This window comes from Dicentrarchus labrax, unplaced genomic scaffold, assembly GCF_905237075.1.
Source record: "Dicentrarchus labrax unplaced genomic scaffold, dlabrax2021, whole genome shotgun sequence".
Classification (NCBI taxonomy): domain Eukaryota; kingdom Metazoa; phylum Chordata; class Actinopteri; family Moronidae; genus Dicentrarchus; species Dicentrarchus labrax.
The window spans coordinates 11,141,720-11,212,946 of NW_026136718.1; the positions used below are offsets into that span (position 1 = coordinate 11,141,720).

General features: G+C 38.9%; 5 protein-coding genes and 1 long non-coding RNA gene across 27 annotated transcripts in view; 2 read left to right on the forward strand and 4 right to left on the reverse strand.

The window, feature by feature from the left end:
* Positions 1-367, reverse strand: part of klhl26 (kelch-like family member 26) — a 5,911-nt gene extending 5,544 nt beyond the window's left edge. For both annotated transcript variants that reach the window (XM_051376526.1, XM_051376525.1), the window contains exon 1: positions 134-367. In XM_051376526.1, coding sequence (XP_051232486.1) covers positions 134-183 — 50 coding nt within the window. In that variant the 5' untranslated portion in view covers positions 184-367. The remainder of the gene's footprint in view (positions 1-133) is intronic.
* A 1,287-nt stretch (positions 368-1,654) lies between these two features.
* Positions 1,655-3,319, reverse strand: LOC127350187 (uncharacterized). The gene is made up of 2 exons (XR_007880530.1): positions 3,068-3,319; positions 1,655-2,546 (listed from the first exon to the last, which is right to left on the reverse strand). It is a non-coding gene; the product is annotated as an uncharacterized LOC127350187 (long non-coding RNA).
* Positions 3,320-4,035: 716 nt separating this feature from the next.
* Positions 4,036-10,264, reverse strand: LOC127350183 (ribonuclease inhibitor-like). 6 transcript variants are annotated; one of them, XM_051376545.1, is made up of 5 exons: positions 9,439-9,562; positions 7,503-7,738; positions 5,572-7,395; positions 4,789-4,962; positions 4,036-4,237 (listed from the first exon to the last, which is right to left on the reverse strand). In XM_051376545.1, the coding sequence occupies exons 3-5, from the start codon at positions 5,673-5,675 to the stop codon at positions 4,051-4,053; spliced, it is 465 nt and encodes a 154-aa protein (XP_051232505.1). In that variant the 5' UTR covers positions 5,676-7,395; positions 7,503-7,738; positions 9,439-9,562; the 3' UTR covers positions 4,036-4,050. The 6 variants fall into 6 exon arrangements, with proteins under 6 accessions (XP_051232505.1, XP_051232504.1, XP_051232503.1 ...); XM_051376544.1 differs by lacking the exons at positions 4,036-4,237; positions 4,789-4,962 and having other exon boundaries at positions 5,678-6,694; positions 7,223-7,395; positions 9,439-9,568; XM_051376543.1 differs by lacking the exons at positions 4,036-4,237; positions 4,789-4,962; positions 9,439-9,562 and adding an exon at positions 10,243-10,264 and having other exon boundaries at positions 5,678-7,395.
* A 4,642-nt stretch (positions 10,265-14,906) lies between these two features.
* il12rb1 (interleukin 12 receptor subunit beta 1) lies at positions 14,907-36,895 on the forward strand. Of its 15 annotated transcripts, XM_051376509.1 has the most exons (16): positions 14,907-15,007; positions 15,421-15,628; positions 25,937-26,060; positions 28,641-28,792; positions 28,956-29,101; positions 29,200-29,233; positions 29,830-29,952; positions 30,044-30,120; positions 30,874-31,102; positions 31,195-31,341; positions 31,507-31,608; positions 32,205-32,360; positions 32,648-32,803; positions 32,912-32,981; positions 33,195-33,270; positions 35,863-36,895. In XM_051376509.1, exons 2-16 carry the CDS (start codon positions 15,523-15,525, stop codon positions 36,181-36,183), a joined length of 2,019 nt encoding a protein of 672 aa, XP_051232469.1. In that variant the 5' UTR covers positions 14,907-15,007; positions 15,421-15,522; the 3' UTR covers positions 36,184-36,895. The 15 variants fall into 15 exon arrangements, with proteins under 15 accessions (XP_051232469.1, XP_051232475.1, XP_051232477.1 ...); XM_051376515.1 differs by lacking the exons at positions 14,907-15,007; positions 25,937-26,060; positions 28,641-28,792; ... (8 more) ...; positions 32,648-32,803; positions 32,912-32,981 and adding exons at positions 16,165-16,285; positions 16,756-16,907; positions 17,048-17,193; ... (7 more) ...; positions 20,926-21,081; positions 21,193-21,262 and having other exon boundaries at positions 15,069-15,628; XM_051376517.1 differs by lacking the exons at positions 14,907-15,007; positions 25,937-26,060; positions 28,641-28,792; ... (8 more) ...; positions 32,648-32,803; positions 32,912-32,981 and adding exons at positions 16,165-16,285; positions 16,756-16,907; positions 17,048-17,193; ... (7 more) ...; positions 20,926-21,081; positions 21,193-21,262 and having other exon boundaries at positions 15,069-15,628; positions 35,866-36,895.
* Positions 36,896-47,562: 10,667 nt separating this feature from the next.
* Positions 47,563-55,846, reverse strand: LOC127350626 (uncharacterized). The gene is made up of 5 exons (XM_051377440.1): positions 55,539-55,846; positions 53,163-53,495; positions 50,864-51,004; positions 49,596-49,651; positions 47,563-49,498 (listed from the first exon to the last, which is right to left on the reverse strand). Exons 1-5 carry the CDS (start codon positions 55,606-55,608, stop codon positions 49,346-49,348), a joined length of 753 nt encoding a protein of 250 aa, XP_051233400.1. The 5' UTR covers positions 55,609-55,846; the 3' UTR covers positions 47,563-49,345.
* Positions 55,847-64,133: 8,287 nt separating this feature from the next.
* mast3b (microtubule associated serine/threonine kinase 3b) overlaps positions 64,134-71,227 on the forward strand; it is a 36,135-nt gene continuing 29,041 nt past the window's right edge. For both annotated transcript variants that reach the window (XM_051376594.1, XM_051376595.1), the window contains exons 1-2: positions 64,134-64,497; positions 67,640-67,729. In XM_051376594.1, the coding sequence (XP_051232554.1) occupies positions 64,451-64,497; positions 67,640-67,729 (137 nt within the window). In that variant the 5' untranslated portion in view covers positions 64,134-64,450. The remainder of the gene's footprint in view (positions 64,498-67,639; positions 67,730-71,227) is intronic.

The window sequence follows — 71,227 nt, forward strand, 5'->3', positions numbered from 1 at the left end:
ATCAAGGCCGACACGAGGGGACGCTCCAGCGGGTTCGAACTGGGCTGCAGTCCCGGCGCCTACCAAGTTATTACGGAGGGACCAGACCCAACACCGGGGCAACACACCACCACCTCACCCCGGCTCCACTCACCTGTTCTGTGGATGTTTCGAAGCAAAATCCCCACCATCCGACTCCGCCATCTTCTAGCACAGAGCAACGCGCATATGACATTTTCATGAATGTTACCAGGAGGTCAGCAGCACGGTTGGCCTGTTCATGGTGTTTTAAAAGTTAAAAGCAGCCTGTCAGACGGAGACCAGCCGTCTGTCTGAGGTCCTGCGGGTGGACACTGTGGTGACCTCTCCTACCGGCTGTTTGTTACACCTCCTTCCTCTCCACTGACAGGGTCTGGCCACTGAGAGGCGCCACTGGCACATGTCTAAAGTTTGGTATTTGTCATGCAAAACAAAGATGTTGAATTTTTATGTAATAATATCTTTCTGTTTTTTTTTTTTTTGTAAAAGTTGCTTCAAGCTTTGTTGCATTTATGAATGACTTGAAGATTTTCTTTAAAATCCTTTTGTTTTTTTCCTCCTTTATATCTTTCTTTTCTGTTAATATATGCTCCATATCCATTAATGATGCCTGTTTGTTACCTAAAGAAGCTTAAATAAAGTTTATAAAAAAAAATGTAAATAGTGTTTTTTGGGGGGGATTGTAATCTGTTTACTGGTGCATACTGCCACCTACTGTACCGGAGTATGTAGAAGCAGAGGTAGTTAAGAGTACATTCGACTAAGAACAAAATAAATAAATAAACAAAGAAACATGAAAATGATTAAGAAATCTATCTCTGTGCTTCCCACACCTTCTCTCCAATTGTCTGTAATATCCTTTCTAAATCCAACCTTCCTCAAGCCTCTTTCACCCTTTGTTGTAAACTTCATTGTATTTGATACAGTGCAATTATTATTATTATTTGCACTTATATAACAATGCACACACACTTGTGACTTTACCTTACCCAATAAAAACAATGTCTTATTATTATGTCTTTAAACAAGTGTGATCAAAGCTTAGTCTAGATATCACTTTTTCTCTTCTGTCTTCCTTTATCACTTTGTGCTGTTTATTCTCTAGTATTAACCACCAACCTTGTTTTTGTGCCAAATTTGTAATAAATAGTGCTTTACCTCTTTCCCAAATGAAATGTCCATTATGTGCCTCATGTTTAATGCTCTTTTAACCGACCTGTCTGTAAATGCATTGCCTTTAATTCCCATATGTACAGGTAACCCAACAAAAACATACATATATAAACATATACCCCGAATCTCCCTCATTTCCCTCTATTCCAACATGTGCTAGTATCCAACAACAGTGAACATATTTACTGAGCTGTTGTAGGTTCAATGAAATCATGTACATTTCCAATAGTAAAGCATTTTTAACTTAATAACTCTAATTCTAAGTGTGTTATATGACACTTTCTTGAGTCCTTTAGGAGTTATTTATTGTACAATTTATTATTGTTTACATGGTATATTGGTGACACGTGATTATGATAAAATAAAACAAAATATGCAACAACAGCAGGATCAGTGTGGTCAGTATGAGTGGGGTTGGGAAAAGAGGAATAAAATAAAAGTAGTCACATCAAAGACTTTCAGGTGCAGTTTTAGTGGCTGTTTTATTTTAGACATTTTGCTGCAGCAGCAAAAGCATGTGCAGGCTGCTGCTGTGATTCTTCTGTGAGTAATGATAAATTACTTCTTAAATCTGACTTGTACTTGAGTATTTTCAGAGAGGGAGACAAGACTGTATCTGAAGTTCCAGTTGGTTTCATACAGAAACAGCAGAGAGAGTACTTTTTACTTTTATAATTTGATTACATTTCAGAGTAGTATCTGTCCTTGAACTCGAGTAAGGGATGTGTGTACCACCTCTGGATCACTTTCAGAGTGATTTGATGTATTAAACACATAAATAACATATCAGGCTGTAAATTACACATAAAGTGATGATGGGCTCTCTGAAGTCCTCTGATAGTATAAGTAAAGTTAGTCTTCAAAAGGCGGCAACTCTCGTAACTGTGTTAGATTCTCCCCTTTTCTCCTTCTGGTTTTCTTTTTTTTTCTATGTGCAACAAACAGGTCATCACTGACAGTTATTGTTCCGAATGTGGACGGCCCCTCAGTTTCCTGACTTTATGACTCTATGTTATATTTTACTATTTCAGAAAAGGTTTTGGTCACTTTAAACTGTCGTTCAGTGATGACAAAACTGCCATTTATCTGCTGATTAAGCTCAACTTAAACTTGGAACCTTCAGTCACAATATATTTCTACATACATACACATATTTTTTTTATTAAAGAAATTGTTTTACGAGTTTCTGAGAAGATTAATATCTGTATGCCAAATATAGAGCTAAAGTAAGGCGTCAGTTAGCTTAGCACAGAGACTAAGAGTCGTCTTCACTGGTTGTGATTCCTCTTTCAATGATGTGTGATCCTCTCAACAAAACCACCTTTCTCACCACTCATACTCAAGATCACTTCCATCTGATGAGAGAAGAACACAGACAACAGAAGTCATAAATCAGTATTTGCAGATCATCAGCTGTCAGTCAGTGATGCAGCACATCCAGTATAAATACTTTTTTATAACCAACAAACATATTAAGTGTGTAAAAACCATTATAAATAGTGGAAAACCAGCTGACACACAGCTGCTGGTTGTGTTAGCATTAGCGAGCCTTCACGTCAGCTGTTGTAAAACAGCAGTCTGATGAATGAGGACCACTGTCTCTGTACATCTATTAATGCTGTCAGCTGTAATCTAGCTTGTAGATATGAACACAACCACCACAGTTGTCTTCGCATCAACTCAAAGACATGATCACAACAAGCTTCTGGCTCATCTGACTGTTCTCTCTCTCTGTCTGTCCAATCCTGAAGCTTGTCACCAATCTCTTCTCACAGCTTCACAGAGGAAAGCAGTAAATACTGGATCTTTGCTTTAATACTGTGTTTAGTGCAATACTATTGAAACCAGCATGGACTGACTCCAACCCTCTACTGACCTCACAGTCTGAAGTCTACAGTCTGGACTCTCCACAAGATCAGACAGCAGCTTCACATCTGAATCCTGCAGGTTATTCTTATACAGCTCCAGCTCTTTCAGATGGGAGGGGTTGGACTTCAGAGATGAGACCAGAGAGGCACAGCTGATCGCTGACAAACTGCAGCCCCTTTAATCTGAATAAAGAATAAATTATGGAGATAAAAATCAATTTATAATCTGTCAGTAAAGAAAGTATAAAAAATATTTTAATATTTTTTGACAGAGAACTCTGTACTAAGACACACTAAATTTAAATGATTAAATATTGATTTAATTACCTGCCTTTGTATGGGACAGTGAGCTCTGTCTTGAGATACACTATTTTACCTTAATTAACAGGTCATTGTGAGTGAAACCCTTTGATCTATTGTGAAGGAAAGCCCAGCCTTCACCTTTTATTTAGCCTGATTGTTTCCTGTAACTCTGTATATAATTGTGGCCAGAAACTCACTGGTTATTAGGACTTCTACAGCTTTGTTGTGAACTTCTGTCTCCACTGCGCAGTGACTAAAACTCATCTGAACCAGCTGCAAAATTGGACTTCAAGTACATTTTTCTTCCACAAATCCAATCAGATGTCTTCAGGTTTTAAATGGGTCGCTCAACATTACTATCTCCTAATCAATGAGCTTTTCTCTACAATGAGTAGAGTGACTTTGTCATTGTGTTATTGTAGATCATCATAATGTCACTACAACATCCTTCATTCAGAGGATTTTCTGTATAGAGATGTGACCATTTACCAAAAATTATAAACATTAATTTACTTTAAAAACTAACAGTGGACATTTTCTACACTTTCTTTAAGACAGAGAAATCTTGAATTTAGTTGAAGAAACATGTAAATATGAACAAAAGGAAATGTACAACTTTATGCATGCACAAATATAAATGACATTCAAATGTTATTAAACATATCAGATGTACAATAGTAACAGAGAGTCAGTGAACTGACCTCAGAGTTTCCAGTCTACAGTTTGGACTCTCCAGGAAATCACACAGCAGCTTCACTCCTGAATCTTGCAGCTTGTTGAGACTCAGCTCCAGCTCTTTCAGATAGGAGAGGTTGGACTTCAGAGCTGAGGTCAGAGAGGCACAGCTAATCTCTGACAACCTGCAGTCCCACAAACTGAATAAAGAATATATCATGTAGATAAAAATCTATTTATGATCCAATCAGATGTGTGTGGTTTCAAATGTGTAGCTCAATGTTACGATGTCCTCAATCAATGAGTTTTTCTCTAAACTAGTGACTTTGTCATCGTATTACTGTGGATCATCATAATGTCAGCCTTCTACAGAAATCATCCAAATGTCACTACAACATTCATACACCTATTCATGTCAGCACTGATGAATTACATGCTGCTGATCTCAGTCAAATCTGTAAAGGAATGCAACATGTTCATTATTGAATTTATTACATGACTTTTAACTTACTGTATTTTGTATTTTAGTAGGTTCATGTAATTAAAAGGAGAGGTCCATGACTGTTCAAGTCTCTCTTTAAACAACAGCCAGGTATTAAAGTACCAGATATTGCAACAGAGGTAGACGTGTGCAAGTAGGTTAGTGCAGGGTCAGTCTGCTACTGAAAGGAAATTTGTTCAGTTTTATGCTAAGGCAAATCCTAAACGTTTATTAAATAAACTTATAAAACCTTACAATCAGTGAACTGACCTCAGAGTCAGCAGTCTACAGTTTGGACTCTGCAGTCCAGCAGACAGTGTCTTCACTCCTGAATCCTGCAGCTTGTTGTAACTCAGGTCCAAATCTCTAAGATGGGAGGGGTTGGACTTCAGAGCTGAGGCCACAACTTCACAGTGAGTCTCTGAGAGCCCACAGCCAGAAAGACTGTCATGACACAATATGTTATTATGACACTTTATATTTACTTCATGGATTTGTTCTGAAATTTGTTTAACATATCCTGTTTTAATCAGTGGTTCAGCTAATCTTATCTCACTGTCACTGACACAAACAATAATTCTCACCACTCACTCTCATACAAGACATGATTCTTTTTCTGAGCAAAAAAAATGTCTTATGTAAATGTGACACATGTGTATGCTCACAATTGTTAAAGTTACTTTATGTATTTACCTGTGGTCAGATTTGGATGTGTCATTTCAAGGGGATTTGAGTAGTATTTTTTGCTCAGCATCACCACAGGAGGGAGTGTCTACCTAGGTGAGCACTAGTTGTAGTAGGGCTCTGAGGTTTCTGCTGCTCAGACAGAGAACAGTCTAAAGATCACAATTAACATCTCCTGTTTCTGCTTTTCTTGTCAGAACAGGTCAGTAGTGTGTGTTATCTCATTACAACACATTTCCAAGGACTTTAAGAGCCTTCCTCATGTTGTTGTGACAAAGTTCGATGTGTCAACTAGTGTGTATACCTGAAGAACAAAAGTACAAATCTACAAATCTACTGATTTATAATTTTAATCACATCTGGACTTACACAGCAATTCTGCAGTTCCTCACAGCTGGAATCAGTCTCCGTCGTCCCTGGTCTGATGTGTTGTACTTCTTCAGGTTCAACTCATCCAGAACCTCCTCTGACATCTGAGCTCAGCTGAGCACTGGATCTCAGAGAGTTTCTTCATTGATCTGTTTTCCGACCTCAGGAACTCTTGGATCTCCTGATGTACGGAGTGGTCGTTCATCTCCATCAGACAGTGGAAGATGTTGATGCTTCTTTCAGGAGAGATATCATCACTGTTCATCTCTTTCAAGTTGTTGATGGCTCTCTGGATGATTACTGGACGGTTGTCTCTCTGACCCAGCAGGCCTCCTAAGAGTCTCTGGTTTGACTCCAGAGAGAGGCCATGAAGGAAGCGAACAAACAGGTCTAGGTGTCCATTTTCACTTTGAAGGGATTTCTCCATTGTGCTCCTCAGAAAGACATTCAGGCCATCATCATGTCTAAAAAACTTTAAAAAACTCTGTTTGAGAGTCTTTGGTTTAGAGTCCCTGCTGTAGTCTTTCCCCAGGAAACCCTCCAGTACCTCTGTGTTATTGTTGGTGTAACAGTGGAACATGTAGACTGCAGCCAGAAACTCCTGAATGCTCAGATGAACAAAGCAGTACACGGTTTTCTGGAAGATCACACACTCTCTTTTGAAGATCTCTGTACAAACTCCAAGTGCACCAAGGCCTCTGTGACATCAAGACCAGACTGCTCCAGGTCCTCTTGATAGAACATGATCTTTCCTTTCTCCAGATGTTCAAAAGCCAGCCTCCCCAGCTTCAGAAGAACTTCACTGTCAGCCTCCATCAGCTCCCATGGACTTGTCTCATGTCCTTCATCATACTTGTGCTTCTTCCTCTTTGTCTGAACTAGCAGGAAGTGTGAGTACATATCAGTCAGGGTCTTGGGCAGCTCTCCTCTCTGGTCTAGGGTCAACATGTGGTCCAGAACTGTGGCAGTGATCCAGCAGAATACAGGGATTAGACACATGATGTGGAGGCTCCTGGAGGTCTTGAAGTGTGAGATGATTCTGCTGGACAGATCTTCATCACTGAATCTCCTCCTGAAGTATTCCTCCTTCTGGGCGTCAGTAAAGCCTCGTACTTCTGTTACCCTGTCAACACATTCAGGAGGGATCTGATTAGCTGCTGCAGGTCTGGAAGTTATCCAGATGAGAGCCGAGGGAAGCAGATTCCCCTTGATGAGGTTTGTCAGCAGCATGTTGACTGGTGATGTCTGTGTGACATCAGACACAACCTCATTGTTGTGGAAATCCAGTGAAAGTCTGCTTTCATCCAGACCGTCAAAGATGAACAAAAGTTTACAGACAGCGAGATTCTCTGCTGTGACCTTGTGTAATGTTGGATGAAAAACATGGAGCAGCCTGAGAAGACTGTACTGCTCATCTTTGATCAAGTTCAGCTCTCTGAATGAAAGCAGGACCACCAGACTGACATGTTGGTTTTCCAAGCCCTCTGCCCAGTCCAGAGTGAACTTCTGCACTGAGAAGGTTTTTCGTCAGAACGATTCTGATTTGTCTGATATGTCTCTGTTGGTCAGGTAAGGCTTTAAAGATGTCGTGGCATCTGATTGGAGTGTCATGGAAGGTCTCCATCTTGGAAGCTGTCTCAAGCTGCCTTACCTCATGTTGGGTATTAACCTCTTCACTCTGTCCCTCTGTGATGTAGAGCTCAGTGTAGATCCTGTTGAGGAGGGCTTCACTTCCTGTTTTATCAGTTCCTTCAGTCACATATTTACATCTGGTCTCCAGACTGATCTTATGTTCCTCTAAAACCTCCTGTAGACCACCATCTACTGAAAGAAGAATATAATAAAGACTAAACTAAGAGCATAACACAATAAATGTAATAAATTATAAAGGCCCGTTTTCAGAAATGATGGCATCAGCAGAGAGATCTTACTTTGTGCAGTGCTGGTCTGACTGGACGTCTGCAGTCCAGCTCTTTTTCTGGATCTTTTTCCACACTGGGGACAGGAGGAGACTTCTGATGAAGCAGACCGGTCCCAGTATGAGGTGATGCACTGTCTGCAGAACCAGTGTCCACAGCTGGTAGAGACTGGATCCTTCAGGACATCCTGACACAAAACACAGCAGGACAGCTGCTCCTCCACAGAAATCTCTCTCTTTGTCTTCCTGCTGAGATAAAGAAAAATCACTCAGATTAGAAATCATAGTTTTATTTCAATATAAAACAAAAAAGCTGTGTTGAGCTTTTACTGAATCACAATATCAGAGATATTGTCAGACAACAACATGCTCTAAAATATGTCACAGCAGCTACAGCCTGAAGAGATCAAACTGCTTCATTGTGCTTTTATTGATAAATATGTTTAACTTAATTGCAGTGGGGCAGGTTGCATTTCATTTCAGTTAACAAACTTATTTTAATGGAACATTTTAACAGATAAAACCAACAGGACCACAAAGCACAACCCCATAAGCAGGTAATAAAACAATTTCAACAATTTTAAACTTTTCCAGAGATACTGTTGATCTAAAAGATAGTCCTCATCAATAGAGCCTTTCCCTTTGTAAAAATAAATAATTTAACACTTCAGTTAAAGCAGAAAATAAATCCCACATTGGTGTAAACCACTCACACTCTCTCCTGGCAGGTTTGTGGAAGAGGACAGCATGATTTTTTCTGACAGTTTGGCAGCATTTTTACACTGGGTCTCCTCTTACTCTGTCGGTGGTAATAGACCGTATCATTTTATATGTTTGCAGTAAACATGTCAGGAGATGCTTTCTGCTCATTTTCATTTATCAGGAATTTTTTTTTTTAACTCCTGAAGGTTAAATTGGGCTAACGAAACACTTTACTTAAGGTAAATATGATCATATATATATATAAATAAAATAACATAATTATATAAAAGTTAGTAACAGCTCTCTTACTGTGTGTCTGAGGGTTCAGGTGTAAAATGCAGATGAAGTTCATATTCAATACAATATTTTAATATTTAACAGTGATCCTGATCTTTTTTGAACAACATGTATTGTATTTACATGCTTACAACACAATATTTTCAATGTGTGTACAGAAATCCATAAAACAGACTTAAACTGAGGCTGTACTTAGTGATAATCAATCTTTTTCCTTTCCTCCATCTGGCCATGGTCCACTTTTGCCACAGCCACAAATTGCTGACTTTTTTACTGACTGTGCCTTTTCAACAACTTCGCCATGTAAAAAGATTTGAGAGGTCTAGGTGCAGTGGTTTTTGATCTGGACCTGGTCTAATGAGGTCTTGGTGTAAAACAAAAACGGTGAAATCTCCCCTTTAGCATTTTCACAAATAAAATAAAAGTTTCACAGATACAATCGTAGGTGTCAGGCAAAGCTGATGTCTTACCTAAAATGTCTAAAACGTTTTCACATCAAGAAGTGTCACAAAAAACAGACAATCAGTGGACAAACAGTCGCACTGCACAATAAGTTAATTTCCCCTTTACTTTCCCCTTAAGTGCCGAATCGGAGGCTGGCGAATCGGAAGCCAACTTCAGTGTCGTGTGATTAATGTCATATTTCGGGTGTACCCGAGGTGGCAGACAATGTATTATCTGTAAAATTCAATCCCATAAAACACAGCTACTGTCACTGATCACTCATCTTCTGATGCAGGAATTATAAACAGGGTGTTCATTTTCTCATCAGAGGGTTTACACGCATGCTCTGTGCAGACTGCTACTCTACACTGTGGGGAATACGTTCACCGAACAGTAACACACAGACACACACACTATAATGAACTCAACCAGCACCTTGTCAGTTTTATCTACATATATGCTTGTTTTCTTCAGACAGCGTTGAGTGTAATGTTATCAATACTCACCCCCTGCCTCCCTTCTCCTTCCTTCTGCTCTGTCGACTGGAAAAAAAAGTCTGAACTAACTTTATTTCCCCCTCCCTTCTCATGCGCAGTGTGTGCAGTGTTGTTGCTCTTCCCTTCCTCATTTACTGGAAAAACACATGGACATCTTTCTCTCTGCTTGAATATCTCAGATTAAAATAGATAAATTAACTAACTAACTAGGTTAAGATTGACATGTTTCCTAAGGGTGGCTCGATCAGGATTTTTGAGGCTGATATACAGATCACTGGGTATATCTAAAGCCTTAGGTTTAGCCAGTATGGTTTAGTACGGAGAGGAACAAGACATCGGAGAAGATCTTATAGTGTCCCAGGGCCCAGTTATTTATGGCATATGGACTCCTATGACAAGCTGACCCCTTTCGGCATTGGAATAAACCGATGCATTGATGGGTTTTCAAGTCATATAATCTGGATGCAAGCAAACTCTTCCAATAGTAACCCCAAAGTCAACGCAGCATACTTCATTAATGCAGTCACAGAACTTGGGGGGTGTCCAAAGGTAATCCGATCGGATTTGGGAACTGAAAATGTCCATGTTAACAGGCTGCAACACTTCTTCCGAGAAGATGAGACTGGCGTTGTGCATGTAAAAAGTAAGAAAAAGGTTTGGTACCCAGACCTAAATGTAGGCTGAGCTATTCAACAGTGTGAAAAAGTACACTATGTATATGCATGTTCTCTCAGCTTGCTTTAATTTCTGCACAGTAGTGCAATTACTTTCACATGATCCCTGTGAAAAAAAAACAAAAAAACATTTATTTACTTGCATTTGACTTGTATAGTCGCTTGTCTCAGTCAGAGCATCATCCAAGCCTGTGGGAGCGGGATGAAGGATGAGAGCTGCATCTTCCAGTGGGCCACCACCATAAGAGCAGGCAATATAATAATCTGTTCTTTCCACTACGAGAGAGACTTGACGAGCTGGAAAACATCGGATAAAAATAGGAGGGGAAAAAATCCAATATTGTGCATCCTATAGCAGGGACCACAGTTGCTCTGACGTAGCTGGTGACGATGGAGAACACGCCCCACGTGGACAGAAACCTCCACCAATAGAGTTTGATGGTTGTACTTTATACATACATAATATTGGCACTCTTTCTCCCCAAAGTCTAATTCTGCTGCTTTGTCATGTCCTGTCTCATCTGAATCGACGGTCTGTAAATACAGTAGTGTTGTGTGTTGTAAAGCCCTCTGAGGCAAATGTTAAAGGGGGACTCTACAGTCGTGGTCCAAAGTTTTGAGAATGACACAAATATATATATTTTTTTTTTTATGATGGCAATTTGCATATACTATAGAATGTTTTGAAGAGATCAGATGAATTGCAAACAATTGCAAAGTCCCTCTTGGCCATAACATTTCCACTGCATTTCAGGACCAGCTGACATGATGTCAGTGATTCTCTCGTTAACACAGGTAAGAGTGTTGATGAGGACAAGGCTGGAGATCACTCTGTCATGCTGATTGAGTTAGAATAACAGACTGGAAGCTTTAATAGGAGGGTGGTGCTTGAAATCATTGTTCTTCCTCTTAACCATGGTTGCCTGCAAGGAAACACGTGCAGTTATCGTTGCTTTGCTAGTAAGATTGCACCTAAATCAACCATTTATCAGATCATCATGAACTTCCCTCCAGGACCTGTAGGCAAGATTGTGGCTGACCCCTCCCACCCCAGACACAAACTCTTTGAAACACTTTCCTCTGGCAGGAGGCTGCAGTCCATCAGGACCAAAACCTCACGCCACAAAAACAGTTTCTTTCAATCTGCAGCTGGCCTCATTAACAAGGCCCAGGACCCCCCACTGACATTGACTCTTATACCCACCCTGTATATACAGTATTATATTAATGCACTTCTGTTTTCTGTACAGTTTTTTATCTTTATTTATTTATATTTTGCACCAATGCACCAAGACAAATTCCTTGTATGTGTAAAAATCTACCTGGCAATAAACCAAATTCTGATTCTGAACTTCAAGGAGAGAGGATCAATTGTTGTGAAGAAGGCTTCAGGGCGCCCAAGAAAGCACCACAATAACAGTGAATATGAAGAAATTGAAGAAAATGTTCAACCACACGGTTCCACAAAACTGAGGCAATCGTGGAACAATGTGTTGTGGTGGTACGGATTCCCCAGGCCTCAACTCAAAGAAAAGGAGCCTGAGAAGTAGTTCCCAACCGCATAATAAAAAGACAAAAACATTGACTTTATTTTACCAGTGAAATAATGCCTCTTCAATGATAAATATGTGTCTCTTCAACAACTCCTTAATAATGAAATCATGCCTCTTCAAAAAAAAAAAAAACAGGTAAATAAAGGATAAACGGGTTTAATAATAACAAACCATAAACAAATAAGTAAGCCTGCAGGCAGCAGGTAATTGAAAACTCTCAAACACTTAATGAGACAAGAGAGACAGCAAAGAAATCTCAGGGGTTTTAAGAACAGAGTTTCAGGCTGACTATGAGTGAGTTCTGCACTGAACAGAGAAAGGATCAGACCAACTCCGGGTGAGCAGTTCCCCACCTCTCTTATGCTTTCAAGAATGGGCGTCGTCACACCCGGTTTGGACAAGAGGGGAACCACCAAGCTGCTCTCCATATTCGTGTTGATGAGTCAGTCCCCCCCCCCCCATGCAACAGGTGAACTGAATTAACCTCTAATCAACCCAGAGGAATGTTTCCAATTGATCCAAAATGAAATGGGAAAAAGGAAAACCAATTAACAGCAGACGTGAATGAACGAATAGATAAAAAAAATGATGAGTGAATGAGGGAACTGCTACAACAGTTTCAGTAAAAGAGCCAGCACATAAAACCTCTTAAGTGCTGGTTATACATTCCCTTCCTGCAGTGCCACAACCTGGTAATCTTTTGGTCTACTTCACTTTGTCAGGCAGGTCCTATTTAAGTGATTTCTTGATTGAGAACAGGTGTGGCAGTAATCAAGCCTTTTTCACACAGGTCCACGTAGGTTTGGATTTTTTCCCCCCTTAATAATAAAAACCTTCATTTAAAAACTGCATTTTGTGTTTACTTGTGTTATCTTTGTCTAATATTTAATTTTTCTTTTGATGATCTGAAACATTTAAGTGTGACAAACAAAATAAGAATTCAGGAAGGGGGCAAACACTTTTTCACACCACTGTATATTAATGCTTTCTCACAAAGGCTGAAAAAAGGAAGACATTTGAACAACATTAATGTGGCACATCTAAAGGTGGTGTTAGGAATCAATAAATTGTTTTATTTTATTTAATCTTCAGACCTTGTTCCAAACACACTTCTTTTTCCAACTGGAGGCTAGAAGCAAATCAGTTGAGCCATCAGCTGATGTAGCTGGGATTTTGAGTTGAGCTTGACTTTGTGGCCTGAACTAACGCTATATACTCAACTTAATGTGTTTAATTTGACACCAAACTGGGGTGACAAGGCATTTGGCAGCTGCCACCCCTCTAGATCCACTCCTGTAAAGAACAATTAACATGTTTATAATTAATACGGCTGCACAATGTGGTTAAAAACATTATATTGTAATTATTTTGACAGATATTACAATATGACAATTATATATCACAATTCATATGAATGATCATTCTTGCATCAAAAATGTTTGTAATTTTTTGTAGTCTCTGCAGCACTTCAGTACTTCCTTATAATGCTGTTAGTCACACATTTTACCTTTTATAAAAACAAATTGTGCATCCCTAATAATGAACCTCCTTAACCATATAATTTGTGTTGGATGAAATTAGGAAGTCTTTTTAGTTGAAGAGAAAATCTGCAGTGAGCACTGAGCAACCCTTTCAGGAGAGGACTAAGCAAACATCAGGAATCATTGTGAAGGTCAGTCAGCCCGAGTTACCGTGGAAACAACCTGAGAAGACAACCGGACAAAACTGTCATTGACATCTTTTCTCCAAACCTGCATCCTGACATCGTATCCACCACTAGAGAGCGCCGCCTACCTCCCTACTGCTGACCTACCAGGAAGCTTGATGAGGAGCAAACTGCTGAACTCGTCTGATTGTTCTTTTCTCTTGTTGTCCTCAGCAGTGAGAACAACTGATTATGATAATCATCCTGTCTGACTTCGGCTGTGATTGGTTACCTTCGTTCAGGCCCTGGTGAATTTCTTGTGAATGCCATAAAGAGCGCTACAACGAGCCAGAGGAACCTGTCACAGATTATCTGTCTCATGTACTACTTTCAGGATATAGTGAACATTTCAGAAAATATGACAAAAATATCTTTAAAGAAATGACTGCAGCTAGTTTAACTGTATTTTTAAGTAACTAGTTTTTGCCATTTTTTGTGTAGTTAACTACTGAATTTTTTATTTTACCATTGCTTCTCTAAGATGGATTGTTAGATCACGTGAAAAATATTTGGCTATAGTTTTAATGTCCTATATTTGTATATTAGTCGATTATTGCTATTTATTGACAATTGTTCAGAGAAGATGAAGAAGTGGGAACCTTTTTTAACATGTGACTTTTTCTATTATATTTTGTCATACTTTTGTATCACATGTACATTGTCAATATAATGATTTATTTATTTATTTCAGAAAGTAGTTTGAACTACTACTACTTAGTATCTAGTTAAACATCTTCCAGTGTGAATGCTTTCAAAGTACGTTAGTCAAAGTTTAGCATTCAACCTCTGACAGAACAGAGAGTGATCTCATTTTCATCTCACTGCCACCAGCTGACCTTTGCTTTGGGGCCAAAAAGATCTAAATCTATCACACTCCTGACTTCCTGTTTAAGTCTGCTATAGGTAGGGCCTGTTGTGTTTTGGATTTTGTCACAGGGGTCAGGTTGTTACCTCCATGCCCAACCCCCTGATCCGGAGGGCTGGATGTGCTGCTTTTTGTCTGGCGTCTTCCTTGAAACTTGCCTGGCAGGTGAGTTGGCTGCAATCTGCAATCCCATCTCAGTGCTTCCAAACGTTTTTCCCTAAGAGGCCCCTTTTCTAACATTGAGTTAACTAATGAACCCTGACTAAGTGACACATAATATGGATATTTCATATTATATTCAGTGCACAACAATAACACACAACAACTGATGAACTGTATAATGAACTTAAATAGTGAACACAATAACTGCAGGGAGTTTGTGCGTTCCCTTTTTGTTGAATTAGTATTACAAGCAGGTGTTGCACACGGGACATCATGCTGAGGTGTTAAGGCAAAAAATGTTGAGCGGTGTTGCGCAGCTTTGCTCAGATACCTCGAAACTATCAGGATGTGGCCTCTCTGCACTGCCTCTGTTACCACCTCAGCAGTATTGGCGAGGAGCTGGTGACAGCCAAGAGGATCACGGACAAGTACTTCAGCAGAATGATTGAGAGGTAAGCAGTAAGGAAGTACGTCATCCAGAGCTGTACTCTTCCTTCCACTCTTAAACCCCAGCTGATGGAGGAAGAGACAAAGAACTTCAGATTTAAATAACTGACCGGTGAAGAAAATCAAATATTAAACAAGACAAAAGTTTCTTGACGCAGCTTTAAGTTGAACTGTAAGTAAATCAATTTCAATGTGACCAACAATTTTTTGTTTTCATGTTTAAGAAAGAGACCAAAAAAAGCAGAGATTCAACAAGTGATTTGTTTTAAACATTTCCTCATCAAATCATAAAAATGCCAAACTTTTGTTTAAGAACTTTGGGTCTGCTGTAAATTCTGCTTATTGAACCAAACTCCTTGACTGACGCCTGATGATGGATTCAACACTAGACAGATTTGTCTGTACTATGTTGCTGTAGTTTTTAGAGTCTCCTTCAGGTTTTCTATGAAAGGTAGTCTGAAGGAAAAAAAGGAAATTAATTCAGAAAAAAGACCTCAAAGAGTTGTCACTTTCAGAATGGCTATTGTCTGCTGATGTGTTGAACGCAACCTTCCCCCACCCCTGATACTTGTGGTTTTGCTGCAGCTCATTTAAACTGAGAGACATGAAACTTCTGTGACATTTCTGAGAAGTACAACAGAACTACATGAAGGCAGAATGAATACATGGACTCTCACACGTTGAAGAATGATCCTACTAGACTTTCCACTATACCTCATGGAAACTTTGAAATGCCGGGGTTCACTATGTGGATTTGTTGTTGTGTTTATGTTTCTCACAACGGTGAGCAAAGGTAAATACACATGAAGATGCTTTATCTTTTCCTTTTTTATTTCCTTAGTGACCTTATGACAGCTTTTGCTTTACTATCAATCACTTATCTTATCTTATATTATCTAATCTTATCTTATCAAGACACAGTGCAGATTTAATCAGACATGTGAAAGTGAGAATTTGTTTGCAGTAAAAGTAAAACATCCGCCATAAAGTGTTGGTTAGCTTATCAGCAACATGTGGTTTCTATTAACAGGTTGGTACTGCATTGCTCTGTGACATCCTTATTGTGGTGCAAAATGTTTTTTCTTATCTCTATACAGATATTCTACCTGTTATATGACTATTTTTGTTTTGTTTTGTGCTTCAGTTTGTTATACATTATGTATAACAAAGTGCTTCACATTATAACTAAAATAATATAAGGGAAAATAAAAAGAATATAAGCAGGAGGTACATTTAAAAGTGGATTAACAATAAAAAAATCTTTATTATTTAGTCCTGGAACAACACAGTAAAATAAATGTTAAAATGTATAAATGTGTTTCTGCTAAGGGTCAGCATGCCATGCTCCTTCCACTCCTCAGTGCTTCGAAACTAAAGCTGACGAGTTTTACATCTGTGAATGGAGCATGAATACGACGGAGAGCGATGTGATGTTTGACCTTTACTTCAAGTGAGTACTATTCTGTGTTTGAGCAGCAATATCTGAAAATGTCGACATCTAATCAACCGCTAACTTGTTGCTGTAACAAATACTACACACAGTTGTAACAAACGTCTATTAGTGTGCAAATAAAGTGGTTGTCTCCCACTTTACCTTATTCTGCATTCTAGAGGAGATCACAAAGTTTCCAAAGATACCTTATATACATATATAAGAGAGATGTGTCTAAAATTATGCAACAGATATCTGGAATAGTTACAGAATCTTATGTTTTGAGTATTTTACTCAGTTTCACTTATAGTAAAAGCTTATTAAAGAGTTGGGACAAGATTTCAAAATAAAATATACAAGACACCGTCTAAGAGAATAAGATGATTTTAAAGGAAAAGTTTAGTTAGATTAGAGTAAATTGAAGAAAAGAAGAAGGAAGCTGCAGCCTTGGTTTCACTGCACTCAAAGCTCTACATATTCATCCACAGAAAAAATAGATTTAGGAACATTAAGACGACCTGGTCAAAGATCCACAGGGATAAGCTGAACCTGTTTACTCCTGTTGACCTTTGGGTGGAAGCTCACGTAGGAAACTCCAGCTGTACGTCAACCAAGAAGTCTGTTATACTGTCGAACACAGGTACTGAACGCTCCTTTCATCTAACTCAATTAAAACACACTATTGTTTTTTTTTAAACAAGTTAACTGAGGCTGTTCCAGTTTTTACTGTAATGCTATGGTGAAAAAACCCTACAGATAAATATTTGGCTTTTTCAACAGTTAAATATGAAGCACCACAAAAAATGTCCGTGTCCTGGTTAAAAAGCGGCCTCAAACTACAATGGAAGGCAGTAGAGCAGAATTCAGCTTTAGCCGAGGTCCGGTTCCGACGACATGATGAACACCGCACAGAATTATGGGAGAATGTGAGGCAAATTGTGTTACCAACTTTAGTTAATCTGAAGCTGTTTTTCTACATTAATTAACCTTTTATCCGTATTGTTGTTTCTTGCAGAGAACAACAAATACCACCGTTGAGTCTTCTATGTGTGAGTAGTCTTTTATATCTTTGTAATTGAAGTCCTTTAAATGGAAAGATCATTCAGCTTTGTTTATTTGTTATATTTATTCTGTGCTTCTTGGGGATCTATCTCTGAGACACACTGAGTTGGTTTTGCTTGTTTTAGCTGCACTGATTTTAATTCTCATTTTTACAGCCAACAATATGTTTTTAGTCTTGTTTCCTGTCAACTGTACATTAGTTCTGCTGATCCTGAGACATGCTGTGGCCCCAAAGCCCCATTCCTTCCTGCTGAAGATGTAAATGTCACAATCATGCAGTTTCATGCGGCTGCATAATGCGAATATTTACAGTGAATGAGGCCAACGGCGTTCAGTGGCACTGAGGAATAAGATATATCTATTAGTAATAGGTTTAATTCATTGTTAGCTTTTGTCTTTTCATGTAATCTGTTGATAATTTGTCAAAACATTTTACAGGCTCATAGGAACAACTTTCAAATATCAAATATCAATATCAAATATTAAATTTCTCTCCTTTTTCTTTTTATCTGAACAGACCACGTTATTGTTCCGAATCTGTCGAAGCATTCAGCTTACCAGGTTCAAATCAGACATCGGTCCACTAAGGCCCATAACCCACTGTGGAGCAACTGGTCTCCAGTTGTGATGGTTCCTGCAGGTGAAGTCAGAGATTTCATGGTGAATTGGTTAGCACTTTGGACCATAGCACCATTGTCCTGATGATTAAAATAATAGGCATTTAATAATTAACATGATGATTAACATCTTTAGCCACAAAAAGTAAATGTTTAATCATTTAAAAACTGCACTAATGTATGATTATTGGCCTGAAATCATCTGTGCACATTGGATAATACATAGATCCATCCTCAAATGTGAAATATTACACCTTACATTATTTAACATTTCTTATTATTTAACAGACATTTCAATGTGTTTAAAGATGGTGAACTGTGAACAGATGCAGCTTAAGTGACACTGTTTTTATTCCACTCTAAAAAAACATTTATTTTGTCGTAATGTGAGAAAAAAGTGAGACTAGGTTCAAAATAACTCAACACAACTGTCCATTTATATGTTGTGTTTCTACTGCAGAGCTTGAACAAATGCCTGGAGTCACCGTGACAACAACACTTATAAATGGCACTCGAAAGGTGATGCTAGCGTGGAAGGTAAGCTGGCACCACACGTTTAAAATGTACTTTTCACCAGCACTTATTGACTTTGTCATAACTTGCTGGACACAGATCAGAGTGTAATATTCAGAAAATCAAGCATTAAAATTACAACTGAACTGGTGATTTGATGCGTTAAATTTCAACTAATAATCCTGGTATTTTTATTACAGCTTCTATAATGTGTAGATGTAAAGTCATCATGTTCACAATGTACCCAATGAAACTTTTTATATATCAGACCAAAAAAACACCATTAAACACAATGAAAAATGACTAATAACTACATTACACAATCTGGTGGGTGTGGGATTTTTATATTTACTATCGACTTTGTACTATTACACAAGAATTTTACCACCAGGTTTTTTTTTCTCTCCAGTGTTTGCTGATACCTGACGGTTTATCACAGCAGAGAGGATAATTACCACTACTTCTACTCCTACAGTGCTACTATTACTATTACAACTACTACCTGTAGTACAGCTCACTGCCTCCACACACAGCTACATCCTTGTCTTAACAAATCTTAAATTGCATCATAAAATCTGTTAAAGCAAGAACATTACCAAAAACCTACAGTGTAAATAATATATAATATCTTATAATATCTTAAAATATGGCCAGTTAGGCAACCAGTATAAACGTTTTCGTGCAGATAATTTTATAACTATTGAATTCACCGGAAGCAATGTGCATACCTTTTCAAAATCTAACAGAAAATGTCCCCACTGACTTACAGCAGTTTTAAAATAACACTCATTCTACACAAAACCTTTAATACAAACCTTCAACATCACTAGTTCAAGTAACCTGGTACATATACTTCACTATTAGCTTTAAGTGTGTGTCCTTCTGGAGTTTCTACCACTTTGTGTTCAGTCCTTGGACTTTTCTTTTTCTGATTTACCTGCGTTGTCTGAACTGAGCTCTCTTCTGCTCTTCAGCCGATGCCACATGCAGTGTCGGTCACAGGAGTGAATTACACCATGAATAACACACAGTCTTCTCGTGGATGTCCTTGTGCGGAAAGGACACAACACTTCAAATGGAATAAATACACTACTTATATCTCGTACTCTGCGGCCAACATCTCTGTGATCGCCAGAAACACAGCAGGGTATTCTCCTCTAGCAATCATACAAGTACCGGCCGTACCTGCTGCAGATTTAAAAAGTATGTATGTGTGTGTGTGTGTGTGTGTGTGTGTGTGTGTGTGTGTGTGTGTGTGTGTGTGTGTGTTTTGCTGAGTGTGTCACATATTATGTATATTTATCCTGAAGTAGACCTTAAAGACTGTTATTTCTTTCTCCCCTGCCAGGTTGTGACAAAACTTTACTGGATCGAAAATTAAATAAGCAAACATGCCTTGAGTTGTATGACCTTCAGGATGGAGATTCAAGGTCAGAAAATGTGATTACTTTAACAGGAAGGAAGAAAAAAAAAGAAAGGGTGAAAATAAGAAAGAGTAAGTTGAATTTTAAGTGCTTCTAACCAGACGACCTTATCTAATTGACTGTTTCAACACATACAGGTGTCAAAACATGATTTGCAGCGTTGTTTCATTCTCTCCATTATGAGGATAATAAAATAGGTCACATTGCAAACCAAAACCAAACACAGGGGAAATTCTGCTGAATTTATATGCACACCAGACATTTCCGTTGGTCTCCAGCCAATTGTTTCACAAACTCTTAATTTCGTGTTGACTGTTATAGACACAGTTGTATTAGAACTATTTTCCGCGTGGGAAAACTATAAATCTGAGTCTAAGTCTGACTTCCTGTTTCTGTTACAGCTGTGAAGGACTACGTTCGCTACCTTTACTTTGAACACAGATGTAATGGTAGAAAGCCACAGACAGTTAAAATGTGCCTCTTTTATCAAAAGGAGGGTGGTAAGTGTCGTAATATTGACCACTTTTAGAGCACACTGGACCTTTAATGAGATGAGTTACGGTGCTGACACTGAATCAGGATTATAGAGTACAGCTAAGTTTGTCTAAACCATTTTCAATAATTTTTTCCCCTTGTACTCCTTCAGTTCCACTCAGAGAACCTCAGGACTTCACTCCTTCTAGTGAAACAGATCATTCTGTCGACTTGTCTTGGAAAGCGATTCCCTCTGTGGACCAGCGAGGTTTCCTCACACACTACAGCCTCTGCAGAGTGAAAATCAGCTCACAGGAAGAACACAAAGGTGTGAAGTCACTCCTTTACTCATCCAAGGTCCAGTGTGCAACATTTAGGAAGATCTAATGACAACACAATAGTGTATAATCACCTGAATATGTGAATGAAGTTATGTTTTTGTTACCAGAATAAGCCATTTTGCCTTTATTGTAAAATATTTCTGTTGATACTTGATAACTTTCACTTACAGTAAAAAAAAAAAAAAAAACTAAATTTCTTTATGTTTTTCCACATCTCCTTTTATCAGACTGTCAAAACATATCAGCCTCACTGATAAATCACCGTCTGGAAAACTTGACACCAGGAACGAAATACAACATCAGCCTGGCCGGAGTCACACGAGTGGGAGAAGGACCTCGAGTCACAATAACCATAAACACACAACCAAAGAAGCCTGTGAATGGTACCAGACTTACAGAATTAACTCTCATGTTTAAACTGCTTTAAATACAAGTCAATGGAGAACTTCTTCCACTTGTGAGTGCTAACAAAGCTTTTTTTCTCCCGAGATTAGTGTTGTGGAGTCTTCTTTTTCTGTTTGGGTTCTTTTTCATCTCAACAGTGTGCACCTTTATCTTGAAGAGGTAGGTGACCCCCCTTCTGTCTCATCTGATAATTACACTTTATGTATAGAATTGCCATCATAATATCTTTCAAATTGCTCTGATGACTTAAGTTTTTGTTTGTATAAAGATGAAACACTCTTGATGAACATTAGTGTTGACTATGCATAGAGTTGCCGTTTTATCTGCAATGTCTAAAATCAGCTGTTCATCACGGATGGCCCTAACAGTTTCTACTCTGTTCTAATATTTAGAATCAAAAACAAGATCTTCCCTCCTGTGCCAATACCTGTTATTCAAGCTTTCACCCACTGTCAACCAGAGAGTCAGGTAAGGACACCCAGGCCACCACATCCTAGAAGATAAACCCTAATGATGTTGGTGATCCCTCGACTTTTACCTCTAGCGCCACTATAAAGTGTTTTGGATGAAATGTCTCAACAACTCTTACATGGATTGACATTTTGTACAGACATGTCTAGATGAAGATACATTGTATTTACAATGGTAATTCCTTGATTGTTCAGGCAAGTGCTGCCATCGTCTGGTCAAAGAATTTCCCTATTGTTTGGTTTATAAATACGTGAGGTTCCCATCAGCTTCACCTGTACTTTGTGTTTCATGGTACTTGGTAAGATGGTGAACACGGTAAACATTACACCTGCTAAACATTGTCACGTTGTCACTGCCAGCATTTAGCTTACCCATCTGTGCCTGTAAGCCTCACAGAGCCGCTATGTAGCACGTTTTTTGTTCTATGTTGTTCTTCTAACTTCATTTTCAAGTACTTTTATTCTATATACGGCAATAAAAGTGGCCAGCAAGTGAAGAATTTCTATGCATGACAGTAAAGTTTGGAGTCTTTGAATCTTACTGCCCTCTGTTTAATGTGACCTACAACAGGAGATGCTGGAGAGAAAGGAGGAGGTTCATGAGCTGACACTGCACAAGCTACATCCAGAGTGCGAGTCTCTCCCCGAGGATGCAGAGGAGACCACTGTCTTTAGAGGAAAGTGGGATGATGGCACCGACGAGGACACGGAGGATGAGAGGGGTGATTCAAGGATGTCAGGAGGAAGCAGCGATGAGTGTTTGAGTACAGATCAGGCACTGAGGAGCTCCAAAGAAGGGGAAATATCAAATCTTGATCAGGTGGACAATGAGATCGCCATGCTGATATACAGGACTGGTTTGGTCTTTGACGTGAAGCCTTAAACTGGATTCAACCAAAGAGTTTTACTGCCTCACAGCCCAAAACTGCACAAACATTTGAAGGGCTGACATATTTGCTGGATTACACTTTTCTAACATTCATTGTCTTTTTCTGATGAAGAATCTGAGTTATCACAGTGTTATAAGAATTGTGTTGAATGTTGAATTTTGCCAGTAACATCACATTACGTAAGGACATCAGTATGAGTAGCAGCGTAAACCACTCACAGGATTTTCTTTATGCTAACATATCTCCTCGTGTCCCTCACTTGCTGCCTTTGCTCGCCTCTTACCTCCTCCCAGCGTGGATGTGATGCGAGAACAGAGGAGGCGAAGCTGGCCAATGAGAAATCCTTGGTTCAATAACATCAGGCTTGAGCGACGCCAGTTATTTATCACATGCTGCACAGCATCACTTTTCAACGGCTGGTATGAATGTTCAGAGAACCCTTTATTTAAGAACAATTTCAAAACCTCACAGTACTCATTTAAATATGTAAATAGTTTAACAGAGCTGATTATTATTTAGTAGTATTTTTTGTTCTTAATATTCCTTTTAAATCTTATAACTTATGTTAATCTCAGTCTTATTTGTTATGATTACTTTGGCTATTTATTAACTTTAATTTTTTATCTGCACAATAATACACCACATAAGAATGTGTTTATGTTGATTATACTGTAAAATAAAAAGAGAAAGGGGAACCACAGGTCAGGTTTTTGGGGCTCTGAGTGCATACCTCCTACATCTACCTTTCGGACTTCCCTGGTGGTTATAATGTTATGCAGCCCCATACCAACAAACTGATGCACTGTGTGTTCGGAAACCAGCATTAACTTTTCAGCAGTTTGAGCTGCAGTAGTTCATCTGTTGGATTGGACCACACGGGCCAGCCTTCACTCCCAACGTTACATCAGTGACCAGTTCACCACATTTCCTTCAATGGACCACTTTTGATTGGTACTGACCACTGCAGACCGGGACACCCCACAAGAGTGTGGACGCAGTTTGGAGATGCTCTGACCCAGTCGTCTAGCCATCACAGTTTGGCCCTTGTCAAAGTCGCTCAAATCATCACGCTGCCCATATTTCCTGCTTCTAACACATCAACTTGAGGACAAAATGTTCACTTGCTGCCTGATATATCCCACCTACTGACAGGTACCATGATAACCAGATAGTCAGTGTTATCCACTTCACCTGTCAGTGGTCATAATGTTATGGCTGATTGATGTATGACTGTATCTGCTTTGAGTCTACCATTACAAATTTGGTGCCATTTGACCAATAGGTGGCACTGCAGCAGCATCATCGTACTATAAAGGAAGGAATATTTGAAAAACCATTCATCTGACCAACTTCACACTTGGTGGGTGTATTGCTGAGGACTGAAAGGAGTGCAGAGTTGAATGTGTAGCAGAAATGCTCACAAGTCACTTTTGCATTATCTGCTGCCTGCAATTCGGAGCGCTTAGAGCACTTCATAGCTATATCTAAGGAATTCAAAGCATGGTCCACATTGTTTGGTATGTTTGGCAATGCATTATGAAAAAAACACATAATGAAAGTATGGCTGGGCGATATGGCATAACAGTTTTGTAACACCAGACCACTGATTTATGATATTAATATGGTGTGTTTCTTTTGTCTTTTCTTTTTTTTTTTTTTTTACATTTGAACGGAAGTCATCTTTTCAAAATGAAAGCGCAAGTGATTTGGTATGAAACTCCTAAAACGGAAATGGGAAAAGAATGAGGATGTAAGACGAGGAGGAGTTACAGCAGAATTTCAAAGACCACAACACAAGCTGGGATAAAACTGGATTGGATTTGTTTTGCAACAGATTACAAACATTGACATGCACAGAGATTTATTTGAGATTAGAGGAAACCTTCCCTCAAAGTGCTTCTCTTTCCAATCATACATTATGTCTAAAATCAGTTTCAGAAGACCACACAATTACTGAGCCTTTTTAAAACCCTTTTTAAAACTATATAGTTACCTGCTGTTTTGAAAGATTTACTTAGTAGGAAGCAAATCTACAAGCGAGGACACAGGTGGACTGACGCTTTAAATTAAACTGACTGGAGAAGAAAGTCAAATTTCAAACAAGTTTCAGTAGCTTGAAGCAGCTATAAGCTGAGCTGTAAGTAAAAGTAATGTCAATGTGACCAACAATATGGTAACATGTTCAAGACAGAGACAAAAAAGAGCAGAGATTCAACAAGTGAGGTTTTTTAAAATGTCCTTACCACATTATAAAAATGCTGAAAAGTCCAAACTGAAGTTGAAGTTGAAGTACTTTGAGTCCTTACTCTATTTATTACACCGCTGAACCAAACTCCTTGACTGACGCCCCTCTTCTGTCTTCTGTCATGATGATGGACTAAACACTAGACAGATGTGTCTGTATTGTGTTGTTGTAGCTTCCAGAGTCTCCTTCATGGTTTTCTTTTACAGGCGGTTTGAAGAGAACAAAAAACTGTTGTAAAGAGATTAACTTTTAAAAATCAACAAGAAAATGACTTCAAAGAGTTGTCACTTTCAGAATGGCTGCTGTGACTGCCAATGTCTTCAACGCAAGCTCCCCCCACCCCTGGCACTTGTGGTTTTACTGTAACTCATTTAAACTGAGAGACATGAAACTTCTCTGACATTTCAGAGAAAGGTAACTGAATTACATGAAGGCAGACTGAATACATGGACTTTCACACGGTGAAGAATGATCCTTCTAGACTTTCCACTATACCTCATGGAAACTTTGAAACGCTGGTGTTCTCTGTGTGGATGTATCATTGTGTTTATGTTCCTTACAACGGTGAGCAAAGGTAAATACATACGGAAATCCTTTATCTTTTCTAAATTAAGCAGTAGTATTAGTATTAATCTTATGTGACTCATTGTATCTGACCTTATCAAGACACGGTGCCGAATATTATATCAGACAGAAAGTGAAAATTCATTTACAGTAAAAGTAAAACGATGGCCACAAAATGTTGGTTAGCTTATCAGTGTCGTGTGGTTAACAGATGTTCACTGTGTTGCTCTCATCCTATTGCAGTGCCAGCCTTCGTGTCTGTAAAGATATTTTTTACAAATAGAAGGACTATTTTTCTCAGTTTTTGAGCTTGTTTGAGTTTGTTCAGCACAAATGCAACAGAGGGGTTCAGTGCTGGGGCTGATGGACCAAACCTCCAACCTGTCACAATGTCAAGTTAAATACATTGTGTAATGTATTTTAAAGTGCTTCATCGTGACACTAAAATAACATGAGGAAATTTAAGAATATACTCAAGACATAACATTAAAAGTGGATTAACTGTATTAAAAAAAGGTTTAGAAAACTTTATTTTATTGGGTTTGTTGCTGAAGCAGTTTTTTCTAAAGAAAATGTCTTTATTATGTATTTAATGAAATAGAAATAAATAAATAAACATTAAAATGAGTACATTTTGATAATTCTGAAATGTGTTTCTGCTCAGGGTTAGCATGTGAGGCTCCTTCTAGTCCGCAGTGCTTCAAAAGAAAAGCTGAAGAGGCCTTTTACATCTGTGAATGGAGCATGAATACGACTGAGAGTGATGTGACATTTGACCTTTACTTTTTGTGAGTACTGTTCTGTGTTTGAGCTGCAGTCTAACTATAAAACAAGGAATATCTGTATGTCTGTCCTTCGCATGTCTCGGGGACCGCTCATCCGATCAATTTCACATTTTGGCGGGTGTTGTTGAGGACCCTAGGAAGTGCAGTGTTGACTTTGTGACAAATTGAATTTATAAAGACAAACCTCACTCTCAGAAACAATTATTTGAATTCTGTGGGTCCAAATGAATCTATTCATATAACCAGTGCCCATTTGTTGTTGTCTGTTTCCCACCATGTAGAATTTTGTTAACTCTATTGCACAGTTGTCACCAAATGTGGTACCAACCAACTCTGGACCAAGCCTTTATATTTGTTTCAGTTTAACCATAGCTGGCCCTAAAACTCTTACTTTTGATTCTGATTTTCAGGCTTATTTTACAGGTCATATTAAGTTTTAACTCTTTAAAATGGCAAATGTGGTTGCTTGGACTGAGATTAAGGAAAACCCTTAATAGTTTGTTCTGAGCTACTTGTTTGTTCTTTTAGTTATTCCAGCGTAGCAGGTTATGCAAGTATAAAAGTGGCATTGAACTAAGGATGTTGGTAATGGGCTCATGGTTTCCTTAACAAAGAACTTGGATATTCTTGCCAGATACTTTGTTTTTAAGTGGACTTTCACAATGACACAGAGGGCCATAGACTCGCTGCACATTACACTGTTTGAGTTCACATCAAAGATAAGTAAAAAAAACACTGTTCCTATGTTTGTTCAATTACATTCAACAAAAAAACTGCTTAGGTCCCTCAATTTAAAGACTTGTTCCAGAAACCAATCTATTCAAGATAACCTACTGTTACCAACTGATTACTTTTTGGAGCTCTTTACCACGTGATAATCAAACTGTTTCTAAACACTCTCAAGTTAGTAACAAAGCTGAATCATCTGCATACATAGTAAATACAGGACATGGACAAACCTCCATGTATCCATATACACAATAAAAACAATAAAGTAACTAATTGTGCTTCCTTTGGGGGCACCACAGGTAAAGTTTTTAGAGCAAACCACCTACATCTACCATTTGGACTCTGCAGGAAGGAATATTTGTCTTTCTGTCAATAACCATGCATCCGACCAACTTCACACTTGGTGGGTGTTTTGCTGAGGACTGAAAGGAGTGCAGAGTTGAGTGTGAAGTAGAGATGCTCGCAAGTCACTTTTTGCAAGTCCAAGTAAAGTCTGAAGTCTCATATTGTTCGTGTGTTTGTTTGCTAGCGTTTTTTTTTTATCTGCTTCCTTCAATTCGGTGTGCTCAGAACACTTTATGGCTATATCTAAGGAATTCATGTCCCACTGTATTATCATGACTGCTTTATCTATTAGTGTACTGTGCAGCTTTGATAAGTTGTTCGGTATGTTATTATGGTGTGTTATTAGAAGGGCTGTTGCAATGCAATATACAAAAAAAAACACACACAATGAAAATAGGGCCAAAAAATAAAAAAATATTATAATAACACACCACATCTGATTTATGATGGTAATCGTTTTGGGCTTTTTTTTTTTGTTGGCAATGTGAAACACCACCGTATCTGCAATGCTTGATCACTGGGGTCCCTTTTTTTCTCACATGAGATACTAAGTGAAAGTTATTACACACGTTCTGTGTAGTTGAGTTATTTGGGGCATCTTTTACAGAGTCCTTAGCTGCTGTATATCGTCGCATTGTAACATTTGTAGTTTAAATATCTATTTAAACAAAGCCAGCATTCGAATAAGTTGGCAAACAAGCAAACATTCACTCATATTATCAAAATATGCAGCGATCTGCAATTTAATCAAGGTAACTTCTCTTAGCTACAAAGCCAGCAGCAAGCTAATGTTACAAAGGTGATGATGCATTTTCAGGTGGTTGATCCAGCATCCTTTTTTTGATAACGCAGACGTTGCAATATGCAGTTCTTTTCCTTTGGTCCTTGTGTAAAGTTACTATAGCCAAAGGTTATGACAAGTGAGCATAAGCCGCAGGTGTGCCTGCAATGTGGTTGTTCCTGCAGCTTACAATCATCTGTGGCTGTGTGCACCAGATATGTAGTCATGTTAGTAAGGGAGGCACTGAATGAAAAAAATAGAAAATAAAAAATACAATAAAGATTGTTTACAAGTCCCTGATCTCAAGTTGAGTCTGTTGAGGACTCAAGTCACTGTGTGTGCAGCTTAAGTGCGACTCGATTCCAAGTCACAAACTCGAGTGCCTGTCTCTGGTGTGAAGTCGAATGAACGGTTCTCGAAAACACTGAAATCAGCACTTGGCTTTTGCCAAATGGGAATGCTCTGTCGAAAGACAACAAAATACACATTGAATAAATTACAGATCACATGTTAATTGGTGAGCTTTAGATGTGCTGGTTATGTGTACTTTTTGTTACCTTTTGGACGGAGCCAAGCTACCTATTTCCCCTGTTTTTATCAGTCTTAAAGCAACTTATGGAAACAAAAATGGAAAACTGGTAAACTTAAGTCTGATGGTCAGGGCATGTGAGATGTTTTCAGTTTCTGTCATTTTCACTGCACTCAAATCTCTACATATTCATCCATAGTGATGAAAACTTTGGGAGCACAAACACCACCTGGTATGAGATCCACGAAGATCGACTTATCAAAACTCGTTCTGTTGACATTTGGGTGGAAGCTTATGTAGGAAACTCCAGCTGTACGTCAACCAAGAGGTCTGTTACACTGTCGCAAACAGGTACTGAATGCTCCACTCATTTCACCTAACATGCACCATTAAAACACACTATTGTGTGTACAAGTTAACTGAGGCTGTTTCGGTTTATACTGCAATGTTATGGTGAAAGTACAAAAGTAAATAAATGTAAAATCCTACACAAAATATTTTGCTTTTTCAACAGTTAAATATGAAGCACCGCAAAAAATTTCCATCTCCTGGTTAAAAAACGGCCTCAAACTAAGATGGGCAGCAGTAGAGCAGAATTCAGCTTTAGCCGAGGTCCGGTTCCAACGACATGATGAACACCACACAGAATTATGGGAGAATGTGAGGCAAATTGTGTTACCAATTTCAGTGCATCTGAAGCAGTTTTTCTACATTAGTTAACATATTTAACCTTTTATTGGTATTGCTGTTTCTTGCAGAGAACAACAAATACCACGATTGAGTCTTCTATGTGTGAGTAGTCTTTTATATCTTTGTAATTGAAGTCCTTTAAATGGAAAGTTCATTCAGCTTTGTTTATTTGTTATATTTATTCTGTGCTTCTTGGGGATCTATCTCTGGGACACACTGAATTGGTTTTGCTTGTTTTAACCACACTGATTTCAATTCTCATATTTACAGCCAACAATATGTTTTGAGACTGTACGTTAGTTCTGCTAATGCTGAGACAGAGGTGACAGTAAGTTGTATAGGGCTCACATGAAAAGACCAAAACCAACAGTGCATTAATCTATCTCTCAATATTTTTTGACTTCTCTACCTTGCTGTGGCCCTCAGACCAAACTCATTCCTACTGAAGATGTAAATCTTCTCACAAACAAGTAGCAAACAAGCAAATGTTTGTTGTAATGATGGGTTTTTAATTGTTTTTTGCTCAATGGTACTGAGGAATAAGTGACTCTTTACAATGGAAATATTAATAGGTTGAAATCATTTAATTCTTTTGTTGACATTTCTACTTAAATGTGTAACATATCCAGGGGAATAGGAACAACTGTCAAATGTAAAAAAATTGACAACATTTTTTTTTTTTCTTTTTATCTGAATAGACCAGGTCATTGTTACGAATATGTCAAAGCATTCAGCTTACCGGGTTCAAATCAGACATCGGCCCACTCAGCCCCGTAACCCACTGTGGAGCGACTGGTCTCCAGTTGTGATGGTTCCTGCAGGTGAAGTCAGAGATTTCACAGTGTATTAGTTAGCACTTTGGACTTTAATCAGTTATTCTGATTGTATAATCTGATTGTGTTTTCACTGCAGAGCTTGAACGATCACCTGAAGTCTCTGTGACAACAAGACTTGTAAATGGCACTCGAAGGGTGATGCTAACGTGGAAGGTAAGCCAGGGGATGCTAAAACATTCACAGCTGTGGGTTTAGATGAGAGAAGCTCATGTTTTATTCTAATATTGATAAATGGGATTGTTTGCAATTAAATCAGGATACATTTCTGCCACCCCTTAAAGTCTCCTTGCCACCCTCTTGTCACCGCACAAATATCTCTTGATCCGCCCCAGGGGGCAAGGGAGCGCTGAAAGTTCAAATATACTCCCAAACAGACACTTACACGGACAGCTGCAGACGCAATGGCCACATAATAGTTCTGTTTAAGGTTTTCCGGAGCTGGACAAAGTGTTGTGGCCGTGTGGACAGTCCGTGCGGTCACAAGAAATTGGCAGATGTCTGCACAGAGCCTAAATGTACACCAAATTTATGTCACATGGACCCTTTAGCACCCTTGCATACTCAAGGACATGGAAAGTATAATTCCTGCTTGAGATAATCAATGTGCTGCAGACACCTCTACAATGAAATAAGATCTTACCCATTTTTAAACGTGAAAAAAAAAAACAAATCCAAATGCAGCAAACCTTCAACACCAGTAACCTGGTTCATATACTTCACTCTTTGCTCTAAATTTTGTCCTCAGGACCAACAATGTGTGTCATTCTGGAGTTTTTCCACTTTATGTTTCCTTCTTGGACTTGTCTGTTATTTACCTGCATTGTCTCCAGGTTGGGTCGTACCATTCATAGTTGATTACTACCTCTGCCCTGTTCAGTCTGAACTGAGCTCTCTTCTGCTCTTCAGCCGATGCCTCACACAGCGTCAGTCGGAAAAGTGAATTACACCCTGAAAGACACGCAGTCTTCTCGTGGATGTCCTTGTGAGGAAAGGACACATCACTTCAAATGGAATAAATACACTACTTATATCTCGTACTCTGCTGCCAACATCTCTGTTATCGCCAGAAACGCAGCAGGGTATTCTCCTCCAGCAATCATACAAGTACCGGCCGTACCTGCTGCAGATTTAAAAAGTATGTGTGTGTGTTTGCTTGAGTGTGTCACATATTATGTATATTTATCCTGAAGTAGACCCTTACAGACTTATTTCTTTCTCCCCTGGCAGGTTGTGATAAAACTTTACTGAATGAAAAATTAAATAAGCAAACTTGCCTTGAGTTGTATGACCTTCAGGATGGAGATTCAAGGTCAGAAAATGTGATTACTTTAACAGGAAGGAAGAAAAAAAAGGAAAGGGAGCAAATAAGAGAAAGTAAGTTGTATTTATGACAGAACACTTCATCCCCTCAGCTAATCTTTGGCCTTATCACCACCAAAATTGACAGTTTTAATACATAGAGGTTTTTAGTCATCAGTTGTTTGTGCCATCTTGTTCCTTTAATGTTGTAACACAACAATGTTTTTGTTTCTGTTACAGGTATAAAGGACTATGTTCGCTACCTTTACTTTGAACATACATGTGATGGTGATAGGAAACCACGGACGGTTAAACGGTGCCTCTTTTATAAAAAAGAGGGTGGTAAGTATTTTTGGATTAGGTCACCATAATTACCAGACACTTACCCGACAGTGCTGCGACACTGATACCTCTATGGTTGATGTTTGGTTAGTTTTAGGCACAAGAATTAAACATCTAAGGCACCAAAGTCCGACAATTTATTGCCCCGACATTTGGACATTATTGCTTCCTTTTGCTGTGTGTCATAATAACTATGACTGCTGGAGAGCTTTGTCACTTGAACATCAATATGTTGTTTTTGGGTATTTACACTGTTCATCTCTCTTGATAGAAAAACTTTATCTTGTTTTGTGTGTGTATTTTTTTTATTTGCTCACCTGCTATCTGGTAGAACAATCCCATCTCAAAACTAAATTCAGGTATTGGCCAAATAAGGACCTTATATTTTATAATTTCTTATTTAAAATCTGTACATCTCCTCTCACTGTGTGGAGATGATTGGGGGCATTCTTCTATATTCAAGCAGCAGAAACAGTAAGAAACAATATGTAATTTGTGTCATGTTGCCAGTAAACGGGGAGTTTAATGAGATGAGCTATGGAGCTGACACTACATCAGGGTCGAAGCTAAACAAAATGTTTGTTGTTCTCCTTCAGTTCCACTCAGGGAACCTCAGGACTTCACTCCTTCTAGTGAAACAGATCATTCTGTCGACTTGTCTTGGAAAGCGATTCCCTCTGTGGACCAACGAGGTTTCCTCACACACTACAGCCTCTGCAGAGTGAAAATCAGCTCACAGGAAGAACACAAAGGTGTGAAGTCACTCCTTTACTCATCTGTAGCTTTTTGCAAAACCAAAGATCCAGTGTGCAACATTTAGGAGGATCTAATGACAGTTTTCATTAGTGTATAATCACCTGAATATGGGAATTGTTATGTTTTTGTTACCAGAATAAGCCATTTTGCCTTTATTGTAAAATATTTCTGTTGATACTTGATAACTTTCACTTACAGTAAAAATGAAACTTACCAATATCACAACTGTGTTTAACTGTGATGGAAACTTTCTTTGTGTTTTTTCCACATCTCCTTTTATCAGACTGCCAAAACATATCAGCCTCACTGATAAATCACCGTCTGGAAAACTTGACACCGGGAACGAAATACAACATCAGCCTGGCCGGAGTCACACGAGTGGGAGAAGGACCTCGAGCCACAATAACCATAAACACACAACCAAAGAAGCCTGTGAATGGTACCAGACTTACAGAATTAACTCTCATGTTTAAACTGCTTTAAATACAAGTCAGAGAACTTCTTCCACTTGTGAGTGCTAACAAAACTTTTCGCCCCCCGAGATTAGTGTTGTGGAGTCTTCTCTTTCTGTTTGGGTTCTTTTTCATCTCAACAGTGTGCACCTTTATCTTGAAGAGGTAGGTGACACCCTACTGGAAATATTCTACAATTTTGGATGAAAGTATTTCTAAACCTCACAAAATACAGCATGCATCAGGAGTTAAAGTTCATTCAACACTAATAACACTTTTTATGTATAGAATTGCCATCATAGTACCGCTTTAAATCAGCTTTTCATCCTGGATGGCTCTTTTTTTTTTTAACAGTTTCTTCTCTGTTTTAATACTTAGAATCAAAAACAAGATCTTCCCTCCTGTGCCGACACCTGTTATTCCAGATTTCACCCCCTGTCAACCAGAGAGTCAGGTAAGAGACTTTACCAGGAATATGCAGCGGTGATACATGTGTTTGTCTTTACGAAACCCTGACAGCTGGCCCTTTTGTCATTCATACACTTGAGAAGTTCACTGTGGTGAACACCCTTAGGGGAGGTTTGGGGAAGGTTTGCCAACAGGCTCGTTTGAGATGAGTCAGGCCTGCGTAACATCGACCACCGGTGATTGTCGCACAGTGCATGCTGGTTAAATTTATCTTTGACTTGATGCTGATTTGTTCTGATGCATATGTGAGCAACAATATCTTAATTTAGAGATTGAGGCGGCTGCAGTTTTTACAGCTATGCGCCAGTGCAAGACCCAAGGCATGATGGGAAACACCTTGCTGCCACCTGATCAAAGAGCTGATATGTGTGATAATAATAACAAAGTTTAATTATATCCCCGAACATGCTCTCCAAACTACACCTAACAGGATGTTTTGGTTTGTTTATATTTTCTGAAGGCTGCTGTAAGCTGCATACTGGAAAATAAATTACGCTTAAATTTAGAATAACGTCACTGTCCAATAAGCTTAGTTTAGGTTAACTCACAGTTAGTTGGATGCTTCATAACTTTACCTGTTACGTCATTTATTGTTTGTTAAAATCAACACTGTTTGTCACATCTTGTTAGTTAGTGTTGTGATGTTAACTGGGAACATATCCCAGCCACACTGAATAATGTTATCCGGCCGCCCCACAAGAAACCTGCACATATCATACGAGCTAGCTGGTACACACTTGACAGAGCAATGATTCATGAATGTTTTCCTAAGACTATGCTGACTAATTGTGGTTTTAGTGTTACTCAGTAGTGACCTTTACCTCTTTTGTACTTCCTATGGTATCTTATCACACATCAAGTTACCAAGGCACAAACATATGAGGTCTCTGGCCACATAGTACGATGCTGAAATCTACATACTGTACTTTCAGAGTGAGGGTTTTATACAGGATTTACATTTTAATCAAACTGAATCGGACACAAGTTCTGCACAACGATGGAGTCTTACTCCACAGCAAGCCAGCTGTTGCACACTTGACACTGTAATGATGTGGAGAGAGAAGGTAGTGAGGAGTGGGCTTAAATGTTACATAAAATTTGTTGAAAATCCAGCCTGTATCCCTGCATAGAAACACACATCAGTCCACTGGCAACCGAGAGTGTCGGTAAAAGGTCTCATGTTTTAGGTTATGTTACAAGCTGTTCACTCATTGGCAATAAAAGGTCATTAATAAATAAAAAATAATAGGTAAAATGCTTCAGAAGTTTCTATATGGAACCTTCAACAGCTAAGAAATATAGAAATTAGATATTGTTTCTTACTGTTTTTTATGATTAACAGGTATATTGATTCCTGTTGCTTTGTAAACCCAGTGTTCAAAGGTGCTATATAAATAAAGTTTACCATATTATTACATGTGTGTGAGCAGCGGTTGGGTGTGTGGAGGTTTAAGTAATTTAAAGTAAAAGACAGGCAAAGGGAGGCAGTTGGTGTGACTGGATGCGCTGCTCATATTCTTCTCAGGTACCGTAAACCTCAGTCCCCAATGAATCTGTTGAAAGACGATGTGAAATGTTTAATTTAACCAGAAAGCAGAACACAGCTAACAGCTGTCAAATGTCAGCTGTTCTTGTCATGCAAATAATTCACAACCATTGTCCTAATGCCAGTAACTCCACTTCTATTTTCATCATATGGCTGATGAAACCCTAACTCTTAATGACAGAATAAATGTATGACTGAATGTTGTCTGTAGACTCTGTGACTAATTTTCAAAATGCTGTTTTAGTGTGAAGATGACTTAGTAGTGACCTTTACCTCTTTTTTTACTTCTTATGGTATTTTATCACATCAAGTTAACAAGGCACAAACATATGATGTCTCAGGCCACATAGTAAGATGTTGAAATCTACATACTGTGGTTGTAGAGTGAGGATTTTATCACAGGGTTTACATTTTAATCAAACTGAATCGGACACAAGCTCTGCACAATGATTGACTCTTGCTGCACAGTTTTGTTCATTTTTGCTATACTAGCAGTACAGATGACAATGTCAGTCTGTGTCTTGGTCTGTTGGTCAGTCCACCAAATATTGGATGGATTGCCATGAAACTTTGGACAAACATTCATGGTTCTCAGAAGATAAACCCTATTGACATTAAACATTACTGGACTTTTTCTCTAGCGCCTCCATGAAGTTGTTATTTGTTGTTTTGTTTTCTCAACAAGTATTGGAAGGATTAACATGTTGTACAGATATATCTAGATGCAGATAATACAATACAATCATGAACCCTTAGTTTTTCGCCATCATACGGTTAAAAATGTAATCCGTACAATAGTTTTTTTTTTATAAATACCTGCAAACTTACTGACTTTCCCATCAGCCTCAGCTGCACTTTGTGTTTAGTGTTAATTTTCAGCCTCACAGAGCCTCTATGTAGCATTTTTTTATTGTATGTTGTTTCAGTTTTCTTGTTCCAAAGAGGCCAGCAAGCTAAGAATTTCATATGCACATTGCAATAAAGTTTTGAATCTTGAATCTTACTGCCCTCTGCTAATGTGACCTACAACAGCAGATGCTGGAGAGAAAGGAGGAGGTTCATGAGCTGACACTGCACCAGCTACATCCAGAGCGCAAGTCTCTCCCCGAGGACGCAGAGGAGACCCCTGTCTTTAGAGGAAAGTGGGATGATGGCACCGACGAGGATGCGGAGGATGAGAGGGGTGATTCAAGGATGCCAGGAGGAAGCAGCGATGAGTGTTTGAGTACAGATCAGGCACTGAGGAGCTCCAGAGAAGGGGAAATGACTGATATGGATCAGGTGGACAATGAAATCGCCATGCTGATATACAGGAATGGTTTGGTCTTTGACGTGAAGACAGATTCGACTTAAACTGGATTTAACTTACGGTTTTACTGCCTCGCAGCACAAAATTGCACAAACACATGAAAGGTTGACATATCTGTTGACTTATATGAAAGACTGGATGAATCATTTTCAAGTTCTAATTCTAATAGTTTACATTTTTCTAATGAAGAATCTGAGGAATCACCATGTTATAAGGAAACAATTTGTTTAATTTTCATGTTGAATTTTTCCAGTAACTTTTTTATGAGGACAACAGTACAAGCAGTAGGGTTAACCACTCACAGGCTTTGTCAATGCACGTTGTCAATAAAGTGTGGACAGCAAATTCTGGTTCAGACTTTTATGATTTTTGCCAGTTTGAGCTGTTTCCAGACAAGCAAATTCTGTTCATAGACTAATTTTATTGTCGGTCCATCTCTTTCGTTCAGACTGAAATATCTCAACAACCTTGCAATGAATTGAACTTTAACATTCATGGTCCTACTGACTTTGGTGATGCTACTTTTGCTGTAGCTCCCTCATGAAGCAGACATTTTTGTTTTTTAGGCAAATGTCTGAACTGTTGGATGCATGAAATCTGATACAGACAATCACGGTCTGTAGGATGAATTTTATAACATTGATGATCCTCAGCTGCACTTTGAGTTTCGTGTGAGTAAATGTTAACATGCTAAGTTAACACTCTAACCTGAAATGCCAAATTTAACAATAAAAACATGAAATCATGAATAATAAACACATATTTTTTGTATATAAGATTTCAAAGACTGTATTTGAAGCCTATAAGAAGGAATATCTTTGAGAAATTATTCAATAGGGGAAGCACGCGACTTGAACAATTTCTACTGGTAGCATAGCAGTGTGCAACAAAAGCCTCTAACCAGTTATTACATTAACTTCAACATGACTGCAGAGATTAGACAGACCTCAGCTTTTAATATCAAACTTAAAATTAGCGTTACAGCCTCAGAGAGCTGCTAGTGTCGCTGTAGACTCAACTACATTATAAAACTTTAACCTTGGATTAGAGAGAAACCACAACTACACTAAGTGCGTGCAAATACAATAAAACTATGATCAGATTTACAGTAAATTTTTTGGTCAGTGTAAAATGAAACCTGAGATAAAATAACAGAACCAGTGTACTACATGTGAGAAACACAATGTTGGTCTGTGAAGAGGTGAACATGTGACAGGAAGTGGTCAAAAGCAATGACCTTAAAAAAGGTAGCTCATGCAAGGTGAAATGCTTGATTACTCATAACCAAAGACACCTCTGTAGTATTTTGACCTACCTTGTTTAAACTGGAACGTCATTTCGACTTTCTACTAAGAAGTGATGACAGCAGTTTTCACCAAAACTTAAACATTCTCGGCAGAAATAAAAAGTCTTTGTCTTGGTTCCTATGTTGTAATTGCTGTGGCCTGTTTGAGAACAATGAAATCAACAAAAACTCTATTGTTTCGACGGTGAAAGCTTTATCATTCACCACATTAAGAAAAATGTAAAATCATCTGTCCCGACCGCAGACAGCAGGCTAACGTCTGATAAACATTATGTGTGATGAAGAAAATACAATGAACAGATACCACAGATCACATTTCACATTACCACCAGGGTGCCAGGTGGTCACAATGTTGAATATGTAATTCATACAACTTAAGTGCATTCAACATGAGTACAAACTATATTCTATTTAATGCAACTTTATACTTCTACTCCACTACATTTCAGAGAGAAATATTGTAGTTTTTACTCCTCTACATTCATCTGACAGTTTTAATTACTCTCCAGATTACAGTACATACCCTTTCTGTCAAGTGAAAACCATGTATCTCCACATTTGGCGATTTTTAATTAGATTTGTTCTGATAAAATAAAGGATTAAACGTTCCTGTATGGATTGAGACCCTTCTTCTTCTTGAACTAAATAATCTATTTAAAATCACGTGGAATATCTGGAAAACGCATCGTCACAAAGCTGAAAACACGGCTGTTTTTCTGAGCTCATATGTGGCTGTCAGACAATGATGATGATGATCTTATAGAATATGATGCACTGCTGTAGATTAAACTACCCGACAGTATATAAAGTAGAATGAACATCTACCACAATAAAATGCAACACACACATTAATGCATCAGTAATATCAATCCAACAACACTGTATACGATTGTAAAACTGACAAGATTTTTCTGCATAGGTTAATGCTTTTGATACTTTATTTACAATTAGCAGATAATACTAAGCAAGAATGTATTTTGCATTCTTAATGTATCCATCTTTAAGATACGGTCACAAAACTGCACATTTACTGGTATATTTTACAGACATTATATTCTGTTAATGAGAGCTGTGAAGCAGCTTGTTAGGTTTCAACTTCATGATTCACAGTACAAATAACTAACAAAGAGGTACAATTGTCTGTCATCCATATAAAATTACATGTTGTCTTGAATGAAATTGTATAGATTAAAAATTGTAAAGGCTGGGCTAAAATGTAATATGATATCAGCCAACTTCATCAATCAGTTCATTAAGATGATATAACTTATGCTGTGGTTTGGTTTAACAGTAATCTAACAATACTTGAAGAAAACAATGTCTGTCTCTGTACTATCATCTGTACTATTTATCAAAGAATAAGACAGAAAGCTCTGTATTGTATATATACATAAAATACACTGTGGTACTTCAATGATTCACTCTGTTATATGTTGTAACTCAGGTTGTCCAACAGATGGCAGAAAAGATTTGTTTTATTTGGTTTGTTTTATTTGGTTGTATGAGTCAGAATAATCCCATCATAGTTTTTAAGGACATAAAATCCTGGATGACCTCCAATTTTCTGATGTTAAACTCAGAAAAAAACGAAATTCTTGTTCTTGGCCCCAAAAACCTTAGAGACTCATTGTCTAAAGATATAGTTAGTCTAGATGGCATTAACTTGGCCTCTAGCACCACTGTCAGGAATCTCGGAGTTATCTTTGATCAGGATTTGTCATTTAACTCCCACATAAAGCAGACCTCTAGGACTGCCTTCTTTCATTTACGTAATATTACAAAAATTAGACACATACTATCACAGACAGATGCAGAAAAACTAATCCATGCATTTGTTACTTCAAGGCTGGATTACTGCAACTCTTTATTATCAGGTTGCCCCAATAAGTCCATTAAAACGCTCCAATTAATTCAGAACGCTGCAGCACGAGTACTGACAGGAACTAGAAAAAGAGATCACATCTCTCCTGTACTAGCTACACTGCATTGGCTCCCTATAAAATGTAGAATAGAATTTAAAATCCTCCTCCTCACCTATAAAGCTCTTCATGGTCAGGCCCCTTCATATCTTAAAGAGCTCATAGTACCCTATTACCCCTCTAGAACACTACGTTCTCTGAATGCTGGGCTACTTGTGGTTCCTATAGTCTCTAAAAGTAGAACAGGAGCCAGAGCCTTCAGTTACCAAGCTCCTCTCCTGTGGAACCAGCTTCCAGTTGTGGTTCGGGAGGCAGACACCCTCACCACATTCAAGAGTAGGCTTAAGACATTCCTCTTTGATAAAGCTTATAGTTAGGGCTGGATCAGGTGAGTCCTGAACCATCCCTTAGTTATGCTGCTATAGGCCTAGACTATCGGGGGATTTCCCATGGTGCACTGAGCTACTCTCTTCCTCTCTCTTTCTGCACTCATTCATGTCCCTTTAATGCATGTTACTAACTCCACTTCTTCCCCGGAGTTCTTGTGCTTTCTCGTCTCGCAGGTTCTCATGGATCCTGGTGGAGCCTCCTGCCATGGTCCTGCTTGACTGCCATTGCCAATACTGTTGTTGCTGTGCACCTGTCTGTCTGTCTGTCTCTCGCTCTCTCTCTCTGCCTCTCTCTCTCTCTCTCTCTCTCTCTCTCTCTCTCTCTCTCTCTCTCTCTCTCTCTCTCCACCCCAACTGGTCGAGACAGACGACCACCCACCTAGAGCCGGAGGATCTGTCCTAGGTTTCTGCCTTTTAACAGGCAGTTTTTCCTTGCCCTTGTCGCCAAGTGCTTGCTCATGGTGGTACTGTTGGGTCTCTGTAATTAATGTTAAAGAGTTCGGTCTAGACCTGCTCTATTTGAAAAGTGTCCTGAGATAACTTCTGTTATGAATTGGCGCTATACAAATAAAATTGAATTGAATTGAATTGAATTGAATAGTTTTTGGTTTTGAGAAGAACTGACTCATAATCAGTTCAGAGAGACATCGTTTTGGGTCGTAAATCCGGGGTTTTATATTTTTGATGAAAAAGTTGAATTTTGGATGACATTAGTCATGGCAGGCTGCTGCTGCTGTTATATATGGTATTGATTTAAAGTTTGTGTAAATTTGCACATACTGTACTGCATGAACTGTTTTTTTTTAAATACTGTGTATTTATATTTAATATGATATGATAAATGATATTACCCTGCTAAACTCTTACCTGATCTATATCTCTTCATATCCTCTTCAAATTCATACATTTCTACTATTTTCTCATTCTTTAAAAACAAATATCCATATCTTCTCAAGATCTTACCTGTAGTTTGCCCTCCAAAGTTGAATTTTCTTGTATGCAAAGTAACACACAGCTTGTGTCTGTCCTGTGGTTTCAAAATAAAAGTGTGGCTTTTCCAGCCCTCGTATTGGATTCTGGTTTCCCATCTGTACTGTGACTCGATGCCACCAGAGGGCAGTGTCAGGTTGTGTCTGCAGTTTAGCCAAATGAGTAAATCATCTCATGAACTTTTGTCTTGAGTAATAAACTCAGAGTTCACCAAATTACAAAATTCCCCTTTTCAGATAGAGCTTTTTATCTTAGAAAAATATTTTCTGAGTGCTGCTTTAAACTGACTTGCTTGGGATGCTCCCCATCAGAAAACTTTAAACAATGGTCCCCAGGGAAAGTGAGCGTGTAGATCAGAAATTTATAAGTCATCGCTGCAGCTGAGTCTGTCCATCCAATATGTCACAATCTAAGGGTTTCTAGGCAGGTCTAGTCTAGTCTAAGTCTAGGATGCATTTAAATCACAATGAAAGCTGCAGAGAATATTATTAGCATTTGATTGGCCTCTAATACAACAAGGCAGAGAGAGGAAAACATCTGGAAAGGGAAAATAGAAGTAGAGAGCAGTATTAACTCACAAAATTGTGGTTGTTGTTATTGTTTGTTTGAAATGGACTGATTGAAATGTGGGTAGGAAAAGGCTTGCGTGACTGACTGAAATACCGTTTTGTTTGCACGTTATTTTTTTTGTTGGAATCGCTGAAAGAATCCGATGTGTAGGTAGCAATTCAGAGGTGTGAAACCTTACAAAGGAATGATTAACTCCTCTGCAAAATGTAAATATGAGAGGAAAAAGATGCAATCTGTATGTCAAGATTCAGTCTGATAACTGTCCAGAACTGCTTTGAAAGGCAGTAAAAACACTTGATCAATACCTGCTGTTCTCCGTTTGCATGCATAAAGGTCATTTCATCAAACTAATCCAGTATATTATCTGTAATGGTACATCTTCACTTCTGGCATCCACTCATATACAGCATATCCAACCCATCACACAGCTTTATTCAAAACAAAATGTCATGATTTCAGAAGGTGCACTATTAAGTCGTCAGTGACTTTTATTGGGGTCAGTCAGTAATGTGTTATTAAGAAAAACATTAGTCACAGAGGCGGAAGTTCACTAATCAGAGCTGAGATCCAACTGACAAACTGACATTTTATACTTGTTTTTTGTTTTTTTCGAGTGAGAGCTTGTGCAGTGATAACTGGGATATAAGCATCATTTATGTTTTTGTGTATCAGTCCGTGCAATGACTCACATGGGAACGACAAGGAAATAAGAGTGCTCAGAAAGCTATCAAGATTCATGTTAGTAAAATGTATCCATACAGAAAAGCAACATGTGCATGATGGACAAACCTCTCGAAGGGGGAAGAAAATTAAACCGGTAATGTTCATCAAACAAACACAAATCCAAACTACTGTATAACAAGAAATCTATCATATGCTTTACTTCCCTGTAAAATTAGTGAGGTATCCTTGTGTCTCTTGGGTGTAAAACATGTGAAAAGGAGGCCCAAAGGTTGGACATTGCAGAAAAAGGTTGTGGTTGTGGAAAGACAACACAGATACACATTTTGTGTCCAACCAACCGCTGACACTACAGTGATCACTACTCATAGTTTCATACCTCAGGTGTCTATGTGAACTGAGCAGAAGGTAAAATGAGAATATTTGGGGACAATGAGGGGAAAATCTGAACAAATTATGTGGATTTTCCTCACTGACTTCTGAAACCTTCACATTTTTAGATTCAGGGTAGAGCTTGCTGCTCTTTCTGCTGATGTCAAGTGGAAAACAGCTTCTATGTCAGCCTCACACCTACAGGTCACCACAGTATTAACGCACACAATTTTCCAATACACGCCGCAAAAGATAAGAGGGTTTGTTTCGACTCCTTATCTGATCATTTATTATTAATACATCAGCAAATCACAGCTAAACATGCCTACAACAATATATAAATTGAACGTACAATATTAAATATAAATGTTATCATTTCATACATTAATGTGTTCATGTATTATACCAGATAGCGTGGGCAAAAAATTATATGACAAACTTTCAGCATATTCAAGTTGTCAAGAGAAAACCAGAGTCTGGCTCTGTTATCAGGCTTTAGAAAATCTAGCGTGTGACGGAAGATGTTGGCCAATCACACGTCATTTCAGAGAGAGGGTGTTCCTATTGGCTGTTCTACAAATGCAGATTCGCATGCAACGACCCTTCAGATAGTGATTCTGTGGCGGCAAATGCTTCAGAATGGGGACAGTGGTGCTTGTGTGCGTGTGAGAGAGGGTATGTGTGGTGTTCTGCAGCTGCCTCTGAAGCCTGCGGTGCTCTTCCTTGCATCACTGCCCTGTGGAGTGCTAAGAATAAGAAAGAGGTTTTGCGTAGGTTTGCACAGGTTTTGCCTGCTGCAACCGTAACGCTAATTTTCATCTGCAGTCCCTTTGAAGGACAAACAAGTTTACACATAGCAGTATATGACACACCATGTCAGCAGCGAGTATAGAAAGTAATTACACTAATAATAATAACGAGAAACACTATGGATGCTCAGTGAAACATGTTGAAACAGGTGGCATCTAGAGGTGGAGCTGCAGATTGCAACTCCCCTCCCCTTCCCAAAAGAAACTATGGTAGCCGTGGATCAGGTAGAAACGTGACCCCCCCCCCATTTCTGCCAATAGATCCTCCTAAATGTTACACACTGGACCTTTAAATCAGGCAATTGGACAACCCAAAGGAGCGAAGGAGGCAAACAGGAAGTTGCACAACAAACCAAGGGCTCTGGTGAATGTTCAAAAGATGACTACAGGGATAAGATGATTCTTAAATTTATTAAAGAGAAAAATATATAATTTTTTGTTATACACACATTTGTGTTTCTTTTTATATGATTGCTTTTTTTCCAATTGAATGCTGATTGCTGTCACCAGTTCTGGCTCTTTAGTTGAACTTTGTTTATTATTTTCTGCATTCTTCATTGTTATGTTGCTGTTAGAAGATGCAACAGCTCACAGCACAGTCATGGAAAAGCGAGGTTTGTTTATGAGAAACCTCAGTACAGTAGAGGTGGGTGTTATGTTGTGCAAAGTGCAGGCACATTATTTGCTTGTGACAGTGCATCCAGGCAGCAGCAAACCTGCACACAAAACAAAAAAACAATGAAGTCCAGCTTCACCTCAAAGAAGTGTGAAACGGCAGCTGTTTAATCTACTCAGATATTTCTGTTTTACTTTGCAGAATGAATCGTGCCACATGAATTATAATCCACCCTCCACTCAGAAATGAACTTTGCTTAATTTGACTTCACTTGGATGTTTCTTGATTTGCAAATGATATTATGTGCAGTTTGACACTATAATGCTGTTTTAAAGCCAAACATCTTGTTTGCAGCAGTTAAAATGTTGAAATGATTCAACACAGCAAGAAGGAATCGATATAATTTAAGAATTTATTACTCGCTAATGGAACTTTGTTATGGAAAAAAATTTAAAAATATGAGACCAAAATAGCTGTCCTGAGGGGATCTTTGTCACGGCTGGCATCAAGGATAGGACCTATACGCAGAGGAAGAAATTGCTCACAGGTAGGCAGTCGGGCAGGTATGTAGGTAAAGGTCCAGGTAACATAAAAATAACAGACACTTGAACACAAAAGCAAAAACTAACTGACAAGGGGTAAACATTGGATAAAAAGAGAATGGCAGTGGCTTGAGGAAGTGGAAATGGCAGCAGAGTGGGGCTGTCTTTAATATTTCCTCTCAGGGCCCCACAGTATAACTCATGATGGATCTGCCTGTAGGGCTTGTGAATCAATATTACTTCATGTTGCCTTTAGGTATTTCATTTCATAGTTGTACGGTAGGCTACTGTAGGTTCACATGGAGGATTAAAGATTAAAATAGGAGGTAACAAACTGTTAAAGGGTCCTAAGGGACATCTGCGGAAACAAACACTAGTTCAAATTTAAAAATTTGAAGTTTCAAATGAAATATTACTTTTAATGTCAAATTTACTAACTCCGATGTGATATTTCTACAAGACTGTGTATTGTTTGTTTACTTTCCCCCCGCTACAAAAAAATAGTAATATTGTGGATATTTGTCTCTGTGATCAAGGCCAGAGTCGAAAATTAGTCATTGGGTCCACTGAGCATCCAGGAGCTAGGAGCAGATGAAAGATGTCGCAAAAAAGGACTTAACGTTACCTTCAGGGGCAGAAAGAGGAAAAAGGAAGAAAGAGGAAGAGGAGAAAAAACGACAAGATAAAGGTATGTCTTGGTAATGTAACATTTGGTGTCAAGGAGATTTTGAAAAGTTCCCTGAAATTAGGAAAGTCCCTAATTATTGTTGATATTTTGTTCCAAATACGTAATAATAGCACTACTTCTCTCTTATGGGTCGGTTAGATAGCTTACTATTCAAACAAACCTTGTTGTGTTTGTGTAATACTTTGAATAAGATGATTCTCAGTGTATATATATTATTCTGGGTATGTTGTTTGCAATTGTTTGCTGCAGAGCACAGTAATTTATGTGAGTAAATAAACATATTCCTTTAACATCAACTCCCTATTATGTTTATGTTTTTCATACGTTATATGAAACTTCTATCCTCTGCTCCATCCACTGTGCCCACTGTCCTCTCTGCAACCTCAGCTGTTCCTGGTTAGTTTATTATTATTGGCAGTAATAGAGGGCCCCAAAATCAAATTTTGCTTAAGGCCCCACGGAGGCTTGGGCCGGCCCTGCCCTGTAGACTGGGAATACAGAGCACCCAGCCCACTATACTGTACATGGCAGTGTGATTATTTTGCGTTTAGCCCAAGAAACTCTGCAATATTTCCTTAGTACTACCTGGCCCCGGTTTGCTGTGCGTCACTTAGTTTGTTCTAATTAGATTCAACAAGATACAACATTAGGTAAACATGGACTCAAGTCAGACTCTAAACACTTCGCTCACTCAGGACTCGCCAATGGCTTGTGTTGCTAAAACTAGGTGGTGGTACCATTTAGCATTGCTGGAGACATCCATTTTCAATGCTTTTAAAAAGCTCTCTCTGTGTTACAAAGTGATTCTCTATATATAGTTAGTTTCCCTGTGGAGGAGAATGGGGAGAGAGTTTTGTTTCAGGTTAGGCGAGGGGTGGGCGATATATATCGTTTGTGATAATATCGTCATTGTTGTTTTGACGATGTGCAAATTTCCATTATCGAGTATTTAAATTACTTTGCCAAAAATATTGAAACGCACACGGAAACTCCTCACATCCACTTAATACACAGTGCAGCAACGCTCTCTACAGCATGGCAGGATTCAGTCACATGATGTGATCACATGACCTCTCGCTAGCATCCTCCTTGCAACAGTTTAGCAGCGCGTTGTGATGGTAGAGAGAAAATGCAAGCACCTCCAGTCCCTGAAGCTACCGGTACTTCAGATGATTTAGTGCCAATACAAATCCTATGAGCTTCAGCGTTCAGCGTTCAGAGCCTTCAGCAGTAAAAAGATGTCAGCGGAGACGGTTTTTAGCACAGCGCTCAGAGCGCTTCAAGTTGAAATGTTCAACTTTTAACACAGCTGGGCGTTCGGAAAATGAGTTTTTGAGCGCTCTCAGTGCTAAAAACACGTTTGGTGGACACAAGTCCTAACTCAGACAATTCCAATCACATTTTAAAGGATATCGACTGATTATCGTTATCGCCAAAATCCCCAAAAATATCGAGATATTATTTTTTGCTCATATCGCCCACCCCTAGGTTAGGCATGTCCTTTAAGTAAGTGGTGTACGTTGGTTAGCGGCCATCCTCGCTGACGTTCAAGCAACTACTTTGCTTTTAGAAATCCCTGTGATAGCTCCGATTGTCTGGTATCGTGAGACTAAGGTTAAACATAATATCAACTGCAATAATGACTAATGTTTTCAGCTAATATTTTATATTATAATTATATGGTAGTTGTGCATGTTGTCAGTTTTAAGCTTTTATACTGGTCTGTGATTGTTGTAACTCGCATGATTTTTTGTTTCCATTGTCAGGTGACTATAAGAAATATCAGATTGAGGGAAACGGATGAGCTTTCTGGGGTTTACCCCTCTTCTACATACCTGGGCTGTCAGAGAAAATGACTGGCCACTCATTTAGTTTTTTTACTTTTACTTTTTTCCTTATGTGGGCCGCTTATCCAGTTTTCTCATGAAATGAAACTCATTTAGCTGTATCAGCACAAACCTCAACCCAAAACTATTGCCTAAGGCCACCATGAGCCACACCGCAACAGTGCAGACTTCAGCCTTTTTGGGGGCTTCAAGTAAAATCGAAAGTACGAATTGTACAGACCTTGCAGCGTTCATACCAAGGTTTCATAAATGCTGAACTAGCATATGTATCTGGGAAAATTTGTGGCTGCATGAAAACAACCCTGTTAGTATGGAGGATCAGTGCTGTATGATTTTACGTTACCGAAGGTTAAGTAAGGCCACGTCAGGTTAGCAACACTTGCGCCACAATGAAGAGTGGTCTTTAAGCTCCACCTGCTTGAAGCAACTGAACCAGTACGATTATTTCTGCCTGAAGAGCAGCTTTAACTCTGTCACTGAAACCACATGCAGACAAAGGCACTTTATTCAGGACACCAACAATTTCACAAGCTGAGCATGTTGTTATACTGTTTTTTTATATAACTAAAACCCGGTGTGGAGCTGCAATGTGTTTTTATGTAAATTTAAACACTGCCTTGCACATGCACTACTGCTATATTTTGTTTATATCTGTTATTTACATTGATCCAACCCTGATAAACAAAGGACAGTATTTACGCACATAAAAATAAAGTTTATTGCTATATTTCGACATTCATTGCTAAAATAATGTGTGCATTTAAAGAAACAGTTCAGTAGTTTGTGAAATAACAACACCTGACAGGACAAGAACCTTCATAACTTTACTTTTTGCTATTTTACCAACAAGATTATCAGAGCAGAGAAGAAACTTGAGTCTTTGTACAGTTGTGTGCCATTGTACCCACAACAAAAAACCACATCATCATCACCATCATCTACTAGCTTGGCAGATTATTTTCCTTTCTGAGAAACACCCAACATCAAGGCTGAATAATAAACGGTGAACAGATATGTTGGGTGAGTTTACATAATACATGAATAACACACATTAATGATATCAATATGTGGCATTGAGAACATAAATCAATACTTTGTCTGTCAAATATATAAAAACATCAATAAGCACCTGCCAGAAGAGAACTTTAGAGGACATGCAGTGGAAAATGGTAGCGAGATAGTGTCAGTTGTTTTTTTGTGTAAAACTGGTGTGACACGTCAAACTGTCACTCTACAGTCAATGGAAAAATCACAAATGTTATATGTGAATATACAGTACTGTTGAGGTGGTAGCAGACCTTTAATCTATAAATAAAAAGTCACCATTTCCTAAAACGGTTTCATTTCACTCAAGATTCTTAGTTTTGTTTATTTTAACATCGGAAAAGTGATGAGTCAAAACTGTGATAAATGCAACGTTGAAGAGAACCACAGACAGAAAAGATGAACTGTACCCAACTACTTACTAAACCTGAAACTCAGGCAGTGTGTAAAGATATTACATCTACTTGCAGAAGATACAAATATTAATAAACAAGTCATAGTTGTCATGACAGCAAAGCACTAAAGTTCATGTCAGATATAAATGTCACTGAGCTTTAAAGACTAATGGTCTCTGATTACCTGAATAATTATCATAATAACTTGTCATCCGCCATCACTTTACACCCTCAATCTGGAGACTGTGTTAGCCACAGGTGGCTTAAAGGATAAGCCTGACCTAATTCTAGATTTTTATTTTCAACAAATCCCATGAAAAGACTAACAAAACCAAGTGTGGTTTTTAGTACTGGTATATGTTACTCAAACAGGAATAAATAGTGCATTTTTAGTGGAGTATTAATACACATTTGGTGCTCCAGTGAGTATTTACAGCAGCAGGATGGTGAATGTGGGATTTAAATCAAACTACAGTGCATTGATCATAATAAAGGAACATGTCTGATCTGTGGCTCAATAATGTGCATTTGGGCAACAATGGAGTTCTGTGCCACAGAGGAATAAGATATATCAGACTCTGGATGCACAGGAAATGCTAGCAGGATACATTCATTGTTGGTTTTAGTCTTTTTATGGCATTCGTTAAAAACACATAATCACACCAGATTTAAAGGGTTTAGTGGCCAGATGATCCTGAGACAAATAAAGAGCAAACATAAACCAAAAAGAAATCGAAAAGTTCTTACTGTAAATTGTGTAGGTTTGTGGTTTGCCACAGCTACTGTCTCAACATTTCAATCTCGAGACCACTAAGAACGAAGTGACACCTACATATGCTTAAGACCCATGCAGCAACAGTGACTCTCCCCCTCCAAACTCTTCTGCTCATTATTGTAAAGAGCTGACAGGCTAAGAGGGTTCATCATTGTTTTTATGAAAAGTATTTATCATACTTTACAAGAAATATATTTTAAGATTATATAAGTCATCTTGCACTCAAACCAAAGAAGACCAGCTGCTTTGCGAATAGCTGCATGTCACACACTTCTCTTTTCTGTGAGATAACTGACAGCAGCATACTCTGTATCACTTGGGTTTATCTCCAAAATTGTTGGAGGTCTCTTGGGAAAGTCCAGGACGCTGTAGATCACTGACTGTCCAGGCACATTCTTGGACTCCTCAAGTGTTTCCTGCAAAGACAGCCAGAGTCAAGCTGAAGAATTACCGTTTTGAATCCTTTGACATTTGCATATTTAAAGACGGGGAAAGATGAGTGTGTTCTCTTACTTGAGTTGTGGGATTAGAGCTCTGTTGTTGTGGTGGTGGTGGTTGCTGTTGGTTGTCTGTATGAGAAGCAAAACGGAGAAATATTGAGTCAGGCAGGCAATTAATCAACCTAATCATGCAAGATGTGTGGATTTGATGTACCACTGATCAACATCTATGTTTTGTCATGAAGTCTGTACTGCTTAACAACCACATCTGTGATATCGCTGGAGATGCTGCGAGGCGTACAGTTTGTCCAGCACATAAACCCACAAATTGTTTTTATATTTCTGCCTTTGTACAAAATAAACATACAAGCTACAAAGTGTTAGATGTGGTTTCTTTAGTAGGTGTATTAATACATTAATCAGGTTGAAGGTCATAGCAATGCAACAAACATTTATTTTTATCTCAAATCCCTTGAAAACATAAACAGATTTTCTGTATATAAAGTTTCCTTTATTATTTGCCATCAACAAGATGCAGAGGAGTACGGTTTATCTCCACCATCTGACAGTTTGCTGAGTTGTTCATCACCCTGCTTGAGCAGCGCTATCTGTGGACAACGGTTGGACTGGGTTAACGTGACATGATACAGGAGTGCACAGTCAGCAAAAGCATGCATTTGTATACACGTACGGGAAATCATCAAGTGTGGTTTCTGAGGTCACGGGGGATGTCAAAATATTTCAAAGAGCCAATGTTCCTACTCAAAGTAGGCCAGAGGGGTTTATCGCTGAAGTGAAAGCGCATTGGTAATAGTGAACAAATAATGCAAGTGTTGTTTTTTTCCACCCACCCCTCTGTGATAGTAGGCACATTTCAATTTGCATGCATAGAAGTAAGTCTTCTTTTGAAAAGCTGTGAATCATCATATGTATCAAAAGGATATGAAACTGCAATCTGGTTTGCATTTTTGAGCATCTTACCACACAACTGCACATTTTTTCCACAGAATAACAATTATTCTTCTCACCTTCACTTTGTTAGCTTGAAAAATTTTGAAAATATAGTCCAAAACCGATCATTTATATATTAAATGTCAACTGGTTCTGGGATTAAATGAATCCCAGTGGTAATTTACATCTAATCTTGTATTAAAATGTCATTGTTTATCAGGTCAAACATAAAGATTATATTTTAAATTTTAAAAATTCAGCTGAATAAAGAATGAAAATAAGCTTAAATTCATATTTTAGGTATTAAAAGTCAATAAGTCAATATTGTGACACAAAATAATATCCCTGACAAGTGAATCAAGAAGGGTATAGGACGGCAAGGTTCACTACCTTTGGTTCTCACGAGACACCAGATTAAACCTGGTAGTATGGCAGCCAGCAGCACTACAGGTGAAACCACAAGGACAGTGACGATGAGAGAGGAACTTCCACTGTCTTCAGGTATTGGTGTGTTACTCTGCATAGGAGGAACTGTAGGAGTTAAAAGGAAATTATGAAAATATACACTCAGTAGTACCATGGCAATAATTGTTCAAAATATACTGAATTACCGTATATATCTCAATGGAAACTGTAGTGTTTGACTACATTTTTCCAGTACGATTAATGCAGTATAATCATATTTTATTATATGATATAAAGTTGGCAGTAAAGATAAGACTAACTAATCATGAGCTATAACTAGATTGGACACTAATACACTGTGGAGTGCCAAATGGCATTTCTGATGTGGGCCGATAAGAAGGTGTAGCAGCTCTAAGTAATCATTATTAGATAGTTTTCTTATCGTCAACAATCATGAAAAGACAAATAATACATTAGTCCATCCCTCACATTTCCTGACCTCAATTGTAAGTAAATTCCTTCTTCTTAAAGATGTAAATATTTTTAAATACTCACAAAAATATATGTGGAAAAAAAGCCACCAATAGCTTGAAATTTGTGGTTTAGAGTGAAATGTCATAAACTTTGGTTTATGACCAAACACCTGCAAAACTAATGAAATCCCCATCAACCTCAGCTTTGTGTTATGTGCTTAGTACAGCACGCTCACACACTAAGCTGAGAAAGTGAACAGTGCACCTGCTTAATATCAGTATCTTACAGCAGCAGTTGAATTCAGGGGTGACTTCAAACCAACACTAAAGTGACAAAAACTGCGGTACTGCAAACGGGCCACTTGAGGTCGGCTACAGAATTGAGTCAATCTCCATAAAGCCTCGGATTAAAATCCCCAAATTTACATCACATGTTTACAGCCTGGTACAAAAAATGGTTTTGGTCTCTATAGCTCTATAACTGTTTTTATATAACTCACCTGTTTAAATTAAAGGCTTAAAGATGGATGTTATATATACTGTCAATGGTTATGCATGATTAAGGACATGGCCGCTATGAGTGACAGGTGGGTGCCATCACAGGTGTTTTCAGTAACCTTCATTCAGCCCACTTCAGCTCCACCCACGCTCCACATATTTGCCCATTTTTGGATTAGCTAGGAGCCGGCAGAGTCAGGACTGCCAAGATAGTAACGGCCAAAGATGACCACACTGAGTTCACAACTGCCCTTCAGACATCAATGGCTGGTGTCATGGAGATGATGTCAATTTTTGATTATACAGTATTAAACAATGTTGATGATATGAGACAATACACCTGTATATTTGTAGGTTTGTGGTCTCTATCATTTTAATATTTCTGATTGCATTAGACCTTTGTGGTCAATATTGCAAATCAATAAGCAGGACTGCTTTATGGCAATATTGTTGTTTTCACTTTGCATCAGTGTGATGAAATGACCGTACCGTATTTCATTTGCTTTTTGTGTTCATGTTTTTACATAAATAGTTTCTTAATAGAAACTCTAGTGGGCACTGAGGAGGTGGAACGAGATGTCCATTAATCCGTCTCAGGGTTGGTGGTTCGATCTCCAGCTCATCCTGTCCACATGTTGAGTGTGTGTGTGTGTGTGTGTGTGTGTGTGTGTGTGTGTGTGTGTGTGTGTGTGTGTGTGTGTGTGTGTGTGTGTGTGCGTGTGTGTGCATGAGACAAGGTAAGTTAAAAAAGTGCAGTCCATTTACTATATCAAGTTACAGTATATATCAGTGTTGCATGTACCATGATAGAAGATTATATCCACAGAGCACATAATAAAGGGATGTCACCCAGTGCAACAATGGAGCTCTATGAAACATTAGAGAAATAATTAGTGATGGTTCAAGCCTTTTTGTTTGCTTTGTTGACAATAAGAAACACATAGAATACAACTAGCCTTATCCTCTAAAAGATGTTGGCCTTATAGGACTGGTAAATATGCACTCTAACACAATGAGACAAACAAACCCTCTCTCTCTGTTTACAGAGGAAGTGAAGGTGGTCGGCGCTGGGTAACTCTGAACACAGTAAGTGAGCACATTGTTGTTCATCTGAAAAAGTTAAAAGAAAGTCAGCTGAATAAATAAGTCAAATGTAGCTAATGACTTTACATTTTTAATGTGTGTAAATCCACCGACCTTGAAAGAAGGTTGTCTTCTTATGGTCACAGACGGACAAAGTGTCCTCCTGTCATACTGATCTGTATTGGTGTAATATTCTGTGTAGTGTAGCTTATAATCATAGAGAGGCCTACCTGTGGTGCTTCTGTTCTCCACTTGGACGACCAGCTGCACCTTATCACTTTCTGTGGGGGGTTCTGAGTCGAACAAACTGGCCCAGTAACTTCCACTGTGATTTAATGTTAGATTCGTAATTTGCCAAGATACAGATTTATTTTGAGGGTCAACGAAAAAATAGTCTCCTTCTATGCCCTGTGTATACTGAAAAATCTTTTGCTCTTCTGTTGGGCTTCGACCTATATAAACCCCCAAAAGACTAGTTTTTTTTAGGCTGACATTAGACATAAATTTGAATTTAAGGATGATGTCGGACCCAAGGTTCCCGGTGAATTTTGTTTGGCTGGAGACTGTATGGAAACAAAACAAGAGATGTGTATGAGTAATGCAATCATTAGAAGCTCTGTCAAATAAAAGCAAAACTTTGTAACTAACAAACTGGGATATAAACGAAGCTGTGACTGCACTCTGGCTGTATAATTATTGCTCTCTGCCTTTGTATTCCTCCCCAGGTTGCAGTAACTGCTCTCGGTTTGTTAATCTGTGGGCTTTACAACCTCTCATTCATCACTCCTACTGCATTACCTGCCAGTGATGGGTCGGTCGCGAACGATCTGGCTCTAAGAGCCGGCTCTTTGAAGTGAACGACGGGAGCCGGCTCCTGATTGGGAGCCGGATCCGGATTTTTTTCCTGTTTTTTGCTGTTAAAGCCGCGTGATTGGTCAAGATGTGTGGCCGCGTCTGTGTAACTACACTGAGCAGGAGGGGTGGGGGGGTTACAGACACACACGGCACAGTGAGCACGTGAACAGGAGGGAGGTAGATGTGAGAGAGGAGAGAACTTGGCGCTAGATAGACAGAGACTACACACTGGAAAGGGGAGGAAAATTAGTGACAGGAAACGTAGTAAAGTTTGGACACATTTGAATGTGACTGTGCAAAGTTAAAAATTTAATATCGAGCAGCTTTTTGTCTAATTGAGATGGGTCTTTGTTTTTGTATTTTATCATTTATTTTTGTAGCACTCTGTTCCATGTTGAGTATCTTAATAAATCCATATGAATAATAAACATTTGATATAATGTATTTACATTAGTAATTCATTTTCCACATAATTTGGTAATAAATTAATTTAAGCAACACAAAATCTGAGGAGCCACTTGGGAGCCGAAAGAACCGGCTCTTTTTAGTGAGCCGAGCCAAAAGAACTGGTTCTCTAAAAAGAGCCAGAATTCCCATCACTATTACCTGCCACAGAGCTAACGCTGACATTATTTCAAGTGAAAGTTAACTGGCAAGATAGCCACTATTAGCTTTAGCAAAGGCTAAAACTAAATTATTGGTCTCAGGCTGTCATCATCAAGCTGTTATCATATCTAAATGAGGAAGTAGTTCAATTCATAAAGAGAGAGTAAAAACCTAGTTAACATAAATATTAGCAGTGCCGGTAGCAGCCCTCTAAGCTTTTGACTTTAGTAGAAATAATGTGATTTAATGTGATTAAACTACCTTAAAATGACATTAAATGTATTAAATGTAATAATAAATCATGTATTATATGTAGGCTGGATATACAGACACGTAGCTAAACAGAGGTAGGCTTACAACTAATTCCTATAAAATGTACTATAAATAATCAAATTAGTTTCAGACTAATTAAAATGTAAAAGAAATGTGACGCTAACACATTTTGTTAGATTTTCTTCTTGCATACAGTGAAGAATATCTACAAGCAATGTGTAATATTTGCATTTTTTATTAGCTATTAATATGCCAATAATGTTTAAGTGATTAATACTAAAGCATCACAACCTTTCAAAATCCTTCACTGTGTTTCAAAGTCTGTTTTCCACGACATGTGAGGACATACAGTATATTATGGACGTAAAATGTTTTATTTGTTAGTATGTCTACAAAGCAAAGTCCTGACACTGACTAAAACATTTAGGATGCTTCCTGTATATCACAACGGTTGCTCAAGTTGTGTAACTACTGTCCCTTACTCTGTATTCTGTCTGTCGTTACAGACTTCACTTATTATAAGCCAGAATCTGTACAAAAGGAAGGGTTTAAAGACATAGGTCTAATTTAAACTCTAGTGGACTTTTTAGCACAGCGTTTCAAACTATTAGAAACCATTCATTTATTTGTATTACCCGATGCACATACAGTGTCTCAGTGAGCTTTACTCTAAATATCTTATAAGATTTCACAATATTACAAAGTTGTCTCAATGCCTTATTAACTCAAACACAAATATCCAATTGTGGCATAATACCATTTAACAATAAGAGGAAGAACACAACAAAAATGAACCTCTAGCAGGTGAAAACCCACAAAACCTCTGATGTCTTTAAGTTTAAAACATCCTCCACCAAAAGAAGACAGCTTACCGTTGAATACCATGTGAGCTGCGACGATCAAAACTAACCCAAGAGGCTTTGTGACGATGTTGTCAACCATGATAGAAGAACTGTGTTGCTTGCAGGCCTGGCGAAATGGCCCTTAAGTCTTTGGTTTCACTGATTTTTATGAGCTGCCTTGGTGTGCTGAATCCTCTGGTTTGATATTTCAACCAAAGTAGCAGTTTGTATGTGCGAGAGGAGGAAACTGTAGACAGGAACTTGTACAAACACCGATTTATCTACCTACGGCATCACAAGCACCTCCTGTAACGGAAGACTTCAAAGAAGTTCATGGACATGTGGTGCAGACTGTGAGGAACTCAGCTGAAGAGGCTGTCACTCAACCATGTGTGTAAATTCAGGAAGAGCAAATGGTTTCCTTCATTTTTTTTTAAGGGACATTTTGTCAACAGTCTGAAAGCTCAGCAAAACGCAATAATAATAAACACGTAAATCCTTGTACTTATATACAAATTAGTACAGCAAGAGTTTGTTTTTAGACTGTTCACTCATGCATGTCTTTTTTTCTCTAAAGGTTTGTTTCGCATGAACTACAAAAAACCCCATGTTTTTCCACCTATACTTAGACAATAGTTTCGGTTTTGTGTGCAGAGGTTTTGAGATATCAGCAGTGGTGTCTGAGGAGAAGTAAGTATTGTGTTTCAATGCAGCCCGTCTAGCAAAGGTTATAAACAGTGACATGTAAGACTACTGCGGCAGCAAGAATCATTATGAAATTAACATTAGCTACAGAAGAATCAATACAAGCCTACAGACAGGGTGAGACAACCTAATTTCTTATGCATTTTGATTAAAGTATTCCTTATTTCTTATACTTTCTTACTTTTAATTAATTGGCCAGCTATGTCATGCCTTTGCCATCCTGGGAAAAAAAAAACATACACAACCTCTGTATACCTGCGTATACCCTGCTCTACTGGATACCAGTCTCACAAAGTTAACAGACTTTTATTAGAGCTGCATAAAGTCATGTGAGGTTCAGTTTTATCATCCAAATTGAAATCCACTTTGTCAGGATGGAGAAATATACACAAATGCAATCAGACATATAATTCAACAGCAACTTTTCTTCCAAAAAACAATGTCCCCATTCATTTATGTATGTCCTCACTGCACATTGATGAGATAGCGTTGTTTTGGATGATTTACTGATTACAGTCATTTATCACTATTGGGGGTGTTTTATTGTGTTATTGTTTGATCAATTGATTGATCTTCAATGACTGTATGACTCTAGAACATTTTTAAATCTGCAAAACATTAATACATCAAAATAGAGAGATAGATATGACTGTTTAGAGACCTTTGCCTATAGCTATTTCTAAGCATCCCTTTACTGATATACTACTAAAGGAAGACATACTTATCTTCTCTTATCTTATTGCACACTACTACATTGTGTCCATTTTGTGCCGGAATATGCTCCAGCCTTGTAAAGAATAAGCTGGTATTAATAATGGATTGACAGATGGATGCTTCACAGCACAAATTATAGGGAGGAGACGCCACTGGAGTCCCCAAAAAGTGCTGCAAAAGTGTCCTATTGGATAGATAAAAGACGATAAAGTGCCCTCTAGTCTGCCCTACATGCTAGAAAGTAGTACTAGATAGTTTTTCACCAATGCACTATGACTTTCTGCACACTGTTGCCCCACCACATGCAGCTGGTGCCCTGCTTTTTTTTGCCCCTGTACCTCAGACAGCTTGAGTCTGTCACTGGAGGACACTGTTTACCATGAGCATGAAATTCTTACTTATAAAATAAACCAGTTTTGTTTAATCCCATTTGTTTTATACAAAATAAAGGATCACTCAAACATTTATACTGTTAATATTACCCACACATATTGCTATGTCATTGGATATATCAGTAAAAATCAGACATACGCACTCACACACAGGTAACACTTAAACCGCAGAAGAGGAAGTTGGGGGGCTTTGAAGTGAAAATTTGATGACAAACAGACAAAATACTGTCAGCATGTATGACAGGGGGTATTTTGTTGGTTGGATGTTTGGTTTCAGTGGTTGATGGAGTTGATTTCCTTACAGCCCCTGCTCACAATCTTCCCACAGCATCACCACGACAAATAGGTGTGACTTTCTGCAGAGGAAGACCCTGTGGCTAAACCACTGAAGCTGACTCAGCTGTCAGGGCACATACTTTCTGAGGTGATGTAGTTCCAACCTTCTGACAATCAAAACATGAGGTGCTGGTAGCTAAACTTGTATTTAGCTACCATTTCCTGTTGCTTCTTCAAAATAAAAGCAGTGGTTTGCTTGTGGAGAAGAGACTACTTAGAGTTAGAAGTAGCTTAACATAGAAATCTCCACTTCTCAAGACCAATTTAATGGATGTAACGTCCGGCAAGACCTTAAAATCTCAATTCAATTATTATTCATATTTATATCATTATTAATTATCATTATAAACACTCACTGCCTTTAACTGACTCAGATGGAGGTCAACGTGCAGCACCTGTGTTTGGTTTTGCCTCAGGAGGCCACAGATTAGATTACATTGAAGGAATGTACATTTCTGATACCAAATACTGTAGAATGAAATGCTGATGTGATTATTAGGCTGCCATTATTGTATTTCTACGCCATCTTGTGGACTTACTAGTAAAATGCAAATGACTTGAGAAGCCCCGGACATGTATAATCACATCACATCTCTTTTTTTCTCTCCAACACAGACTCAGACAAACACACTCACACTTATTGCCACTCATTTCCCCTGTGATGTCATTTCCTGCATCACAGCTTATCCAAATGACTTCCTTCGTACATCTCTCTTGTGTTTGTTTCTGTAACTTCTGTTTTCTATTTTTTTTTTCTTTTTAGGATATTTACATATTTTGAACACCACCAAATTCACCTACCCCACCCTTTATCTCCATAGCTAATATAAATGATACACAAACAATACAGAATGAAAACAAAATAGATCTAGCAGCATACTTTTACAGTGAGTAGAGTGAGTAATGATGGTAATGATGAAAGAAACAGAGAGTACACACACTTTCTTTACTCAAGTAGAAGTACTGATACTTGTGTAAGAAAAGACTCTGGTAAAAGCAGAAGTACTGATTCAACTTCTCACATAAAAGTGAAAAAGTACAGGCTCTGAAATGCACCAAAAGTAAAAGTACTCTCTTGGTTTCTCTGTTTCAAAGCTAACTGAAACTTCAAATAGGGTAATTTGTTGTTACGTCGTCATGAGTCATCCAGTCTTGATGTTGGGAAGGTGTACAATGATGCAACATATACAAATAAATAATTCCCCTCAAATGCATTAAAACTGAAGTAATGAGCCTGTTTTGACGAGGGGAGTAGTAAGGGGTAAAAGTAAAGGAATAGAAAAATAAATACTCAAGTTAAGTACAGATACTTGATAAGACTACAGTAGAGTACAGTAATGAAGCATTTGTACTTAGTTACTTCCCACCTCTAGAAATAAATAAATCATAATTATATAAGGACTATAAAAATATAGATATATACATGTGCATTTATTGACTGTGAGCTTTATCAGTCAACATTTGCTGTGTGGAATCAACTCCACGTTTTCAGGAATAAGTCTGGTGTCCTGAGAGTCTGTTTTCTCTTGTTGTTGTTGTTGTTGTTAAATATTGTGCCTGTGCACAAAAAGTCCTTTTCATCAGCTGTTAATCTTGCCATTATATTCCGATGTGGCATCCAATTACGCCTGTGATTTGTTGACTTGCAAGTAAATGTAACTCACTCTATACTACGGTATATTTACAGCACATACACGACAGAATATGATTCAGTGGTTTTGTAATAGAGTCAGTGAAGAAATAAATCAAGGCCTCAGTGTATGTACCTCCAGTGCCTCAGCTGAAGGCTGGAGCCATTATTATGTCATCAAGGGAAGCATCTTGAGTTGCTCTGTGTGTATATCTGGCATAACTCATACATTTACTCATGTGGAGGCTGCTTTTCAAACTGGAAGCATCAGCTATACGGCAGAAAAGGACAGATAAACCTGCATGTTGATGCTACCAAGCAGCGTGCTCTCAGGGGCAGGTGACAGGGTGGAACAAAAATGACATAGGACAGATGTGTGGATGGCCTGTTTTGTACGTGTGTTGTTGCAGTTAGATCTGACTGATGATTCATGTGGGCTAACCCTTACTTAGCATAAACTATTGGTATACACTTAATCTAATTAATCATCTGATATGTCAGTGAGCCATAGCGTCAATCTCCAGTTCTACATTCTCTTCTTTTCCTCTCCTCCTATAATAATAAAAATTATAATAATAATAATGAACTGCATTTTTACAGCACTTTTAAAAACAAAGTTACAAAATGCCTTACATGGCTGGAACCAGGATTTCAGGAGGCACTAGGCAAAAAAGAAATGACAACAATTAAAATCCTACAGAGGTGAGAATAAAAGAGAATAAAATAGAATAAAAGACCCCCATCAGTAAAAAAAATAAAAATGAAACAAACAACAACAAACAAAAACAATAAAACATTGCTAAATTAACCACACTGGGGCAAATAATACAAACAGGTATAATATACAAATAAATAGAATAAGAAGACTAAGAAGAATAAAATACCCACTGCTAATATATAAGAACAATAATACTAATGAAATATGAGACATTAAGCCGTGTGCCAGAATAAATAAAAGGCTTTTTTAAAGAGATTGATTGAGAAGTGATTTAAAGATCTTACTGGTTCACTGATCCACAGGGCTCTGCTCGCTGCCCGAGGATCTGAGGCCGGCGCTGGCTCATAGGGTTCCCATGCACCAACTCTTACTGAAACGATGCCTCACCTCACGTTTCTCAGGTTTTGGTGCACAGTGATTCCTGCCTCTCACTTGTTATCGAAGCCTTCAGTATCTGTGGGTGAGATGTTGGATGTGTGTGAGTCTAAATCTGCAAGCTACAGTTACCTAGAAAGCGCTGCTCTGAGTTTCCGTGTAAACACGTGTTTTTTTTGTTTGTTTTCTTTTTTTTGTGCTGTACACATAATCACACAGATTTTTGTTGTTGTGTTAATACAGTTAATTTTTTTCCAACAATACAGAAACAGTATTGTGTGTAAATTTGCTGTTTAGCCACACAGTAACTCTCTTAAAGGAACATTAACCTGCTTCTAGTGGCTGCCGAGGCTCCACCAGACTTCCTCTCGTTCCAGCAGAGATACAGAGAGTCTGACAGTAGCTTCTCACGGCTCGTTAGCTCTGAATAGCAGCTCGGTGTCCATGCTACACTGAGAGATGGTCAGACAGTGGCCCCCTGACCCCCCTGCATCACACACTTAACCACACAGGCCTTCCTCCTACAGTCAGAGCTCGCTCACTCCTCTGTTGTATTTTTAAAATACACTGAGAAGGAGGACTCTAGCAGAATTTAAGGGTGGACATACCCTTTAACATGTCTTTGCAGACCTTATTTGGCATGATGTAACATACATATAATTGTACTACATTGCTCCACAACTATTTATACAGAAATATGTCATACACTAACTTGCACTTTGCATCATTTTACTGTGTTATCTGCAGTTTATACTCTAGTGTTGCACCATTTACACTGTATTTTTTGGGTGGTTCAGCAAAGACGACAAAATAAAACATGATGTGATGGTTAGAAACAGTTCACTGGAGGTGGATTGGAGCGTATTCAACCCAAAGCCTGACTTGGCTGCCATTTGCTGAGGGTTGTTTGTTGAAACAGCGTTTAGCTAAGCCTCATCTCGCACAGCAGAGATGGATGGGAGCACACAGACTGATGGGAAGAGAAGAGCAGGAAAGCCCTTATCGCCATGGTAACAGGGAAACCGTCTCTCCTATGAAATGCTGCTCTAACAAAACAATTACCAGGCAATCGGGAATGGGAACCCCCCTCACACACACACACACACACACACACACACACACCACCCGCCACTCACTGCCTACCACCCAACAGCACACACAGCAGGCTGTTTTTTCTGCTCATTAGACTCAACAGGTGGATTCAGACGCAAAGGCAAAGCCACAAATTTCATTTTTCTCGTTGTGATCCTGCAACGTCAGGGCTTGAGACAGATGTCATTTTAATGTTGGTTGTACAATAAATAATTGGCCATTCTGTCAAGAATTCAACGGACGCTTTCCAACGTGTGACTAGACTGAATCTGTTGATTTTGATTAAACAATGTGGAAAAAGGAGGCAGCTCTTAGCTCCAAGTGACTTTAACTCCCAACAATAATACCTTTCTATACACTTCCAGACAACAGCTCCATTGTTCCCGCACATTCAACTTCCAGTTTTATTTTTGTATCCTTCATAAACCACCTTTATAGTTTCATAATGCCCTAGCTGTGATACGATGCTCATGAGGATGCCTAATGCCTAAATTAATTAGTTGTTATCAAGGTTTACGATCTTGGAGAGGTGGCGAGTGACCTAACTGCTCAAATGTTTGCTGATTGGTTGGTATGTAGCCTTGTCTCTCTGTTTTCTATAATAATGTATCAAATGACAATGTGAAAACAATGTGAAAGGGTTCTCTTCATGGCGATGAACCCTAAATCTGCAGCTCGTCTTGGCTTTATGCAGCTTCGTAGCAAGTTTCAGCTCATTGTTTGGCTATTGGGCCAACAACCACACTGTTTCGTTTCAGCTTTTTTTATGTGAAAAAGCTCTAACAACATACTGTACACTACCTGCTCAGCTAATTAAGCAGCTAAACAGGCAGTAGTGGAGTTGGTGGAGCTAGAAGAAAGTAAATATTGCAATTAAATTTGCCTGGTGTCCAGAAACACTAACTAATACAGTAATATTTGACACGCTGTATGTTAATTTTACATTCACAACTTGTTTCTGCTGCCCCAAAACAATCAAATTTAATCCCCTTTACCCCCAATTAAATTAAATAAATAAATCCAAATAACCCCAAGTATAAAGTGTTTTCTCCTAGATTTATTGTTGTAAGGAGGCAGAAACCATCTCATAATAACATTAAGAGAGTCATAGGTAACAAGCCAACAACTCTGACTCTGTGTGTGTGTGTGTGTGTGTGTGTGTGTGTGTGTGTGTGTGTGTGTGTGCGTGCGTGCGTGTGTGTGTGTGTGTGTGTGTGTGTGTGTGTGTGTGTGTGTTAGTTGATCATTGTGGCTGTAGCCTACTTGGGTCAAGCTCATGTCCTAGCAACCAGGGAAACCATCACCAGCTCCCTAGCAACCAAGAGACACTAGTGTCATCGCCGTCACTGGTTGCTGTTGGAGATGAAGGCATTCTGCAGAAACCAAGCTGAGGTGCAAAAAGTGACAACACACACACACACACACACACACACACACACACACGAGAGAGAGAGAGAGAGAGAGAGAGAGAGAGAGAGAGAGAGAGATTGGATGCTCACAGATTGACTTTCAAGCATGCAATTACACACACACACACACACACACACACACACCTGCAGTGAGTACGAGAGAACTGCCTTTCAAGCACGCACTTGGAAAACACACATCACACTTACACATGATTGTGAAATCTACTTTCAAGCACGCTGCAAACCGTATAAACACCTCCTGTCTGCACGTGAGGAGCCTCTAATAAACTACTCAGAAATGTGATGTGAGTTACACGTGCTCTGTGGCTGCACGGACGTACACACACAGACACACACAGACACACACACACACACACACACACACGCACACACACACACACACAAACACACACGCACCCACACACTCGCGCGCGCACACACACGCGCGCACGCGCACACACACGCACACACACACACACACAAACACACACGCACACCCACACACGCGCGCCACACACACACACACACACACACACACACACACTCTCTGCCTCCTCCTCGGGGAAATTGACTCCGTCAGTGCAGTTAATGGCTTCCTATATCACAGTCAGAAAATAAAGGCGTGCAGGGGCAGAGCGTCCACACACACACACACACACACACACACACACCGACGCACGCACACACACACACACACACACACACACACGGACGCACGCACGCTTTACGCACACAGCGCGCTGCAGAGTGAGAAGCGCATCCAGTGTGGCAGCTGTCACGGTCTCCAGCTTCCAGCGGAGGTATTCCCCAGCCTCATCACGACCAGCAGCCTGCCAGTGTTCACGGCTCGGCTTCATTTTGTTTCAGTGAGAGAGGAACAGAGAGGAAAGATATCCAAAAAATGACGAGTGAAAACTTTTATTGTGTGCGTCGTGTCACTTTTTGGCTGATAAACAGCTGGGAAACTGAGGCTGCGTGATAGAAACGCATAAAACACATACAGATATATTATATTATGTGAATTGACCGAACCCCCCAGTGTGCCCCCATTCGTCTTTTAGTCTTATTTTTTAAAATGAAAACCGGAATCATCAGGTTTGAGTATTACATCCAAGCCCCCAACGCCAACTTCTCCTCCGTCCCTCCTCACCCAACCTCCCTTTCCTGCTCTGCCTGTCACCCGCCGCCCAAATTGATTTAGCCACCCCCCTCCAATAGACTCCCCCTTTTTTTCCTCCCTCCCCAACCAGTCACATGGAGGTTAGCGGTGACCCGTCGCTCCCTCGGTTCCGTGGCAGTCGCTCTCCGGTGCGCCTTGGAGACAGACGAGAAGCGCAAAAACTGCTTCGGGAACCTATCATCGTATTGTTTTCACATTGAACTCCGTTTTTATTGTATCCCCCAGCGCGGAAAATCTCCCCGGGAATCCGCTGAAGCCGCTGGTAAACGATACTCAGTTAAAGGGGTTATTTTTAGTCAACCACCGCAGCAATGAGTGTCAGGAAGCCGGCTGTGAGACCGAGCGGTGCTGCGCTGTGGTAAATGAAGCCCCCGCTTGGTGTTCAGCAAGAATGAAGTCGAGGCGAGATAAACTGAAGATCCCATCTTTGACTCTGGAGTAAGTTCCCCTTTTTTTGTGTTTATTATTTTCCTCTGCAGGTGTGAAGCCACAAGCTGTCATATGAAACTGTAATTTTAAAAGTTGTAATAAGATATGTAGGTGCTCCTTGACACGGCAGTGTTCTCAAGTGTCAACACAAGACTTTTTTTTTTTTTTCAAATAGAAAGTGGCTGTTGTTTAAAACCCACAACACGACTACCACCAAAGCTCTGAGAGCAAAAACCAGATGGAAATGCAAATAGTCCCGCATGTTTTCTCCCAGGGTGATGACATTTGCTTGAGGCTTTATTATCTAGTTAACAGCCTCATTTTACTCTTGTATTCAGTATTTTAGAAGTCAGGACTGTGTTTAGTAGATTAGAGAAGTTGCAGGAGTCTCATTAGCTGCCTAGTTCTTAAGTATATTATCATTTAAACAGGCTCCAAATTGGCAGTTTTCCTGTCTTGTCTATTAATCTTTAAACTAATTTACCACACTGGATGTAGAGAAAATCCAGCTCTCCAACCTTGAACTGTACCTGTGTTTGCATAAGTCATGGCTGCATAAACGTGTAAAAACCAAACTGCTGAAACAACAGGGAACGTGTGAAGACGAGGAGGTTATACGAGTTAGTGTCTAAAGTTTCAGGCAGTTCAAATACATGTGCGTTTTACTTCTTTCCGTTTCTCAGCTGTTCAGTTTTACAGATCTTTAATTCTTTAATCAGACCAAATGTTCCACTTAGTGTCAGAGGTGCAGCTCATGCCTCAGAGTGAATTCTGTCCTCATGATGTTTTTGTGTTTTTCCAGCTCTATTGTGTGTTTTTTTCTTTCTTCCCAACCTCACATGAAGTCCTCCACGATTCCTGCATGAATCACACGCTCCCCCTCACAGCACCAAGACAGACAAATGGCTTTCAGTCTTTGGGAGAAGAGATATTTTTTCCAGTATAATTGCTAACCTGTGAATCCCATCTCCATCAAAGGACATGGCTGCAGTCTTATATCCACCCACTCTCCCTCCAGAGTGAATGTAGCCTTTTTTTGTGGGAAGGCAGGGAGGGAGGGAAGAGTACCTGCTGCCCATTAGATGCTGATCCATAAGGCGTAGGAGCTCCCTGCTCACATGCCCATTCTCTGATCCATCCATCTGCCTCCTCCGTGGATCATTCTCAGCAAAGCATGTGCTGTTTTTGTTTCATTTTTAGGCACTTAGCCGCTCCCGCGCAGAGATACAGAGGAGGTTTCACACTGGGCGAGCAGGGAGGGGTTCAGGGTTTTACTGTTGATGGGCGCATCAGTCCAGACACACATTAGCTTGAAAAACAAACCTGTGACATTTAGGTTTGGGGTCACCACATACTTAAAGATGTCTTAAAGGTCCAGTGTGTAACGTTTAGGAGGATCTATTGGCAGAAATGGGACATAATACTCATAAGCATGTTTTTATTAGTGAATAATGACCTGAATATCGGAATTGTTGTGTTTTTGTTACCTTAGAATGAGCAGTTTTTATCTACAGACACCGCAGGGTCGCCTTCCCTGTTAAACTTCCATGTTATAGCCCAGGGCGGACAAACCAAACACAGGCTTTAGATACGGCCTTTCACGTTTTTTGCGCCCACTGTAGTTTCTCCTACACATTTCAGAGTCATCAGTACAGACGCAATGTTACACACTGGTCCTTTAAAGCAAGTTTCCTGTTTCCAGATTTAAAGGTCCAGTGTGTAACATTTAGGAGGATCTAATGGCAGAAATGGAATATGATATGAGACGTTTTTATCTACAGAGGGAGCGGGTCCTCTTGCATGAAGTCCTCCATATTGATCCATGTTTCTACAGTAGCACAGAACAGACACAATAAACGAGCTTTGCAGCCACTGTATGCACACTTTGAACGGAGGTTGAGGTGAAGACGTTGCAATCAGCAACTACAACACTAGATGCCACTAAATCCTACACACTGGTCCTTTAAGTCCTTGTTTTCTTTTTATCTGCAAGTGAGGTGAAACAGTATGACTAACATATCTTGGAATAACCCAGTACTTCTGAATACAAATTCTAAATTTGCTTGCCATTATTGTTATTTTTGAAGAAAAGACAATCCTGCTGCTGTCTTATCACTCAGAGGTTTTAGCTGCCACTGGACGCAACTTCAGTCTCCCTGAAACCTCTGAGAAAATCAGTAATTCTGTGTGAATGTCACCAGTCTGAGATTTTCTGCTCAGTTTACACTTTGGAGAGGAGTGTCCAGGAAGTGCCAACAAAATGTAAATGATGGACGATTACTCACTTGAGCATCATTGAGGGCTTTGGTTAAGGGGTCTGAAGAAGAAAATGTGTCAAGACAGATACAGCGTAATGAGTTGCATGTGTTGTGTAATTATGAGCCGACACTACAGAATGAGGAGTCTTTGTGCAGGGAGTTGTTTTTCCTACCATCCTCCCTGCATTACTATGACAACACGTTCATTAGCGCTTTGGTAGCCGATGCTGTGTTTAGCACTGAGAAGCCTCTGCAGCACTGAAACAATAGCAGCACTGTGGAGCCCACAAGGCAGAGCTTTACATCTGAGCAGGGAAATCAATAGAAAACAGCTTCGGCGCTGGGTCAGCATCAGGGAGATATAGACCATAGGATGGCTGAGCGTGCATATTTTTATGCAAAAATAGTGCATTAAGATGTGAGATGGTAGACAATATTTATTTTAAAAAGTACAGTCTGAGGTTGGACAGGAACCCCAAAGTGTTTTGTTCTTGGGCATCTTAAATTTCACCTGAAGTCAAGCTTATATCAGCATCATAACACAGGCTTACACTGTGTTGCCAGATGTCAGACACTCCCTAATACAGTTAAAGGTTGCATTAGACGTTCAGTAAACACGTGTTGGATGATCAAACTTCCTTTCTGGTGTGTTGCCAACCTCCTAGGCGACTAATCAGATGCACCAAGTGTTGCATCCAACTAACAGAGAGGCAGCAGCATCACCCTGCAGACAGTTGATGTCTGTCACCATCGGCTGTGGACGTCAGCCAATGAGAGGCAGGCATCAGCCTCTAGCCCTCGACCAAAGCTCTGCTGCTGACTGACGGCGGACGTCGGTGTGCTGCCGTGCTGTGTCAGTTCACTAATCCATGCGAACATGTCTTGCCTTACAGTTTGTCGCCCACTTGCCAGAGCCCAACCCTCCTGAGCCCATGCAGCCCCTGCAGCCCCTGCAGCCCCTTACAAACACTTCATCCCTGGAGGTAAGACAGGCAGGTCACACGTAGACTGTTTCTATGGACTGAACATGTTAAGTGCCTTTTTACAAAGGTCTCTCATCAACCAGTGAGTTCACCACAAAACCAACAGTTAGATGAAACACCTAACAGGTCTTGTCAGTGTAGCTAAAGCCTGGTAAAGCTAATTCATATGTACCATGGAGCAACAATCTTTGTTGTCCAAAAACTATTAAAAACACATAAATGAGCCACATTTTATTACAGTAATTTGATTCAACAATCCCACGTACACCATCCTGCTGCTCACTAGAACGCCAAATGCATTTATCCATTGCTGGAAATAGTCCCTAACAAACTGTTTACTCCTGTTTGAGTCATGTTTGCTAGTAACTGCAGTGCCCAGCTGTTTGAGGAAATTCTTAAAAAATAAAACCTATTTATATTTTCGAGCCATTTTTTAAAGATTTACAAACAAATGGGAGTCGGACAGGGTGGAGTCGAAATATTTAGTGTGAGACTAAACAGACTAAACAGTGTTTTAGTCTGTCAGTCAACACTTTTTGGTCTTTTCATGGGAGTTGCAGGATCACTAACCTTATGCTTTAATAACCTTGGTCTGTACCAGTGAACGTCCACTGATTCATATTGCGAAGAGCAAGGAAGATGCCACAATATTTTAGATACCACAAAAAATGAGGTGAAATGATAGGACTTTGGCTACATGAATCAAAATTGTACAATTTGTATTATTGCTATTATTTGGTAGAAAGTAACCGCAGACAATGTCACCAGGAGGTCCTTTTAGCAGCTGTCCTGGTGCTTTCAGTCACATCACTGATTTGAGGCCTCTTTAAAAACATGCTACAGATATAACATGACAGAGTAGAGTAAAGCTCTAATTTGTCTTACAGACAGCAGATAATAATTTGATGTGTATTAAATGAGATTTGTTTAACTTTATTGATGCAGTTTGGATTAGTATGACATCAAAAGAATTATATAGTTATATTGTCCAAATTGTGGAAATCTTTTAATTAAGCAGCTAACCTGAAGTGTTTTCTGCAGAGTGGTTTTCCAATGACAGATTTTATAGTAGTAACTGTAAAAAAAAGTGTGAAATATAAATGTAAATATATGCAATAAGTCTTAGTTTTTTGTTTTTTTTGTATATTAAGGTGCTTCTGTTTCACCAGTGAAGACCTATCATTTATTAGTTGTCTCTAAGTCTATGTGGGTTGCCTGGCAACGGTGCTGGGTGCTGTGGAGGAAGGCAACACTGCAAACAGAGGCGGCTGCATCCAGCATGTTTCTGGATGTGTGAGCAGTGCTAGGCTGTCACACCACACACTGTACAGTAATGAATCCCATTTTCTCTCTGTTGAAAAATGAGCAAATGTTAGTGGGAATGCGATAATCAAGAATTCCTTAACGCGACGCAGTTTTTCTGGTGCCACAGTATGGCAGACTGCATATTTGTTGGCATCATCCTTCACAGCATTTTGCATTGGAGACCCCCACCCCCACCGCCTTGTTTTGTTTTACCATCCAGAAACATGTTCATTCTCTTGCATCAGATTCTATATTTGTATGCAAGTAAATTGCTTCCTTACATTGACCTTTGATTCTGATACGCTGAATATGTAGAGGTTGGGCTGATGGCATTGATGCAATCACAACGGGATTCATATTCAGTGTATAGAGAGAGTGCAACATATATACAACTATTGTCATTTTTATTATTATAATGACAGCTTTACATTGCAGATGTCTAACGTAAAAAAGGCATGAAATGCAATAAAGGAACATAAATATACAGTAAAAACTAATCTAAACTACAGGATATATATATATATATATATATATATATATATATATATATATATATATATATATATATATTGTGAAGGTTTCCACAGTTTAACAGGGGAGCCAGAGTAAGAACCCACAAAAGAAATAACAATAATCAAAACAAGATTAAATGAACACGAGAAATCATTCCCATCTGGGTTTGGGATACAAAGAGCAGTATGTTTGCAAAATAGGAGTGAATCAAATACTTACGATGCTATTCAAAAGTAAAAGTCTGGTCAGAAGTGACACTGAAATTTCTAGAGTTAGAAGTGACCAAGGAGATATATATATTCTTTCACCTTTGTGACCAGGCTGCCTGAGACACAACCACAAGGATAAAACTGTGAATTTTGTTATAAGCAAGGGTCTAGAAAATGGACTCATACTGCTCAAGAAATGTGTGTTGTCTTGGGCAGAGGACAGAATTCAGGAGCGAGGGAATGATTTGACGAAATGGACACTGGGGACGGTATTACTGATGGCATCAAATGAGGGTTATATGTACTAAAAAAGACACATGTGAAAAGAAGGGGACTTTTTCAATGATGTTAATGTAATGTCTCATATTGTAAATACATCTACATATAGGTAGAGAGCATAATGTAACTACTACTTTTAATACAATCAGGTTATATTCAACGTTTGCATCAACGATCCACTTATAGTATAATAGTGAAACAACACATTATAATAATATGTCGCTACTTTATTACCCTCAAATTGAGCCTCAATCCAAATAAATCAATAAAAAAAACATTTAATTTCACTTACAGTATATAGATAAATCCTGGGCTGCATATAAACACTAGAGTTCCTATATGCAGTGGAATGTACCACTGTGTAAAAGTTTTGCTAGTATCCTCCCTCTACCACACTCCTCATGGTATAACCCAACAACATCTTATGCTGCTTTCAAGTCCTGTAGGAAATATCCTCAACCGTATGAGAGTGTTTCTATACTATTATTAACTTTGACCAAATAGACTGCAGTCAACCAAACATTTAATCAGAGATTGGACTATAAAAATGTCCTATTTTAACGTTGTGCTAGAAGAAAAGAAAGCTTTTCTAAATGTATAAAATGCTCTTTTAAATTCACAGTTTTTAATCGTCATTATTTTTTTGTATTTTGAAGATGAACTCTTTGACCGTTGTATAAATGTGCATTTCCACTGGAGGGAGATAATCATATTTACAACCAATGGTGTGAACCTGCTGAAGAACAGGAGCAGAACACACAACTATGATCATCTCCACCACTCAGCTGTGTTAAATTATCAAACCAATGTAGCCTATTAATAGTCAAGATGTTAACTAGAGAAAAGGTTTCTGGCCATGTTCCGCTTTTAGTTGTTTTGTAGCACTTGTGCAATGTAGGAGTCACAGTGGTGTGGAGCTTAGTTTCACTCCTACAATCCTTCAGCAGCCTCAGTTAGTTGGTCGGCTCTACTCTGCTGCATGATCAGACCTGTAAGAAAATGTGTTTAGCTGCTGTTCAAACAAGCTGAGAACTGCCCCATTGTTGCTTTAAGAGGAATGATCAAACAGTAAATAACAATAGTGGATTAATCAGTGGATAGAAAAATCTGCATACACTACCACATGATATTTTATAAGTAGTGTTGCTTTATTCTATTTTTAGCAAGCCTTTTTTTTCTAATCTGACAACAG

What these genes read in the sequence shown, in the direction of transcription:
- LOC127350626 (XM_051377440.1), bottom strand. Translation starts at nt 55,608, where the DNA reads ATGGTTGACAACATCGTCACAAAGCCTCTTGGGTTAGTTTTGATCGTC. An exon ending in AGCTCACATGGTATTCAACG is followed by an intron (nt 53,496 to 55,538) that starts GTAAGCTGTCTT and finishes GTTTCCATACAG; the next exon opens with TCTCCAGCCAAACAAAATTC. An exon ending in GTGTCTCGTGAGAACCAAAG is followed by an intron (nt 49,652 to 50,863) that starts GTAGTGAACCTT and finishes CTTCTCATACAG; the next exon opens with ACAACCAACAGCAACCACCA.
- LOC127350183 (XM_051376540.1), bottom strand. Translation starts at nt 9,560, where the DNA reads ATGAGGAAGGGAAGAGCAACAACACTGCACACACTGCGCATGAGAAGG. An exon ending in AAGGAGAAGGGAGGCAGGGG is followed by an intron (nt 7,739 to 9,438) that starts GTGAGTATTGAT and finishes TCTTTATCTCAG; the next exon opens with CAGGAAGACAAAGAGAGAGA. An exon ending in TCAGACCAGCACTGCACAAA is followed by an intron (nt 7,396 to 7,502) that starts GTAAGATCTCTC and finishes TTCTTCTTTCAG; the next exon opens with TAGATGGTGGTCTACAGGAG.
- il12rb1 (XM_051376506.1), top strand. Translation starts at nt 25,155, where the DNA reads ATGGACTTTCACACGGTGAAGAATGATCCTTCTAGACTTTCCACTATA. An exon ending in CACGATTGAGTCTTCTATGT is followed by an intron (nt 29,234 to 29,829) that starts GTGAGTAGTCTT and finishes TTATCTGAATAG; the next exon opens with ACCAGGTCATTGTTACGAAT. An exon ending in CTCACAGGAAGAACACAAAG is followed by an intron (nt 32,361 to 32,647) that starts GTGTGAAGTCAC and finishes TCCTTTTATCAG; the next exon opens with ACTGCCAAAACATATCAGCC.